Consider the following 60,948-nt stretch of genomic DNA (forward strand, 5'->3'; position numbering starts at 1 on the left):
AGGCAGCAGCTCAAATGGAGAAAATGCATCCTGCTTATCGTTACAGCTTTGCGTAACATCCAGGCAGCCTGGCTGAAGTTCAGTTCTTTACTCCAGCTTTCATCTGTGCTGTTGTGCTTGTTCTCATCTTATCTGTAAAGATGTCGAACATATTTTCCATCTCACTTTGTGGTTTTGATGCTTGTAAAACAGGTTTTTTCTGTGCTCAGGTTTTCCCTGGAGCTGTGATCTCCAAACACAGCTCAGGAAGCTAATGATGCTTAGTTTGGAGATCTGGGTCTCCCTGCCTCAGCCATGCTGACGGGTGTCATTTAGTCCTATTGTAGTTGAGGAAACCATGTACGCAGCAAGCTAGTCCTTACCTGTGAAAGAATCTGTCCTCCTCTAGGCTTAGGTTGGGATTTTCAACAGCCATTTAACTCTGCTCTTGAGGAATCAGAGATCTCTCATTTTGGTGGAAAAAAACTCTACTATTCTTTCATAATCCCACTCTAATTTACCTATTCACATCCATTTTTAAGATAATATAGACTGACAAATCTAAATTACTACGGGACAGTAATTACTACTTGATACAAAAAAAAAAAAAAAAAAAAAAAAAAGAGAATAAATACAGAAAAAGGATTTTTTTCTGTCTTCTTGCTTTTAGTGATGTCTCTTTCCTCAATATACTTGTGACTCTTATTGCACTGTCTGCTTACCAGCTCAGTAGATAGAGTCCAGAAGCCTGCTGAATTAGGTAAGTGTACAGTTATTTTTAACTGAGTTGAACATTACATGTTCGTATGGCATGTTGTGCAACAGATATACACTGGTGTCATATGACATTCTGTCCAGACACTTGTCCTAAATTTAGCTCTAAATTTAACCTGAGAGATGTAGGGCAAATAATTAAATGTCAGCTCTGCAAAACAAACCTGTTGCGTTATGATTTGAACTTGAAGGAGGCATAAACCTCTGGTCCTCTCTCATGCATGCTCAAAGCAGTCAGTGCAGGACAACAAAGCTTTCTCAGTGGCCGCCTAGAGGACAGTTCATTTGATCAGGGCTTCAGATACTGTATTTATTACATATGAATTTGACCCCACAGCAAAAACAGCACTGAGTAAATAGAGGTGATGGTACAAGGGCCTTTATAGCAGAGTCTACTCTGGTTCTTCAGTTGCTGTTGTCTGCACAGCACCCCATGATGTCTCAGGCCTGGCCACATCATCAGGGGAGCAGGCCAGTGTAGCATGGCAGGAGCCAATGTGGATGACAGCTTGTCCCCTTGCTTTGAGTTTCTGAGCCCCATGGCAGCGAACCCCCTTCTAGCTGGGGTGGCCAGAAGCCACCTTCAGCATTCATCCCAAGCCAGACTGGAGTCCATCTCTCAGGAATCAAAACCACCCACTTCTCCCTGGGGCTGTGCACAGGAGGGTCCTGCTCTGCCTGGCCACTCCAGTAGCACCTGCTAGCCTTAGTTTAACTCCAAGCATATAGAAAGTTGTAATTCCTTGAACTTCATTGTGCTCAAATATACGAACATTTCTGTGAGCTGCTGAATTTAGGTAAGGGCACATTTATTTTTTAGGGCTATTTATCTGTGGCAATAGTAAAGCAAAGACAGATCTGTATCTAGAAAGCCCGTTGTTCTCATGTCATTGAGGGAAGGGAAGGGAAGGAGAGCAATGCAACAGGTCTTGTTGCATACAGCAGGCACAATAGTTAGAAACACATCAGTCTTAAAGGAGTTAGAGGGTACCAGTGAAATGCATCAAAAGAGACTTTGTTCATACAGTAGCCTGAGGGATTGAATAGAGAGGTAAGCACTCATTGTATATTTCCAAAGACTGCTTTAAAAAAAACTGTGGAAAGGTTGTTTCCCCATCAAAATCAATTTCACTTTTCCATCATCGCTGTCTTGAACTTGCTGTTTTTCCCAAGCCCTTCGCTATTCGTAGCAGCGTGTGTCTCTTGTTGCCATTCTCATCCTTCTGCTCCCCTGAAAAAGCCTCACAGCAATGAGGTTGCAGCAAAATCTCTGAATTTTGTGGATTTTGTAAAGGTCAGGAAAAAGACAAGTATTTCTTTAGCGTTCTTACTAACATACATTATAACATAAGATAAATGATATTTGCACAGCAAAGTGTAACTAAAGGATAATGTTTATGCTTTCCCTCTTCCTCCAAGGAACATGTATTTGTTTATAAAGTCTTTGGGTTGTGTTCACTTCATATTAGCATTTCATGTTCCCTCTGAGTGATTCCTCTTTCAGTTTGAGTCAGTGGATATGACCTTATGATGACATTTGCAGAGAGGTAGTGACTGCAGTAGCTGTATGCTCTTCCAAAGCTCACTGGCAGGGCAGGTCTGGGCTGAACCATCAGATACCTGAAAAGGGGTTTAGGACCCTGGATACTGGGTGTTCCCCTTTGAGCTCATGTCATTTTTCCAGAGGAGTGATGAGTCCATTTTGATTGCATCTGAAAGGTAAAAATTTTCCGTGAGGAGCCACTGTGCAGAAGTGGAAGTCACGCACTGAGCCGAAGTCCACCTTGACTTGGGTGTGTGAGTCAGCAGCCATTAGAGAGGGAGAAATTCCTCCTGAAAGGGGAATTATGTGCTTAGTAGAGTCATTCCAAAACACCTACATCTTTCCAACACTAAAGTATCTAGGCAGCAGAGTCAGCAAAAAATAATGCATACTGTATTCCTTACGCCTGGGCATGTGTGACATCTTGCACCTTTTCCCATACAAGTGCCTCTGGCTCCTTGCCTCTCTCAGGGTACTGTGGCCAAAGCAATCATTCGTTCTTGCAAAGGAAATTGAAACCATCTTCCTCTGTGGGTGTTTCTATCTTGTTGTTACTTGAATGTGGGTTGAGTTCAGGAGGCACAGGGGAGTTGCTTTTGGTTCTGGGTTTTACATTTAATCTTTGGGAGTGTCTGATGGACGAACAGCATGGCAACACTGAATGCAAAGCTCTGCTCACTGGAATATGATGGTGAAAGGTACAGGGATGTGTGCCCTATGTCTGTACTTTCAGTGAAATATGCTACTCAAAACATCTTGCCACCTTTCTACAGTAAAAAAGTTCAGACAAGATGTAAGTAACAAGGGAATAGTTCCAGGTAACTGGTGCACAAAGCAGTATGCTGTTCTGTGGCAAAGTATTATGAGGATTTTCTGTCCAGGGACTGCTGCTGTCACAACTAATCGGTATTTTCTTCCTTTCAGAACAGACACCCCCCTGAGCCAAGTGTTTGGATGCAGTAGAGTTAGTCATCATTGGTAGTTATAGGCTATGGACAAGAATACAATTTGTGTCAATGTCCATTCTCACCTGCATTTCATCATGTGACAACACATCTACGGCAGCTCTGCGTGCAGAACGAGTCTGTAACAAGCTCATCGGTCTCCCGGGATGCACAAATGATTCTTTGTTTTTTTCACCAGCCTTAGCTGCCTGATTCAGTTGTGTGGCTTAGCAGAGCTGAAGGGCTACTTAATTCAACTAATAGAAGCAGAGACTCTGAACAAATCCAAAAATGAAAGAAATGTTGAATGTGTTTTCCTAACCTGACTTCTGATGACTAATTTGAGGAAACATGAAGAATAAAGTGAATCTTACTGTTCATTTGGCCGTTTGTTTTTTTCATTTGGTCATCCTTCTTTGTCTTCTCTCAGATTCAAATCTCTTTTATTGTGCACTGTTTGTGAGACCCTAACTGACTGCCCCATCAGCATGAGTTGGCTATTTCCATAATTTTCTATTTAAAGAGAAAGTAAACAGGTCTAATATGCAGTGTCTGAGTTTGAAATCTGTCCCAGAAAATAGCGTAAATTGATGTATTTATTTTTGCAGGTGACATTTTGTAATCTCTTGGAACGTCTTGGGGTTAAGCTGAAAATGCAGATCTGTAACTGTGTGTGCCCCAGGGGAAATATTAGCAAATCTGATGCAATGGTAATAAATCATAACAATTATTATTATGCTTTGGATGTTGTAATAAAGCCACAACATTGTTTTATTGGGAAAAAAAAATCAACCCCCAAATGTATGATTTCATTCCTGTATAGTAATATTTCTGTAATTAATATTTCAAACTTCTATGAGGTCTTCCTCTGAGAATACCAAAGTATTTCACAGATAATAATTAAATAAGGTCTTATTTGGCAATTTCTGTCCATATAAGTAGTCTTGCTGGCTCCCCATCTGCAAGGAATTTTTGGACCCTTCTAGGAAGTTAATGCATTTGATTAATTCCACTTCACTAATGTAGAAAATGAGACACAGAGGAGTTAAATGATTTACTCAAGACAAAAGGGAGAGTTAGTGGCATCTGAAAATAGATTTTCTGAAGATGAGACCTGCGCTTTTGTTGGAAAATGGTGCAGCAGCATTCATAGGAGCTCCAAGTACGTTGAAGTGGTGCACAGGGCTTTGCAAGGAAACCCAGGAACGTGGGAGGGAAGGGAATTGAAGTGTGCTTGGTGTGAATGGCATGGGGAACCACCTGCAATGCTCATAGCTGATGGGACCTTGAGCCCCAGTATCGTTTTCCTAATCAAACACCCTTGCCTTTGCCAAGCATGAATCTGCTCACAGTATCGGCATTCTTCCTTGCGTTCAGTGGGACATCAAGCAGGCCCAGGGTGTGGATCCAATGAGAGACTGCCAAAAGGCAAGCAGAAGGGTTAAATGTGGGAGATACTCTCAGTTTTAAGCCAAGGCTGGTTACAATCTTAAAGTAATATCAGGGAAAAAAAGTGCTGGGTGTTGCAGGGAGGGTTGGCTGACATGTTGTCAAGGGTGTAAGAGTTTCACACCCTCTTGGTGATGACATCCAGGGCTCTTTTGCCTGCCACAGTAACTACTGAATGTCCTTGACTTTGGACAAAATGACAGCCCTAGCACTAGTTATGAGGGGCAGATGGTTTTGCGGGCAGCAGGGAAGGGGGATGTGTCATGTACTGGATACCTTGTCATGCAGAGCAAGTCAGATCAAGGAGCAAGCCTGGAGAGGGAATGATGCTGGTCCTGAAAGACCCTACAAGCGAAGCAGGTGAGTTGAAAGGGATGGTAAGTCTTGCTAAATTGGTTCCCTTCAAGATTGCTCCTGCTAAGCCTTAGACAGGGGTGTTTATGCACTGACAGGGTGCACAGCTAGCCTGAGGCTCAACAAGGTACTCAGAAAGGAAACCAGACCCATTGCAACCTCTTTACGTGCAATGTTTTGCCCCGGGAAACAGTGAAGCAGGAGCTGACGGAAAAAGCATAGGCATAATTTTGATACTATATTACAGTTTCCCTTCATTCGTTGTTTTAGCTGGACAAACACATAGAAATCTTCCCAAACTGAGTATTATCCCCATGTTTCAGCTAATTCAAGTGACAGTTCTCCTGTATGTGTCTGACTCTTTGCTTCTAGCTCATCCCTGTATCAGTCCTATCTCTTCCTTGGCCAGCTTGCCCTCTGTCAGATGTGGGGAAGATGGCTACCTCTACATTTATGGCCTTGAGGAGTCTGAAAGAGGATGTGTCGTTCATATTTACGTGGCACAAGAGCAGTTCTTTTCCACTAGTAAGCTCTTACAAATACTGCTTGGAATAGGTTCACAGCTGCTTTTGTCGTCTTTTGGAATCCTGAAGTCTCAAACTTGCAGCCTTAAAAATAGACGAACCACTCTGAAACGTCAATAAATACCAATGTAATGTTTAGCTGTTTCATTTAACAGGCAGCAGCTAAAAGAAACGTAAATGGAGCTCTCTTCTCTCCAAGTAAATAAAACTCTCCGGGACAACATATTTTACTTCAAAACTATACGACAACTTTTTTTTTTCTTCTTTAGGTTCCAGAAACATGTCCATATATGGTCTACTTGTCAGGGACAATAAATAATGATGTAATAGAAAGGTCAACTTTATGTCATTTAGCTACAGGATGCTTGATGAAGTGAAGTTCTTCAGATAGTGCAACAAAGAAGAACTTTAGGATGGGTAAAAGTTTCTGCCGTGCATCTTCAAACAGGAAATCTGAGATTCAGAACAACTTATATTTTGGCTTGTATTCACTGATCATGGGGTGATCCAGAAATAAACTCCAGGCTTCAAAGCAAGAGTGTTTCAAAGCTGTCCTGCAGTTGATTGAAACATCCAGGCAAAGCAGGGAGATGAATACCAGCGAGGATTTCCTGAATTAAGACTTAATCAAGGAGATAACACATTTCAACAGTATTATTACTCTTTTATTTTAGAACAAAAAGGTAACGCAAATATGCATGTTTTGAACTTATTTAGCATTTTCAATCTGTCAGTTTGCTCTGTCTATGCAAATATTTATTCGTAAAGCAGTTTGTAACCTAACACCCTAACACAGTCTTGGGAGTTATTGTGGTTTGCTTTTGGGTTGTTTTTTTTTTGTCTGTTTGTTTGTTTTTCCAAATAAGCCGTAAAACACTCAAAGTTGTTAAGCAGAACTGTAGCTCTGTCATTTCCTTATTTTTCTTTTACTTGCAGGTGATATTTTGTCCCTAGAATAGCTTGCTCAGAAATAAGTGTTTTAGTTACAACATGCTAAGGCACAATGTAGTGTGCAAGGCACAGTGTGAAGAAGAAGAATTACATCAGCAAATTATTTCTTTCATGTGTAAATTTCCCGTTGGTATGACAGGAAGCTAATATTGCACTGATTGCTGTGTGAATTAATCCTTTCTGAGAAGAAATAAAAGCTTGCAGGTGTATGCATTTTCAGTAAAGGGTTCACGCAGAATCATAACTTGATGGCATCATAACATATGCCAGACTGATAGGTGACCTGTTTTGACAGCTGGGGCTGGACAAGGGGATTTGTTTGCTCGGAGGATTCCCTCGGGAAGCCTGGCTTTGCTCCTTCAGCACTGGGCTAGAACTTGAGCAGTTTGCAGAAGCTGTCATTGCAAACTATATTCGCCTGTTGCTGCAGCCGGACAGCATGAAGTGTCATTCTTCTGACATCTCAGTTTTGGCAGATCCGATGGGCACTGAAATCCTTCTGGTTTTAAACAATCATTCGATTCCCAGTCGTAGTTATGCAATTTAATATCCTTGGAGAACTGCAAAGATTTGTCTGGAAACTGACCTAAAATACAGCAAGAATGTGAGTACGTTAAGTGCTGCAAATTGGTCTAGTTTCCATTGCCAGCAGAGGATCTGGCCTGAAAGGTGCTGCAGTAAGAGCTGAAGTGGAGGTTTGGTTTACTGTGAAGACTTCCAGCCATGTTTACCTTCCCCATGTGCATGCTCCTACTGCTTTCAGAAGTAAAGGCAAACATGTATCTGGGAAAGCAACACGTATCTGCAGAAGCTGGGGCTCAGAAGCTTCCTTGCAAAAGGCAAAACGAGCAAGGCTCCTCTTCTCTCTCTTTTGCAGACTTGTTTTTTTTTTTTAAGAAATGTGGTTTATTGCACTCTGAGCCATAAATACTGAGGTCCTGTATTGAGTTACAAGCTGACTGGGGTAAACTCGGTGCAAAGGCAGGCAAAGTCCCTGGCTCTGCTCCCTTAATGATCTTGTCACTCACCTGCCACCCTTCTCTGACAGCAATAAGTAATTCAGCTAATTCTGCTTCCTGGGATCTATTGAAGGAGGACAGGCAGACTCGCTAAGCTTTTCTTTAAGGAAGTGCTATCAATGGGGACCAGTTGTTTCAGATGCTAATGGTATTGAATAGTGAGGTTCTGCATGTTCAAAGCCAGCTGTAATCCTTGTTGTTTATTTATGTTGCATCAGGGATCAGAGGCCCATTCTCCCAAACACTGTAAGTTGACAGAGCTTGTAGTTCAAATATAATAGCAACCTAATTGTGTTTGTCTGAGGCTTTTGCCATAATGTGAGCGGTTACTAGGAGTCACCCTGGTGAGTACTTGGTTTCAGAGATCTGTCAGGTACAGATGCTCATTAACACAGGCCAGAGCATCACAGCCTGGCCCTGGCACAAGCATTTAATTTCTAACCTTACCTTCTGCTCACTGTATGCAGCTAAGTTACCTCTGTATGCCACAGGCATGATTTCTACATCTAAATAAACAAACTCTCACTGAAATTGGAATGGCAAAATTAAGAATCAGGATCAGGCCCTATGTGGAAATTATGATAAACTTAGATCCAGAACATCTTGCCAGACTGAGCTATTAAATAGCAGCACAGGCAGCAGTATCCTAAGATGTGTCTCTGCCAAGAGAGATCACTAACGAAGTCATTCAGATCTAAGTCAAAGCAACCTCTAAGAAATAATAAGGACGCTATACCCACAGCTTTAAAAATCGTGTTCTGCTCTTACAGTAGACGCAGTGCTGTGTGCTACCTGCATGTGAGGATGGGCTCTTGGATTGCCAGAGGAATGCAGGGAACAGCCAAACATTAAAACCTCCCCCAAAACCCTAAAGTTAGGGTGAACAGTAAACCCAGCATTTAACTTGTAAATCTGATTCCAATACTTTAAACCTACAGTAGTCAGTCTTAGAGTAAGCAAATAGATTCAAGATGCATGTATAAAGACCACTTTGGCCAGATCTTAGTTATCCAAACTGGTTCAACCCTTCCTAGCAACAAAGATTTATTTTTTTCACACCTTTGTTACAGAAGGTGGAAAATATTTACCTTTTAGCACATTAGTCTGGTGGGCTTTCGTAAGACTGTGGTTGGTAGTTCACCACTGACCTCAGATGGGGTAACCTTAGCCCCGCGGTGTCAGGTGAGCCAGGGTAGGTCCGGGTGGCTGCAGCAGCGCCAGGCGATGCCACCGAGCTCAGCTGCAGTGAAAAAAGGTTAAACTGAATCAGGCGGCGTTGCATTGGCCTCCAGCTGAGGGCATGCGCTCAGCCTGTTACCGCAGCTCAGCTGGCTCCCCACGGCTTGTTAGAGAAATAACTGGAACCAGTGCCTGAGCCCTGTGGCTCTGCAGCTTCGAACAAAAGCATCTCCAGGTGGAAGGAGAGTGTGGTGGCTCTGCTGTGCTCTGCTCTGCTTGGCGCTGTTGCACAGAGAGCTATAGGGAAGAGGCAAGCGTTGCACCTCCTGCCAAACTCAGTCACACCACACAGGTCAGTCTGAGCAAGGGAAGACAGGTGATGGGATGCAAGAATAGCTTCAAGCCCAACTAGAACAGTCTCTGAAGGGTTCAGGACAGCCAAGGCTGTCCCTGGCTGTCAGGACAGGCCCAAAAGCTCCTGCAGCCCCAGAATGTGACCCTCACACCATTGTCAGGGTTGTGCCAGTTAGATGAGCAGAACTGAAATCTTTCTCTATTTTGGGACCTTCGAAGTTTCTTCCTGCAGGATGAGTCAGTGGTGGGAGCTGCAGCCAACACTGTTGTTTCTGCACTCTGTGGGACTCCTGTCAAAATATTTAGATTAGTGAGGATCACCAACATGCAGGGGAGGTTCTCCGTTTTCTCTGTGAGTGGGTGGGACCCAGTTAACCCGTACAGAGAATAAGAGGGTGAAATAGGAGTTATCCCCAAACTCAGAGTTTTCCTTTTCCCTCCCTGTGCCTTAACGAGGTGTGAAACAAAAGAAGGAGGGAGGGAAGAGGTCCAGAAATGGCCTTTATACCTAGATCCATTGGGGATTTAGGAAGACACCTAAATCAGTTAGCTCCTCTGTGCCAGCTTGTGGAGTCACATTGGCAGTGGCCTCCTATAGGCTCCTCAAAGCTGTGATTGCCCATGAAGGGACTCTGACACCCAGCTCATAAGCATGGTGGGGCTGGACCCACTGCATGCTCTGCCTCCTGTGCTGTCAGAATGCTGGCAGTGGGGCTGGGGAGGATAAAGAGAAGGGATCTGTGTCCCAGGCTCCACTGGTGCAGGTTGCTGTCAGGGAGGAGCAGTTTCATCTCCACCCTTGCCTCCTCCAAAGAGTCATTGTGCATCACCTCCACTAAGAACTTATGATCAGATCCTGCCCTCTCCACTGACTGCTTAGTTTAAGTCTCTGAGTCACCACTGGGGACAGGTCCCTACATTCAGGCAAAGCAGCGCTGGGTGCTGCAGACAAGCCCTCTGACACCAGCCCATGGATTTCACACATCCACAGTGCACCAGTTACTAAGTGAGTACCTAAGCTGACGGACTATGAAAGTGCTGCCCAGCACTCAGGAGCTTAGCAAGCCAAGCAGCAGCAGAAGCTGCTGGGAAAACAAAGCTGTATCATGGTTCTTGGCCAGCCGCTGGCTGGAGTGCAGCCAAGGACAGGTACTGGAGTGGCTGGGGATTGGGTGGGCAGCAGCTCCATATGGAAGCTACCAGCGGTTTGATGCCTGGGCTTGGTTCCTTGGGACAGCAAGGATCATAGCAGAGCTGAGGCACACTAGCTCTCAGTGGAGAAGGTAAACAGCTGTGAGAGACCTGGCTGAAAAAAGAAAAAAAAGAAAAAAAATCACAAAACTGGGTTGCATTTACAGCAACAGAAGATTTTTTTTTTTTTTGGCCATTTTCACAGCTGTAAAATATATCCTTTGTTGTTAAAAGTCTTAATGTCAATCTGAAATCTGCTGGGCTTCCCTTTACCCTGAACTCTTTCCACTTCTTCTGGGGTGTGCTTGGAACCTGAGGTGGCTGTTGATGTGGGGGATACCACCATTTCTGAAGTGAAAATCCTAAATCCAAGATTTTAAGTTACTTATAGCTTGATTCAAGCTCTTGCAATTTCTTCAAACTGTATTAGGTTTTTGTTTTTTTTTTTTTAATTACAGTTAAAGAAACAAACATGAATGTCTTGACATGCATAGATACAACTTTGTTGCCATCTGGGGAGCTACCATTTCCTCCAGGTCAGGACTGTCTCTTGGCCATGCACGCAGCAGCAAGGACTGCTAGAGCAGGGCAATTTCCTGGCGTGAGTCTTATGCCACGCTGGACCCCACTGCCATCAATGTAGTTAGGAGTCCCCGGGAAGCCAGACTGCCCCGGGCGCTCGGTGAGTGGAGGGCAAAGCCCCAGCCTGCTGGAGAGGGCAGCTGCACAGGGAAGGGGAGCTGAAGGCTTTGATCTGTCAGAGGTGCTGGTGTCATGGGAGGCAGGTCCTGAGCAGGGGGAGGCAGGGTGGCTCTACCAGGTGGCCCAGCTCAGGAGGACCCATGACTGGGCAAGGCAGGGCTGTGCGGAGCTGGAGACCAGCCCTGCTGTGGTGTCACTGGGACAGGGACTGCCAGCCCCAGGGTGGGGGCAGGCAGCTTTGTTGGCAACCCCACTGTTGCACTCAGCCAGCTCCTCACCTCTCTTCACTCGGAGGACATGCCTCCCCAGCCCCCTTCTGCTGGCTCTCTGTCCTCTCCTGTCCTGTCCATGTCCTCCTGGGCAGCTTGTACCCGTTACTGCTCATCCCAGTGTTCCCCATTATTTTACATAGTTCTCCCTCAGTGCTTATAAAATGCAAACCTATTCCCCCTTGGCTGTCATGTTCTTAGAGGCAAGCTTTTCCATCTCCTCCTATGAAATAAGCCCTTGGCTCTTGAACACTGGTGGCCAGAGTGCTCTCTGGCATCTGAATGAGATCCTGCTAGAGCATTGTACCATTCATGGCATTAGTACTTCCCTACCACTGCTGGAAATACTGCAGTATTTTTGTCTTTGCCGTTTTTGAGCCTATGCTGTGGTGATGGTTCACAGTCATTCTGTGATTGCTGAGTGTGCCCTGATGTTTCCCTCTTCTCTCATTTCCAGCTCTCAACCACCAGTTTTCAGAAGAGAGTCTGATCATGAGTCTTAAAGTCCATGACTTGAACTTTGTTTTGCAGAAAGTAAAAAATCAGAAGTGAAACTGAGCAGTGTCATGTGTCTCTCCTAGCTGAGTGAAACAAAGAAAGTCACTTCAAAGAGCAGCTTTGCATGTTGCTTGAGAGATCTCCAGATAAGGTGGAAAGAATTACTCCACAAAGTCTCTTTACACTTCCTGGTGGAGAACCTGCCCTTGCAGAAAACCAGCAAACAGACAGACAAACCTCTTATCTTCATTTTCTGCAATTAGAGCAAGAAATTAAACCAAAAAAAAATCAACAGAAAGAGATGTCCATTGGTGTTGTCCTAAATAAATTTATTACAAAGCTGTATCTCTTTAATCTCATGGGGATTTCCTTTACCTATTTTTCTCTTGAGCCGTGGTAACCAGAGTAAGTAGATAAAAACCTGTCTTGCTTGCAGCAGCTCCCTTCCCATTTTTTAAACACCAGCTAAATCAGTTACTTCTATGTGATACAAAGAAGTTGGTGCATTAAGTTTACATGTAGATTTTAGCTGACAATGTTCTCTCCCTGGTGAAGAATTTCTGAAGGGTTTTCTGGTCAGCCTAATCAAGAGGCAGAGCTGAACAAAAGCACAAGACAGTTGAGTTTCTTTCATTTTCCAGATTTTGATGATCAAATTTTCCTTTTACAGGACAGCAAAACAAAATAAAATGGCTACAACAGCAGCAAATACTCAAAGACAAACGATAGGCTGCGAGGAGTACAGTCTGTACAGTAGTTTGAGTGAAGATGAGCTGATAAAGATGGCCATCCAGCAGAGCTTAGAAGAGGACCCCGCGGGTCAGCCAGCTGCCCAGAGCCACCAGAAGTCGATGGTGGCGAGTCCCAGCGAGCCGGCTGCCCCCACCCGTGCCAGCAGCCACAACCCGCCCTACCACATCTACCCTTGGCAAAGGTGAGTGAGTGCCTGCCTGAGCTGCGCCACCCCAACAAACACCCTGCCTGGGAAGAGAAAAACAGCTTCCCCTGTCAAAACACGTGCTTTCTAATTAGCTTTACCGAGTGGCTGCTCTGCGAGTCTGTCATTAGTTTGAAAGCCAGAGTCTGCTATAAATCTGATGAGGTCAACAATTCATACCCCCACAGAGCAATGAGAATTTGCTTGATGTTTTCTGTTTTAAGCAACAAATAAAATAAGAAAAGGGGCACTGCTACAAGCTTTCCTGAAAGATAGAAGCCCTGACAAAGCCAGTGGCTCCTTTCCCCCACGGGGCATGCCATACGCCAAGCTTAGATTTCGCCAGAGAGGGAGCACGGCATTTGTTATGGGAAAACATAGGACAGAGGCCAAAATAAGGTACATAAAACAGTGTGAGTTGGCTACCTTTTAGATACTGCAATCTTTAAAGGATATAGTTATTTCAGATCCTGTGCTGACCTCAAGAACACCACTCTCTGACAAGAGCAGCTCCAGACACCAAAGCTTGGCAGCATCCCCCTCCCCTGCGATGCTGGGATGTGGGTTATAGAGACCTGTTGACAGTTTCAAACCCAGACATTGTTCTCCTTTCATTTTTTAAAAGGCATATTTCTCAAGGGGAGAGGGAAAAGGTTACAAAGTCGCCCCAAAACAAAGGAAAAATGTCCTTTTAAAATATTTTTTTTTAATAAACTGGGAGTAACTGAAGTTTTGCTCCTCCTTCTTTCTCATAACTCCACCGTCCTCTGATGCCTCACTCGTTATCACCTGTGATTGTTTGGTTTCCCAGGCTGGGAAACTGGGGACAATCTGATGAGCAGCAAGTGTGTTTCATAGCTGCAGAATCAGGATGCGGTACAGCAGGCAGTCCTCCCATCAAAGGTCGTGGCTTCTCGGTGTCGTTATCATGCACTTGTAATGTCAGCTCTGCTGCAGGGACCCGATGTGGGGAACAATAAGGGCTTCCCTGGCTGTTTGGTCCTGTCCTCCTTGGAGATCCTTTGGCACCTGCTATTTGGACAAAAGGCAGCATCTGAGGTTCTGTGCATTAACCTGTCCTGCCTTTGCCTCAGCCCAGCAGCTTTTGACTTCCCACTGGAGGGAAAAACTTCGCAGCTTGTAGCTCCAGATCTGTAGCATAGCTGAGAGAGCTGGGCTGGCACCGAGGGGCCCCTGGGTCCTCCTTTGCCTCTGTCTCTGCCTCCAACCTGTTTGTGTGGCACTTCAGATGTGATGAACGTCACCTCACCTCGCCTCGTGCCTGCTTCCTGTGCGGTGGTGGTAGGGTTAACCTCACTGTTGTCTTATATGGTCATTTGAATCCCCTGACGCTTCCTCAGAGGGCCAAAAATAATCTCGAGCGGAGCGAGCAGCTGAATCCAGTGCAGAGCAAGCCGTGGCCATCTGCTTTTATTCAAAGCCCTGACCGGCAGGCTTTCTCTCTCCGTCTCTGTGGATGTGTGTCTTCGCTTCTGCCTCAACATGACCTGTTTCTCCTATTCGGAGTATTTCTCCTTATTTCGTTCATGTCATCGCCACTCCAGATTGGCGGCCCAGCCAAGAGGCCGTGCTCAGCCGTCCAGCTCGGGGGCAGCCTGGGGGGTCAGGCGAAGGTACGACGGCAGCCTGCTCAGCGCATCCCAGCCTGTGTAAGTGCCTCCCTCTCCCTCTCCTGCTTTCCCCCAAGGTCAAAACAAACCTTGCTACCCACTCTCTCCCTGAGACAGTTCTTCTGGGTGGCCATGGTGTCTGGTGGGGGGAAATGGTGGTGTTCATCTGGAGGAGGTCTTGCTGATACCTGCATTGCACTCTCTCTGCCTTCCCGCTCTTCCTTCCAACCTCACAGCTGCCCTGGACCATGCCCACGCTCTTGCGGGTGACCCACCTCAAACCTCCCGTGTTCTCTTCTCCCCCTTCATCCCTTTTTCATCCCTCCAGTGCACGTGTCCTGGGGACTCTGGGTCATTCAGTAGGTCTGAGGTGACAAAGACAGCAAGGAAGGGATGCCTGCACTGTGGTTTATTTATATAGGCTGCATCCTGTATCAACACAGTAGATGAGGCAGGCAGGTGCTGATAGTAACTGCATTGGTATTAAGTCCATGGTTCAATGGTGGGGAAGGGTGGGGAAAACAAACATTTTATCATAGTATATAAACAGGTTGAGAAAGTCTAGTCCTTCGAAGTAAGTATTTTATAAATGCCCCAAAGATGCTTTGCCTGTTCCCAGCAATACCTGCACTGTCCTGCAGTACTGGGGAGGGCTGCTGGTGAGCCATACCACATCTTACCTGCCCAAGGAGGAAACCGGCTTGACTGACTTTGATCCTCCTAGAGATATTTTGCTGTTGGTAGAGACTGTAAGTAAGCTTAAGTGAACACAGTCATGGATGAGGAAAGCAGACAGGCAAGGAGGCAGCGCAGGCTCTGCCCAAGTGCTTGTGTATAGTGGAAATGTCTGGACCATGATAGGTTTACTACAGCTCTCTGCGGGCAGAGTAGATGCATGCACCTGCCTTTAGCTATCAGATGAAGAGAGGAAAGTGTAGACAGCACTTCTCTGTGTCCTGCAGGAAACTCTTCCTTGCCCTGTTTATCTACCTAGTTCAAATCCACTTTTTTTTTGTATGTCTTACAAGTCCCTCTTTGGATGCATGGTTTCAGTGACTACCCCTCTACCACTCTTCTTCCTTTCATCCTCCACCCAGGTCTACAATCTCCCACACGTCACCCTGCACCCTGGCTGATCCAGGCTCTGTGCCTAGCTCTCCACTGACATTGTCCTCCCTCACATTATGAAAACCTCTTTTGGCTGAAACATGAAGCCTCCCCCGTCCCTGTCACCTGCCAGCTCCCCTTAGTCACAGTAAAGTACCATCCTCTCATTAAGTACTCTGCACTTGCACACCTCTCTGCTGCTCTAGGTGCAATGACTGGAGGGCAGGCTTTTCTTCTGTGTCTCACAGCTCAACAGAGCTCAGTCCACAAGAAGGCTGGAATAAGGCTAATAAGGTAGCCCTCCTCTGCTGCCAGGTGAGAGCAAAAATGTGGCTGGGAAGCCACACAAACCATGATAGCATGACTGTCTTAGAGCCAGGCAGAAATGATAGTTGGCTTTACCTGGGGAGATGTTGTTCCTTCATGCTGCCTGCATCTCACCAGGCTTCCAGGAAAAGGATCTTCATGAACCTTTTCTGAATCTCTTCTGCAGCACTCAGAATTGATCCCACTGTACATCTCATCTGGAATGAGTATTTATTATCTTGGCTACTGGCCTCTGAAATACAGTAATCCTTTGAGTTGCCTGTCAGGTTAAGATTTCATCAGATCTTCAGACTTCCTCCATAGTTTTAGTACTTGTATTTTCTACATCTAATGAAATCCAAGTAGCAGAATATGTTGGTTTTTTACAACAGCCAACTATGAGCCAGGCAGAAAACAAGGATTTCACATGGAGATTCATTAAACTTTCTGTACTTATCTGGAATTTTCTTGGCTAAAGCGTCTACAGCCTGGTCCAGCAAACCCCCTCATCTTACTCAGGAATCATTTAAGGTCAAGAAGCCCGACAGAAGTTTGCTTCACTCAACATCTGAGGGCTTAAGCAGAATAGTCATTGATTCTTCACACATTTTTAACCCTACCACAGATCCGAGGTACCCTCTACTTTCACTGAGGTCTCAGCTAACATGATTCACCTTGCGTATGCTGTGTGCCAGCCCCAAGCACAAACTCCTGCCGTGGCCCACCTGGCGTGCAGTAACTCATTAAGTGCTGGTAACTCTATCATGTGCCCAAATCCTGAGGTGAAAGTGAGCAGCCCTGCATGTGTAACATGAACCTTTGCACATAGCAACAGATGGTTTCAGCAGCATTGTGCCAGAGGCTTTTAAAGACAAACATCCCCTACCTCTGCCTCCCAGTCAAACATGCCAATTGTTGCTGTTAACTGACTTCAACAAAATGCTCAAATGCCTGTATAAAAATCTATTATCTATACAAAACTCTCAATTTTAGGTTTAATCCTCAGGGGACTCTAAATAGTATGGAGATACAGCAGTGTCCTTGGGACCTCAGCCCAGCAGTTATCAGAAGGTCAGTTGGTTCCTCCTGGGTGGGCTGTGGCCAGGAAGGCAGCTGCCTGCTCTAGCTGTTATCTCCTCAGGCAAAGCGCTTGGCTTTGTGTCCCTTATCTCCCCCCATTCCAGTGTTCCTATTTTTGCAACTCTGCTGTCTTGAGATCACTGCTTCCAGCTATAGAGAAGGAGCAAGTGGCACTAAGAGCTTTTTTCACCTGGGAAATGGTGCTTTTGCCCATTCCCTGGCACATGAGTTGTGTTCACCTGTTCCACTCCAGGTCCTGAGTTTATCCTCAGAGAAGCAGCTTGGTGACTTCTTTCAGTGGTATTATCAGTGTTAGGGGCACGGACTGATTACTTCTGTGCAAGCTGAAATTAATGATGCCAGTGTGAGTTTCAGGCTGTTGGTCTGTCCAGCCACTGCACGGCAATGAAATCCAGTGCTGCTCCTGCAACTTGCACTAAATACAGAGGTGGTACCAATGATCTGCTTTTTGAGGACTCCTGTGCTGAGCTGCCCATATTTTTCTGTCTCTGATCTCACTCTGTTTTGGCATTTTAGACCTTCTGTCATAAGATGGTAGTTCCTACCATCACTGCCCTGCGTGACCTTTGTCATGTGCTGTATTCCTACCTTGACGATGCTATTAGTCTGAGACACACACCTCCCTCCCCAGTCTCTCCACCTTTAAGGCTGCAAGATTTTCTCTTTAGCACTAGTTCAAACCACAAACTCTCCTATGTTTTCAACATCCTTATGTTCTCTGTCTCTGAAAATACAACCCACATTCATTTTTTGCAAGTCCCCATTAGAACTGGAAGAATGCTTCTTCCTTTGTGGTGTTTGCTGTCCTGGAGCTTAGCCATTTGGTGCCTCAGAATAAGGAAGCAGTGGCTGCCTTCTCCCAGCACAGCTCAGCAGGAGCACGAGCAGATGCTAGCTCTGGAAGGCACAACGCACCACCACGTACAGACCTGCTGTGCATCACAGGCAAGGATCCTGCCTGCATCGGCTGCAGGGTACCAGCTCCCTGCCTCTGCTGTGCTGTCAGGCAGGGTGGAAGGAGGAAGGCAGGCCCTGTTGCAGGCACCGCTGATCAGTGGTACGGTGACTGTCAGGCAGCGTTGTGACTCTGGCTGTGTGGGGAGACCCACAGCAGCTCTCATTGCTGCTCTGCAGAAGGACTGGAGTGCCCAGGTCAGCCCTGCTCTGCAATTGCTTTTACAGAGCTTGGAGAAATGGGTTACTGTCCAGACTACGCAGAATGAATACTTGGCAAAGGGAAGGCTTGTCAGAGCGAAGGTCACTTGTAGGCTGCTCATTGTGCCTCACTTCTGGGTGACATGGAGCACACTTCATGCTTTTTGTAGATTTTCCTAGTGAGGCTCTTCTTGAAAGCTTCAGAATTAGGTAGCACACACACACACAAAAAAGAGACTTTCATGTTATTTTTGTTTTCTCTGGTAAACACTGATATACTACTTTAACACTTTCCAATGATTCTACACATTTCAATGACTTTCTAGTTTTAAGAGGCTTTAAAATATTCCTTTCCTCCCTCCCTAATAATTTTTCATTCCTTTTACTCCTTGCACCTAGAAGTTACTTGGCCCTGCAGAGCCTGACAGTGGTTTGTTGGGTTCAAATTGACCGGAATATGAACCACTTCACAGCTTGGCACCAGATCCCAGTCTTGGTTCCAGAGGCCCCCGACTGTTGCAGTTAATTGAGGAACTGCTAACCTGGCTCATAGGTTTGCAAGAGTGGACTTGTCAACAGAGTTCCACTCCAGGTCCTGAGTTTATCCTCAGAGAAGCAGCTTGGTGACTTCTTTCAGTGGTATTATCAGTGTTAGGGGCACGGACAGGCTTCTAAGCCAAGCAGGCTTCTAAAGACAAGATTTTCAGAAGTGTCCAGCACCTTGTATGTCTTGCTGGGACACCAAAGACACATTTTTGAAGGTCTGTAATGTTGAGAGTGGTTATAATTTCTGAAAACTTGAGTACTCAATGCTGAAATAACAGCTGGGGATCTCTGGGGCATGGTCACGAAGGGCAGCTCAGAAGTTTATTTGGGTGGTTTGGATTTTTTTTTTAATTCTCTTTGGCTGAAGAAAGGAGAGCCCAGACCAACACCCTAATGTTCACACAATTTAAGTAGAGCTCTCCTTTCTTCATAACTGGACCAGCTAACTTCTGAAAACAGGCTTGTGTAAGAGAAATATGAAGTATCTTTAAAATACAAGAACAAGATTTATTAAGAATTTCTGCTTTAGGGCTAAGCCACCTGCAAATCAAATTCAAAGTTTTCTTCAGGGATAAACAGGGGCAATTCTCTTCAAAGCTGATCTCATTTAAGAGATCTCATACGGAAACACCTTGCCACATGAGACAACAAATTATCACAATCATGGACACACTCATGTCAGTGTACAGAGCAAAGATAGAGCTAGTCTCCCCCAGCTCCAGATATCTACAATAAAAGTGTTTATGTCAGAGGTTAGTCACACCTACACTTCCCTTACACTTCGAGGAAAGCAATCAGCACCTCCAGGCAGTGATTCTTCTGATCTGTTGAGACCGATGAAATTAAAGAAGACAAATTTTACCTCTACAGGCCCTGTAGCAAGATACCTTAGGGCCATATATATATGCTGTAGGGGTTCACTGTTTTGGCCAAATGATACAGTGATCTCACTGCAAAAAGCTTCTCAGTAATGAAGGAGGCAGTAATCACGAATTAATCTTGTTTTAAAGAGAACTCGACCCTGTAGTGGCAGCAATCAAGGATGGAGATGAAAAAGCAGTATGCAACATGATGAAGTCAGGAAAAGACCTTTCTGAACCTAATAAGGATGGCTGGATACCCCTCCATGAAGCTGCATACTATGGCCAAGTGGGTTGCTTGAGCCTGTTGCAAAAAGGTCAGTGAAGTTAAAACTAATTAATTAGAAAAGGGAGAAGATGAATATGAATAAACTAAAAAGCAGAACCAGCAGCAGCCCAGTTCTGGTCTGGGACTGTGTGTGAAGCTTTTTTCCAACGTCTCTGAGTGTATACTGATTTCACCGTCTTTTTGAGAACAGGTTTCCACACTGAAGCTTCTGAAAGTTAGGATCTTCAGAGAAAGTGGTATCTGGATAAATCTTGCCAAGTGCTGGATTTCTCACAGTAAAGCCTTGTAGCTGAGCTCTTGGCCGTTGTAAAAGCTGCTCAGCTGCCACAGCTGACAGCAGTTACCCCACTTCCCAGTAGCTGGAGATCCAGCCTAGCACCCCTTTGCTGGTGCTGGAAAACTACTGTAGTTTGTTTTCAAACTGCTACTGAAAAGCAGTTACTCAACAGATTTCTGCATCACTGCTGGCCATAGCTGAACATTTTAATTTAAGCCAGTGATCGATTTAGATACTTAATCTGAGTTACAGTAACTTTAAAGTATATTCTTAATTGACTTTGCTCATGGAAAAGGAAAAGAAATAAACAATAAAAACTCACCTAAAACTCCAAGGATGTTGAAAGGTGATGATGCTGCAGATACTTGTGCACTACATGCCACAGAAACTTTGGGCTTGCCATTTCTTCACAGCGTATCCCGGCACAATTGACCAGCGCACCCTGAATGAGGAGACAGCTCTCTACCTGGCCACCAGTCGGGGCAACCTGGACTGCCTGCTCACTCTGCTGCAGGCTGGGGCTGAGCCTGACATCTCCAACAAGGCCAGAGAAACACCGCTCTACAAAGGTGAGTGGCTGCTTTTCCAGGGATGCTGAGGTCTTCTGGCAGAACCAAGGCAGAGCTGCAGGATCGCTTGTGATGCAGGGCTGAAACTCAGTGATTAGCTCCCATTTTCTACTTCCCTCCAGTATTCTGTCTCCTATGTCTGACCTGCCATGCCATGGCCTCTCTTCTCATCCACATCAGAGGCAAGATTAGTGGCTGCCCTGTGGGGTGCAGGCTGAGATGTGGTGCTGAGGGTGGGGGCTGTGATGCTTAGTGGGGCCCTATGCACAGGGTGTCTACACAATGTTGTGGAAAGCTGGATAGTACAGGAATATGTATGCTTTTCTAAACAGTAGGACCGAAGTAGCTGTTAGATGTGGGAGTACAGTAACTCTATGCAGTGATTCATATACTGTGTGGGCCAGGCCAGGCTGTGTGCTATGGGAGATGCATAAAGTCATAAACAATTCAGTGAGGTAGATAAAGTGTTTCACATGGACTTATTACTTTGCTGCTGGTCAGAGAATACTTTCTTTAGCAGAACGGCATTACATCCAAGACATCACAAAGATTCAGTGAAGGACATGATCTCTCACACCTTCATGTCCATCCCCCCTTGACTGACTGCTCCTGCCATGACTATTTTTAGCACTTAAAACATTAAAAAGCACTTTGGACGTCTGGCACTATTGCTGCTCAGTTTAAAATGCTTTCATTTCAAAATTATGGCTTACAGTCTGCTAAAGGGAAGCTGTTCAACTGTGCATTAAACACACAGTAGTGGTGGTAGTAGTAGTGGTTATAGTAATAAAAATAATAACAAAAATATGATGAAAACACCCTTTAGCCAGAGAAAAACTGTTATTAAGAATGTGCTAGAATGATGCAAAATCTTCTGTCTATCCTCCAACAAAAAAAGTGAAAAAATTATCATAACAAATTAGTTGTCCCTAGTATGTAAGCAAATGAAACTCTGCAGAGCTATGCACAGGTAATTACAGAAGTCTCTGATCACATAGTTGCTTTCAGTACATGTGAGTGACACCTGTGTATGGGAGAGGAAACCATGGAGATTATCCCAAGGGAAGAATCAAAGGCGGGACCTCTGTGAGAAAAAGACACTATTATTGCAAAGAAAAAAAACCCAGTTGCTATGGAATGTGCTGGCCTGTCTGTACATTGTACAACAAATGCTAATCAGGATTTGTAAATGTGGCTGCTTATTCTAGGTACCTTTGGTCTGGGGACCTTTGGCAAAGGTGTGTAGAAAGCCTCATGATTAGGGATTCAAAAAGCAATGACATAAATTAGTAGAATAAAAATCAACAAAATACTGTTAATTATCAAGAAATTTCTTTAGCTCAGGATAGTTCTGAACTATAAATTGTTGCAGGCTGAGAAAATGCTACTGGCTCACACCATTATTGTTTTCTAAGGGTTCTTTTCTGGCCAAGCTTTTTAAATTTTCTTGTCTATATAGAGCTTTATCTGAAGTTCAAGGCAGTAAGACACAGAGTCAGTCTGCACAGAATTTGGAAAGAAAGTGTTCAGGTCATGTGATTTCTGTAACATGTTTGTTCTTCATAAATTATCTCCTGCACCTTGTCACCTCTCTTGTCACTGTGGTATCCAGTTGGTACAAATGTGCTGAGCTGGATTCCCCTCAGTACCAGGCTTGGCACAAGCCCCGCACAGGACACTTAGTCTCCTCCAGGTCCTGGTTGAAGACTGGCTTCTACTGCCACATCCTTTATGAGCCCCAGACAGTGTCATTTGGCAGCAGCCTTGGCCCTCATGTTGACCTAAATGGATCTTTGGTCTTACTCACTATGGCTCAGTTGTATTACGTTGCCTTATGCTACATGAAATGGATACCACAACACCCAGAATCATTTCAAAGTCCTGTCCTAATCACTTCTTTTTCTTTTTTCCAAAACAGCTTGTGAACGCAAGAATGCAGAGGCTGCAAGACTCCTGGTACAGTACAATGCTGATACCAACCATCGTTGCAATAGAGGATGGACAGCTCTCCATGAGGCTGTCTCCCGAAATGACCTGGAGATTATTGATATTCTTGTGAAAGGGGGTGCCAAGATTGAGTCTGCAAATGCCTATGGGATCACTTCTTTATTTGTGGCAGCTGAGAGTGGGCAGCTGGAAGCTTTGAGATACCTTGCAAAATGTGGTGAGTACAGTTGTGCCGTTACATGCCTTTACTCACTGAATTCTTAGTATTTCAAAGTTCCCACTAATTCTTCCTGGCTCAGTTTCTCCGTTGCTGGAGACAAGGTGTAGCTTGCAGAGGTGCCTAAACCCTCTTGCTCCAGATGGCTGACTTGCATGTGGTCTTTCCGAGAGCATGGTCTAGACACATGCACTTCTTCAGCATTCATTCATGGTCACCTACTTTGGGAAGTAATATGGTGCTCTCTAATTGCATTGCCTGACAGCTTTCAAAACCCATATTGCTGCATACATGTAGCCTAAAATCCAGTCAGTCATAAAAGACAACTGTAGGTGGTAATAGATGGCAGAAGTTGAATATTAGCCAACCCCATCTGCCCATGAACCTGTGCAGTGATGGGCAAGGTTAGCTCTCTTCCACTAATGAATCCTGCTGAAAATAGATAAGTATTATTGCAGAGTTAATGAATTTACACCAAGGAGAAGCAGACTCACTCTCCCCATGTGTATATGTTCAAACATATAAACAGAGTGAATTTGATTCTAGTTTACACTAAACCTACCTTTTACTGTTCCACTCATGTAGAACAGCTTTACAATAAGCACAACATACATTACTACTATTCTGAGGCATATTTTATTTTTACTATGGGCTAATATCTTCAGTGTAGGTAAGAGCTGGGTCCTGCACTTATGAAACAAGAGCTAAACATCGATGAAGGTAAGAAAAACTTCTGAAGCAATTAGTATGGCTAAGAAAAATATGAGAGCTGGGTAACAAAAAATGTGTTCTGCTGTCCAGCCAGCATTGTCAAGTCAGTTTTATATGACCAGTTAGTCCATCATACTGCCTAGGATTTTAGAAACTAAGCCAGAACATGATTTGTGTTTCAACTTAGACAGATATTAGGATTTCCTTAAAGTTCAATTTTGTGAAAAATACACAGGAGAAAATCCAATAAAACTGTCAATTTTTTTCAAGCCCGGAAAAGCTCTTCTGAGAATCGCAGGAATTATATCACTCCATTGTTTATGATGAGCAGCATTCATCATAAAAAGAGTTTCTTTTTAATTTCTTTTTCATTAGGAACTTAGTCCTGTGTTATGTTTTGTCATTGCAATTCTCCTCATGTTTCCAGCTACATCTTCAAAGGGCCAAACACAACACAGATGTTTCAGTTTGGAGTGAGAGCACAGGAAAAAGTCCTCTTTGGCAGGGAGTTTTCATGATCAAATGGGAGACTGATTGGCTTCTTTATTGGAGTTTAGAAGCAAAACTCCAGTGAACTGTCATTCCCAGTTAGGATATGCATAGAGCATCCTTCCTGAGGACACTATGGTACAGTAAATTACAGTCAAAACTCAAGCTTTCAGGCCTTAAATATCTAGCACAGAAAAGGCTAGATTCCAAATTGTTTGTGGCCAAAAACGTATTAGGTCTTGGTTTATCCTTGCATGTTTTTTATTAAGCCAAGCACACACTAGAGCTTGAGAAAAAAATGCCCCAAATAATCTGGTAGCTCATTAATAATATTTATCTTTTTTTGGTTAAACTTAGCAGTTGCAGCCTAACTTGAACCCTCGTGAAGTGAAGAGATACAGCCTCAGGTGCTGAGTTTTGAAATGAAATATTCATTGACTAAGGAATGGCCAAATAAAAGCTGATTAAACCTGCTATTTGGTACCATGCAGATGTCATGTTATAGAGTCCTATTTCAGCCTGGATATGTACTAAAATTTAAATATAGTATAAATGTACTTGTTGTGTGAATGTATAGAGTATAAATAATATGTATAAATATAAATAAATATTTATCATAAATACATAACCATAGAATTTTGGAGAGCACCTATTGAGATCATCTAGTCCAAACTGCTGCTCAGGAGCAGTGTATCTACACAGTGTAAACACATAAATACTAATGGAATTACTGTGTCTAAAGAAAAGGACACACTATACAAAGAACAGCACATTTTAAAGTTTTTTGCCTTTGAGCTACACCTGAATGGAGCCTGGATTCACGATCGGGAGCTAATGGTCGCCGCCCATTCTCCCTCATAAAATTCACATCGTATTAAAGGCCAGTGGAAATCTATGAGATAACCGTATATAACTGATATGACTGTATCACCTCTGATATGACCTCATTCACATCCCTGTCTAGCACATTTTGTAGCTCCAGTGCCATGGAGATGTACCTGTTCATTCAAAGCATGTTCCTCTCATCCGATTTTAACCTTCTGGTCCTACAAAGATTTTCTTCCTTCCTAGGTGCTGATATAAATACTCAAGCGAGTGACAAAGCCTCTGCTCTTTATGAAGCCTGTAAAAATGGACATGTACCTGTTGTGGAGTTTCTTTTGTCCCAAGGAGCAGATGCTAACAAAGCCAATAAGGATGGCCTGTTACCTCTTCACATAGCAGCCAAAAAAGGGATTTGCGAGTAAGTTTTAGTTCATTTTCTAGTTTCACCTTTTAGACAAGAATACAAAGTCCTTATGAAAAGGACAATATAATGTCCCAGACCTAATTCTGAACATTGTGACCAAGAGAGCTGTCAGTTGAGAACTGGGCTTTCCACTTGCAGAGCTCAGGTTGGAAATTATAAGCAGAAGAGTGTGTCTGCAGGTTGGGATGGGATGGAGTGAACAGGAATGTGGGGTGCAGGATTGCTTTAGCTTTGACAAGATATCACCTATTACAGCTAAACAACCTCAAGTATCTTGGAAGTGGATTAAACTGAGCTCTGCAAAATATGCTTGAGATAGATAGAATAAAGAAGTACCTGGCAGGAGGGGCAGGGGTTAGTCCTCAGTAGCTATTGAAGCATAGTTTGCAACCATTTACCTATGTGAGCCCATTGTGATTCTTCTGCACAAACAGAACATGCTTCATTCATCTCTGGTGTGTTCAGGGTTTATTAACAATAATTCAGATGCTAACAGCAGGAAGTGGTTAAGTGAATCTCTAGGGTATTAGTGAGAGTGTTGCTAGAATATGGTGTCCAGTTCTGGTATCCTCCCTTTCAGAAACCTTTCAGGAAATTGGAGAGGCTTCAGAAAAGAAGTACAAGAATTACTCACAGTCTGGAAAATACACTTTATTAGTGAGTGATTAAATTACTCTTAAATGTAACAGACAAATGCATGAAAAGATCCAGCAGGTTTTTTCTGAAATGAAATGTGTTTGGGATAAAAGTGAGCACATTCTTTAAACAGTGAGAAAAGTAATTAATGGAAAAAACAACCAGGAATTGGGTAGATTTACCAGTCCTCTGAAGTAGAGGTGTTTATAGGAGGGGGAGAAACTCTACAGCCTGTGATAAAGTATATCGATTTAGAAGATGCTGTCTAGGGATGTGATTGTTGCACCGTCATGTAAATACTGTTTACCTAGCTCTTTCAAGACCTGGGACACTGTAGCATGCTTCTGAGCCTGAACTTCTTAGCATTTACTTCAGATCCTAGTGCAAGTTTTAGCTCCTGCCTTTTACCCCTCGCTGCTGGAAGGGTGTGTGCCCCACATCTACTTTTGCAAAACACAGTCACAGAGTCATAGAATCATAGAATCATAAGGTTGGAATAGATCTCTGAGATCATCAAGTCCAAGCACTGACCTAATACCACCATGCCCACTAAACCATGTCCCGAAGTGCCACATCTACATGGTTTTTTTAACACCTCCAGGGATAGTGACCACTCTTTCAGAGAAGAAATTTTTCCTACATCTTGCAGTGACAGACCCTTTGGCAACCGTAGTGAACTCTTCTGACTGTTACAGTTTCTATCAAAATGCTTTCAGCAATAGCCAAAGGAGAGACCATATCCAACTGTTTCTGGATAGTAAAGCTGTCTTTGCAGACAACTGCTAGAGAAGATTCTTATATATTTCACAATGTCTGGGGAACGAAAACTTTTGACAGCACTACACCTTCTCATAGCATCTTTTATCCCAGTGTTTAGGTCTGCTTGGGAATACCAATTAAGGCTTCTCAAATCACTTTTTTAGACCTGAGGATATTAATTTTCTATGGTCGGAGTAGGCCTGCTTCTTTGTGCAAGCTGTGTATCCTAGAGGGCAGCCCAGTGTGAATTTATGTAATGGGTTTATACACTTACAGCATGTACATGACTACCATGCATAGACTAACGCAGGCATGATTCAAAATTTTCTCCGGGGTTTGAGTTACAAAGACATTTTCTTGAAAACAAACACATTTTAGACAAGAGCTGTGCCAGAGACAGAACCCAGTGCCAGTTGCTCACTTTCAAAAAAGTTCGTCTGAAAGTACAGTAAGTTGATCTGAATCCAATTTGTATATAGAGTCTGGACCAGCTCTCTGAATCTTTTCCTCCCCTCAATAGTTCCACACCCCGACCTGAAAAGAAATTTACATGGAAACTCTGCAGCCTCAGTCCATCCCCATGTTAGGAAAGAAAGGGCCTGATTCAGATCTCACATTTATCATTCCCAACACCCAGCAGCATTAATGAGACGAGAATTCAGCCCAAACTCTGAGTTCCTTCACTTGTAAAAGACTGAGCACAAGTTTTTGTGCACAACTGCAGCAGACTAATTGCAAAAGAAAGAAAAAAGAAAAAGATCCTCTCTTACAAATATTTATCTAAATGACAAAGCTTTAGCCCAATTGGCTGATCATTCTTAATTCCTTTGGTATTCAGTAAAATAACACCCTTCACAGTGACCTCTTTTTGTATTCCTGCGGATTTAATACGCAATTCTGCAGGAATTCCACACTTCAACTTTTTGCCAGAGCACGAAAGGCTCCCTACCATCAAAAAGCCAAGAATGTGGTCCCAGGGATCAACTGTCAACTCTTGTTGCTTGGTGTTTGTTTATTTTAAATGACACCTTGTCAATACTGACCTGAAATTCATAAGAGTTGTCTCATCAGCTGTAGGACAATCACAAGCAGTCATTTAACTCCTTCCCCCTCGGAACTGAGATACTGAGAAGGGAAGACTTTGTGAAGTGTGGGTAGATTTATTAAGTAAATGCATGTCATTAAACTCTTGGCACACTCATACTAGAAATGCTCTGCCTCCTCCTCTGTATAATTTCTAACAAATAGAAATCACAGAAGCAGGTGTCAGGGATAAGGGGAAACTCAGCACTATTTTGAAACAGTACATGAAGCTCAGCCCTGTGACAGATGTGGGATATGGTCTGGCTTGTCTGGCCTTGGCTGCATTCACCTGAGCTGCCTTCTCCCTCTAGACAGACAGGAAAGACTGCAGAGGTGGAGGCACCATATTACTAAACCAACCCACTTTGGAAGATAAGGAAGAGAGACAGGTTCAAGCTGCAAAATTTAACTCTGATACAAATCTGATGCTTCCTGCTTTTCCTCCCAAAATAAACCTGGGGTACAGGGAATGTACTGAGGTCTGGGACAATGCAGCATTTGGATGCAGAGCCTCAGTTTGGCACCCCTGTGGTGAGGTTCAAGTCCCCCTTGCAGACAGAAATGACACAATACCTCTTTAACTTGAATGTGAAGAGCTGGCTGAAGCTGGAGGGAAAGAACAAAACAGATCCTTAAATCTTCAAAACAGTTGACCATGGGATGACTAATGCTGGTACTTGGCATGGTGTCCTCACAGTGCTCTGTGCCCTTTTTGTTATTATGGCTCTTACAGAACATTTGCTAATGGTGGGAAGTTGCCAACTCACAAGCACCCAAACCTCCTGCTCCCTGATGATCATCACAACACTGTAAGATTAGTGAGGCTGCTTGGAGAAAAAAAAAAAAACCCTTTGCTTAATTTCCCAATATATTTACATAAGTAAAAGAGCTTTTTTGTTTAAAAATGAGATGTAGAAGTAACTTGGAGACGTCAACAGTCCATCATGTAAATTGGAACACAATCCTGTAAAGTGTTATGCACCTTCAACTCTTATTTCAGCTCCTGGGAGTGTTGGAGTCTGTCTTTCACAGGATCATTCAGTGCATCACAGACAAAGGTTTTCCTGAGACTAGCACTTATATTTGGCTTATTTAATTATGTAAATATATGTTTGAGAGCCCAGTGTCAGGACTAGACATTGCAATCAAGTTGAAGATATGCAGTATTTTAAAGGATACATGCTACATGGTAGGAACTGAGCTTTGCATGTTTGTGTGTTAGAAGAGCTGTTGACTGCTAGACAGAGGAGTCTGCATGGAAGGAAAAAGAGGAGAAAGTGTGCCTAGCTTGCTGCCTCCCACAGCTTCCTTTTTAGATATCAGTCTCTCCATAGGCATTATGTATGGAGCATGGGCATGTCCTGAGACAGGAGGCAGACTCAGGTTGCATGGTCCCCAGTCTCTCTCTGGAAGTAGTTTAAGGTGATATATCTGTATTTATAGAATCAGCCTAGTGACTTAGCTAAACCACCCAACTTTATGAGCAGCAAATGAGGGTTTAACCCATGGGGCTGGTCACGCAATGTCACCTATGGAGACATAAAAATGATCGTTGATTTGCAACTGCAGGGCTCCTGTACATAATATATTTGAACTTCACATTACATAATGAAAGCAACTTGATTTATGTTGCTGTGTTTAAGGCCACATCACACTTTCCAATAGAAACCCCCAATTACTGGGATTTATGGCTTGGCTGTACATTTTTTCTCCCTGGACTAAAGCATGGAAACCAGTCTGGAAAACATTTTTATCTCTTCTTCTCCCCTTTCCTAATTGTCTTTTTGGCTCCTTATGATCTGGGATGGACATCGATAGCCCCATGGATTTGCCACAGTCAAAAGCCACACAGTGAGGGCCTCCAGGATGGAGATCAATCCAGGGTAATAACTCAATTGTAAAATCAGTCAGGGAGGCCTGGGAACTAAATATGTAGTTTATCCTAGTTCAGTCCTGCAGAGGAAAGTTTGGTTTCACCCCCTTTCTGGTCTCGGTGACCCATGAGGCCTACCAATGCCTTGTGTTGGCGCCTTTCTCTGCTGAGCAATAAAGCAATCCCTATAGAGGTGGGGAGATACAGCCTGTCTGCTGGCACTTCAGGCCGGAGGTCATGTGCCATCTTCCACTCCTACCCACGGTGTGATGATGAAGGTGCAGAACAGCTGTCTGCCATTTGGTCTGTGGCATCTAAGAGAAGTTACAACAGGGTAGTAACTTCAGTGTCAGCCCATCGTCTCTTCCGTTGTAACCACCCCTGTAGCTGCCATTATCTCATAGAAACTGGGTGATAATTTCAAAAAACCTTATTCCTCCATGAAACAGGTGGTCACATAGTTTTTTGGCAAGGTAGGAGCTCAGTGTTGATAGGTTTCAAGTTCACACCCTGGTTTCTCTCAGCCTGAGTTAGCGGGCTCTCCCTTATGGTTACAAAGCTACGATTTGCTATATGATTGTAGATCCCCTAGAACTCACTGCTGTTCACTGACTTTCTGCCTGGCAGGATTGTCTCCATGCTGATTCCTGTGACCAGCCGCACCCGCGTCAAGCGTAGTGGCATCAGCCCCCTGCACTTAGCGGCCGAACGCAACAATGACGACATTTTGGAAGAGCTGATTGATGCTGGCTATGATGTCAACACCGCCCTCTCCAACGAACGGTCCTGCCTTTACGAGGACAGACGCACCACCCCCCTCTACTTTGCTGTTTTTAATAACAACATCTATGCCACGGAGCTCCTGCTGCAAGCTGGAGCAAACCCCAACGTTGACCTCATTAACCCATTACTCATCTCCATCCGCCATGGCTGCCTGAAGACCATGAAGATGCTCCTTGACCATGGAGCAAACATTGATGCCTATATATCAAGCCATCCCACCACATTTCCAGCTACCATCATGTTTTCAATGAAGTACCTTTCTGTGCTGAAGTATCTCCTGGACCTGGGCTGTGACGCAGGTTCCTGTTTTGAGTGTCAGTATGGAAACGGCCCGCACCCTGCATTAAATTACAGACGGGACACACTTAATGATCCTCAGCTGTCCAAGGAGCCAACCATAGTACAGGTAAGCACTGCCTAGTCTACCTACAGTACTTATGAGGACATCTCATTTGTATGTATCTTGACAATTTTAATGTACTTTTCCTCCCAACTTTCCTGTGAGAGAAGATGCCTTTATTCCTACTTTATTCACAGAAAAAAAGCCTCAATAAGAGTTTGTGAAAGTCCATGTTCAATGACAGCAGGATGGTAGGCAACAGCCGCTGTGGCCCTAGCTTGTATTTCAGTGAATTAGCCATCCTGACAGCCTCGTTGTCAGATTTACAGTATTTTCCTCTGGATCTGAGGTGCCAGGATTGAAGCATGTTTTCTTGACAGGTAGTGTCATAGGGGTGGTAGCATTTGGGCAGCAGAAACCTGCTTGTGTTATTTGCCCTGTAAGATTTTTTTCTGATACAGAATTTAAGCTCCTGATTAAAATAAAATTGTCTAATGCTTTGCTTTATGAGGGTAAACTAGTGAATGTAAATAGTTGCAATTTCTGAGTCTACTGGATAAGCAGCCCTGGAGAGAGAGCATAAATCTTTACGTTAGCTGTATGACTGCATCATATTTGAAGTTTTCAGAAGAGATTAGGAGATTTAGATCCCTGATTTCAAAGCCACTTACAGATTTTAGATATCCACATTTTACACGTGTATCTTTGCAGTCCTTTCCAAAGCACAGCTGGGCTCAGCTTCCATTGGGCTGGAATTGGACTCAGCTTCTATCTAGTTTAAGTGTAGCTTTGAGGGTTTCAGAAGAAAGTGTCATTTAGCCCAAAGAGATGGTCAGCCATAAATGCTCCTTGGTGGTGGAAAGAATAAAGGAAAACATTAAAAGATCCTAGGAAATCTTGACCTTTTTATCAGTCCTGTCTTCCAAAAGACTTACTCTCCTGTAACATGTCTGAGAAACAGACAAAAAGAAATTTTGGACAGAGGATTGTAAGAGTCCATCAAAATAATCTCTTATCCCAAATAGAGCTGAATTCTCCTTGAGAGTGTTTGTCACAGCAAAATTGCTCCAGGATACTACATTTTTGTCAAAGAAAAATTAATAAAATATAACATTTCTTGTTCTTGTACTGTGATATGGTAGCATGTAGAGCAAACAGAGGGCTGGAATTCCAAGGCAAGGAGAGAGGGTTTGTCTGTAGCCCTCTGTGGTACACTAGCCACGCAAAAACAGTTCTCTTTTTACTTATTTAAGCACACTATTGCTCTCTGGATCTCACCTAAAACTACTTTTAGTGCCTAGCAAAATATTAGGTCACTCACAAACAGTCATCACCTCAAAGGTCAGACCACGTGAGGCAGATGTAGCAAAAGCTGCATAAAATTGTACCTGTGCCTAGAGAGAAACTGGTGAGGCACAAATGCATACAGAGAAAAAGCAACCGCTTCCCTCCAATATAATTTTAAATTTGCTTCTTTCTGCTAGGAATTTGGCTAATAAAAGTAAGGCTTGTCTGGTGTAGCTTCATGATATAGTTGTGATATGGTTCATATTCTGAAATTTAGAGGAGCTTATGAAACTATACCCTTCCCCACACAAAAGTTGTGCATTTTTGATTTTCTGTTATAAGATTACGTAAGGCTAATACATCTGAACGATTAGCCTTAGTCACTAAAGACTATGAGCTACTGGAAGTGGATTTAAAAAATGCATAACTATCAATCTTTACTGTGGCTACTAAATTAACGTGTCCCAGAGAAAGTGATTGCAGAAGAATGGTTGCTGTTTCACTCCACATTTCCAGAACTGCAGTGTCAAAACTGTGAACGTGGGGAGTGAAATATCCGACTGCCACGAGAGGGCATTCAGGGGCCTACCGAGACGGCAGGCTCAGAGTCACTTTGTCCCTGAGTCAATCCCACTGCCGTAGTTTCAGGTTTGCATTATTATGCTTCTTTTCACTGTGCTTCTTTTTCTGCAACACGTTTTGGATCACTTTTATTCCAGAAAATGTTTTTGTAGACTGAGCTTGTGAATAGGGAAGAGAGAAAAAGGCAGGCAAGGTGTCTGGTGGTGACAAGAAAAGGTGAGCAGTAAGATCCAGTGTTTTGTTGCCCCGCACACGTCCTCATTCAAACTCTGACAAAGTGGAGTTATTGCTTGGAGGTGGTAGTGCAGATCCACAGTTTGCACGTCCTATGGGTAACTGCATGGCAATGGCATATGCACTGGAGAATGACCGACTGATATACTAAACCGAAATTCCTATAAGTGGTCCAGGCAGGAAACTGTGGGTTGTCCACTTGTATCCTCCCAACATTATTTTATCTCATTTTCCTGGGAAATGCTACATGGTGATGCTCAGTGGAAAAAAAAAAAAAAGTCAGAAGAGTAGTAAACACCTCTGTGAATGCTCTCACCTTGAAAAAAATAGGTTTATAATTTTATGCAGCTTTATTCTTTCCTAGGTGGACTAATACAATTTTATTTCTGAATAAGAGTATCCACACAAGAGTTTAATGCATTTTGAGTTAGGGGTCATGCATGTATAATCAAATTTGATCTAGTTACAGGAGCTTAAACTGAAAGAGGTTTAAGCTGGTGTGTTTTCTTTCCTGTTCAGGGTGGGCTTGGAGGGTGCTTGCAGTCTCAGTGACTAAGCTGACAGATGGTGCTTAAGCCACCATCATTCAGTTGGGTTCAGCGACGTGCCTGAGTTCTTATCCACACAGCATGATTTAAATCACATTAAACTTTCTGATTGCTCACATGCAGATAAGTCCACAGATATCTTCATCATATGCAGCACCCTAACAGAGATGGATGAAGCTGTCTGATATAATATACATATTTAGATTCAAGTGGGAAGAGAAGTCACTACTTTTTTGAAATGAGACTGCTTAAAGTCAGGTCCTTAAGTCTGTTCATCAGTATCTCCATAAGCAGCCCTCCATGCAACAGCTCTGAGTACTCTGCAGCTCGCGCTGGGGGCAACAGAAATTTTGCCTGATCCAGGACTAAGGAAGATGCTTCTGTATTAGGCCCAGGTTAGTTCTCCCATAAGTGAGTCAAATTGCCTGGGATTCATCTGTGCAGAGATTTCCCCAGACTTGTTTCTAGTAAGGTGTTTGGTCCCCAAAACATACACTAGAGAGTTCACAAGAAGCAGGAGGTGCTGTCCTCTGACAAATCTCCCTCTTTCCCTAAGATCCCTTTGCATGCTCAGTCACAGTGCCCTGGGGTGCATGGACCTTTCAGTAGCTCCCTCACAGGTGTGGGGCAACGTTCCTCTGCCCTCCCATTTCTGCACAAGTAGGACCTTGGACCCTGTAAACAATTCAGCACCCTTTCCATACTCCAGAGCTCGAACTCCACCAAGAGTTTTGCAAAAAAAAAAGAGGCTTTAGTTGAAGTTTTATGAAGGGCAACTGGTAACTGCCCTCACAGTTAGTAGAAGGGTGGGACCACCAAACCTGTGGGAGCTGTTTCTATCATTGCAGTTTCCACAGGTGTATTCATGTCGCACTGACTGTGGTAAATCTGTTTTTTCTTGAAGTTTTGTGAAATGGTGTCTACTCCAGAAATGAGCCGCTGGGCTGGGCCGATCATCGATGTTCTCCTGGATTATGTGGGTAACGTGCAGCTCTGTTCACGGCTCAGGGAGCATATTGACAGCTATGAGGACTGGGCCGTCATTAAAGAAAAAGCAGGTACGGTCACCCAGGAGACAATCTGGCACAAATAGTCCCACTGTTGGGTTCAAAATCTCAGTCACCATCTCCACTTAGTATTCTTCCCTTAAACTTGATAGGATTTCCCTACTGAGACTGAATTAATTTTGGACAAGGTATGAGGCACTAGAAATTGCTGGGGTGTCACTAACTCTGAGATGTTAAATATACACCAGCTGTGGATCTGACCCACTGGGAATGAACATTGCCAGTGCAGGAAGGCCCATTTGGGAAGTGTGACCATCTCCACAGCAGCCCATTAGGCACCAGTGGCCCGAAAGCCTTTACTAATATTCTGCTTTACTAAATATCCTTTCCCTCAAGATCCAAAGTCTTTCATAGATATTATCAGAATTAGTCTTCTGGCACCAAGCTAAATTTGCTACGTATTACATTTATTTTCTGTGAGAAGGCCAAGTACCGTGAAGCAGCTTGTTTAAATCCTCCTAGAAAGCCCATTGCTAAGGCTGAGATGGCATACAGCACCCCATCCTCCAGCCCCACTTCCTTCCCTATGTCACGCTGCAGAATAGATGAGCTGCCACCAACGCCAGATGCATCATTCCACCATTACAGAAAAGCCTCCTTTTTTCATTCCTTCTTCTCCCATTTTCCTCTCGACACTGACCTGGCCAGGCTGAGCTATTCCTCTCAAGTTTAAACCTGTTCTGCTCATGTTTCTGACCGGACTGTCTTTCAGAGCCCCCACGGCCTCTTTCTCATCTTTGTCGCATCAAGGTACGAAGCCTGGTTGGAAGAAACCGCATTAAACTTCTTGACACCTTGCCTCTCCCGGACAGACTGATTCGATACTTACAGCATGATTACACACAGTGACACCAGACACATCAGACACACAGCAGCTTCCCGACATGGCGCCCAGTGTCATCAGTGTGGTGAGGGCACACATTGTGCATGTTGGGGAGGAATTGCTGCTGGCTTGGTCAAGCGCCCTCCAATGATTAATCTAAGAGAAATATGCTTCTGAAGCGTGAACGAGAAGAAAATTGAGGAGACAGAGAGCTAAACATAGGACTGTTAGGTTTTCCAAGAGAAAACATATGATTCACCTCAAAGTTTGATCTGCAAAGAACAAGACATGAAAGCCAACACTGAAAAATGAGTAGTGCTGAAGCAAGTATCAGTAAGGAATTCAAAAGTATCCTGGGGTTGTGGTGGAGCTTAGCATCCTTGCTGTGATCACAATTCAGAAATTATCAAGAGACAACATATTTGGGAAAACAATCACATTTCCTTTACTGACTGAGATTTTTATTTTAGTTTCTGTTCTACTGTTTGGATTTCTGCTAAGTGTGCTGGTTGCTAATTCTCTGATACTTTGACACCATCTTGCTATCAATTTTACTTTCATTTTTTGGACCTTTCTTATTACTTGATTTCTGAACATTCAAATCTCAGAACTTTTAAATCCAGAAATGCTGATTCGTTTAAAAGTCAAGGAAAGGTTTATTTTAAGAAGGATGTAAGATACTTATTTGCACATAGTGAATACGGTTCATTTTGTATTACACTTGCAATAAGAAGTAGGTGAAATTATGCTTGAAAGAATTTCCTAGACTGTGGATTTGAAAGCAACTCTGAGCTCTTTTTTTTTTTTTTTCCTTTGGTGTAAATTAGAAGTAGCTGCACTGTAAACAGTAGCTTTACTCTGTTACGAAGCTGGTGTCAGAACAGAACAAAGCCCTAGAGAGGCAGGAACAGAAAGTGGTGTGAAGGAGAGAGGCAAGGTACGCAGGGAGAGGCAACACTGCTAAACCACCTTTATCTGTTCCTCCCCTAGAAGACCTTGTCCCTACAAAACCCGGCCTCTCTTACCTCCTTGAACCTCTGTGGCTATAACAATACCATCATTGGAAGGAGGAGAGATTATTTAAAAATGGTGAAAGTCAGGCTTTGAGGTTTATGAAAACAAATACTTAGAATAAAGCTTCCAAATTCTTATTCAGATGCCTAAACAATGACAAGTTGCTCGCACCAGGTGTAGCTCCACTGAAGCCAATGGGATCACGTTTGGTGTCAGATATTACTGAGGCAGAATTGTCTTAGGATTTAGCCCTGAATTTCCTGACTTTGGAAGTTTGAAGTATCTATTACTTCCCTTTGACACTGATGAAAGTTATTATCTCAGCCTCTTTGAAAATTAGGTCACCTATTTACAGCTCAGATCCACAACTGATTTATGGCAGCTTAACAAGTTACCATCTATCAGCTGAACCGCTATAATTGTGCGTGAAATTCTTTTATTGAAGTTTTTAACAAGTCACATTCCCTCACAGCTGGGGAGGCTGAGGAGCCCATGAACGGCTATTGGCAGTGACTACAGCTCAGTTGACAGGTGTGACTTGCTGAACTGATTTGACGAGTGCCTCATTCCTAACTAGGCACCTAAGGACAGAAGAGCCTAAATCTGGAACTACGTCTTTGCAGATCTTACGACAGAAGCACATTCATTCTTACTTTAGGTGACAAAGGAGCTGTGCACCATAGTTTGTTTGAATTCCCCACCAGAGACCTGACAGATCTGGTTTTGTTTGTTGGCCTGCATACCATTCATGGAATCAGATAGAAATGTAAGTAGGGTAAATGCATTGCACCAAGTGTTATTTGTGCACAGTTTTATACCTTAACACAGGACTAAAAGTGTGTTGCACACCTACAAGTCTGTCTGGGCACACAAGTTCATATTCTGTGATGGTTTTGCATGAAATGTGTTCAGCACTTGTGGGACAGGATGCAAGCAGAAGAATTGGTTACAGCTACGGACACTCTGTCCAGAGCTGTCCCCTTCCCAAATGCAAAAGAAGTTGAAAAACCAATGGAGTTTCAGTTCTCACTGAACAGTGATATTGAAAAGCTTTGGAAAGTCAGGTGAGATTCCTCCACTGCTGAAATTTCATCCAGTGACTTCAATTACTACCAGTTTAGGATCTACCCCCTTGTTTCCTGCAGCATGAACAGGGAATTGCTTCAGGTTGGAAAAATACTGGGTGGAGGCAAAGGGATGGGGAATGGGAAATCTTTAGACCAGTTTTGCCAATGAAGGCCCTGTATTGGTGAGGGATAGCTTATCACTTGCGGAGTTTGTGCATCTCTCACTTTGTGGGGCTGAGCAGTGAAGGTCTGGGTCTTACTCATATTGATATAAATCAGAAGAAAATTCCTTGAAATTAAATGAGTGTAACAGAGCAGAGTCATAGAGGGTGATGGGTACAGACGAGGCTTGTGGAGACCATTTACTCAAGTGCTTGTTTGCTGTGCAATGACAGCCCTGGAGACCACCAGCTAATGGAAGAATTCACAAACACCAACTGCATGTATAACCACAGGGGTGGGATTTCATAAGCTATCCCAAACTGGGAATTTCCCCTGAGACAACATTGTTACATATGCAAAAGTTTCATGAGGTGCAATTTCTTTTTATGTCCTTGGGGAAGTTGAAACTGGGTTTGAGTGGAGCAAATATGGAAAGTCCATTTCTTCTTTCAACAAAGAGACCTTCATGGCCATTGGGAGACCCATGTCCTCATTGCTCTCAACCATCTGTCCTGAGCAGGAGAGCACTGGTCTGATGGGAACGTATTGCAACTGCGGGAAGCATAAGGGCAAACTATGCAGAGGAACGGAGGAGAGAAGAGTCTATTAGAGGGGGAATCTGGTAATCACAATGTTATTAAGTCCTTTCTGCTTGATCCTTACAGCAAATCTTCACACACTCGGTTTACATTTATTTGCACTGAAATGGAGCCTGCTACCTCTCCACTCCAGTCATTGACACAATATTTTGTGCGCAATACTGAATCTGCACAAATTAAATGTGCATTTAATGCATCTATCTAGAAGTTACTGTGAAAAGACAAATACGCCAAAACCCAAACAAACCAGGCTTTGTAAGCAGATCAATAGTTCTAGTGCAAGGTAAAATTGCTTGTGTTTACTGAGTGGGATAGATAGACTCCTTCAGAGATGATGACTTTATGTGAAATGTTCTAGAAATATTTCATGACCAGGTTACTGTACTTTTTTTTTTTTACTGCAACATGTGCAGTTCACTTGACGTTCTTGTGCACTTTTTTGATTTTTTATTTCATTTTGTATGAAAGCTTTTTCACTTACCTCTTCCTTCCCATTATTTATAAAAGCTATTGTGGTTTTAACAGTTTAAATTTGCATTGTTGTAGTAAATAGCAGCTCTCAAACGTTATGTTTCCATCCTTCAAAGTATGAATAAAAAAGTCGATTCTGAAGGGCTATCAGCTGTCCTGAATAGCAACATTGAACAACCAAACAAAAAAATAGCCAGGAAACGTCTGAATCAACCCAAGCTTGAACAATTAATAATTTTGATGTTAATCTCGGGGGTGAGAGAACAGTACATATTGCTAGAGAGGAGACAGAGTTGCTATTCTTTGCAAACCTTTTCGAAACTCTCACACATCCCCATTCAGTGATTTTGAATATACTTAACAATTGTCTTCTGTTCATTTGTGTTTTATTTCACTGCTGCTCCAGTTCAGAGCTACAGCAAAGGCCACTGCCTTCCCTGGGCTCGGAAGGGATGTTCCATGTCACAAAAGTTTTTAAAGATTTTAAAAACATCAGTTTAAATCTGAGGGTAAGTGCATAAACATCTGTGTGTTGAAGGTCATTTGGAATGGTCTGGTTCAACCCTTCATAATAACTTCAAAACATGCTATTCTACTACATGGGAAGTGGACAGCAACATGCATTCAAATAGGAAAGAGTTTAAAAGAAGAAAAAGAAAACAAAAAATTTAATAACCAAAAGGTAGAAACTCAGTTTTAACTCTCTTCTTTCTCTGGCTATCTTCAGAAATAAAATTTCTAGAGAGACTATCCACTTTGACAAGTATTTTAATCTTGACAGAAATCCATATTCTGGTGCAACATGCAGCACTTTCAAATTTCAATTCTGAACTCAAGCAGGAACACTTGTCCACAGCAATCACTGCAATACCCATGGTTTGTTCCATGACCTGCTCTGGTCACTCAGATGGAAATCCAGACCAATGAAAGGAGGTTGCTCTGCACTGACAGCGCTGAGACAGAGTTCAGCATCTGTCTTCATCTGGATTACAACAGTGATGCAGAGCTATTGGTGTGTGAAAGCACCTCTATTTCCATGCAAAAAAATTCTTCACCTACAGCTCTGCAAATTAAGAGCCAAAGTTCTCCTCCCATTAACTTAAATGGGGGATTGCCTCTGGTTTCTGGTAGTCTTCTTGTGGAGGAGGCCAGTCTCCTCACGGATTTTTTTCCAAAATGACAAAAAGGGAAAGATATCTAAGCTTATTCATACCTTCACTTCTAGATCAAGAGCTAACCTGGTGTCTTTAATCCTTAGATCAGCTCTTTACCATCTCACACCTTGCATGTAGTTGCAGGTGTGTGCTACCAAAGAATTTCTTGCTCTCTCTCCTATAGAAGTAGTATATACAGGCTTGATACATATGTTAAGCACTGGTAGCAGGGAGAAAGCAATGAAAGCCATCTCCATTTCCACTTTTAGTCTGCTGGCCTAACAGATAACAGCTGTCGTTTCCATAAAAGTAAACATTGGTGTGATATACTGTGAGGTTTGGGGAAAGAATGAGCTACTTTTAGCCTGAGAGTAGTTCATATCCTAGTGAAAGTTGCAAGCTGATCATATAACACCAAGACCCATCAGAAGACTCAAAATGATACTGTACAATTGCTTAAGATGATAATTTTTTTCATGACTGCAATGTGCTAAAGAAGTGTTGCCTGTTTTTCCCCTTATGGGGATACCAAAAGTTGTAGGGAGCTACAGTACCCAGAGACCAAGTCGATCGAGACCACTTTTTATTGAATTCTGGAAGAAACTCCCATTAGTTTCAGTGAGAGCAGGTTCAGGCTCTGGGAGACCACAGGTGTTCATTCCCTGGCCCCTTTCCCCCATAACACACTTCTCTTGACCTCAGTGATTTACTCCAGTATAACTGAATATATACATAGGCCTGCAATATTAAGCCTTTCAGATCTTATGTTCTGTGCCTTAGAACCACTTTCTCCATGGGTTTAAAATAAATCAAGCTTTAAAAAAAGTCACCTATTAACTTTTCCAACGACAGTTTTTTAAAATAATTGGGAAAATACTGGGCAAACCATTTGCAGCCAGGTCTTGTGATAACATCTTAAAATCAGGCAAAATAAAAGATGTCTGTGAGCCAGAAATGAAGGAAGGCTATTCTATATACTTTTTTCTTCTATCATATTTTATGGTTTTGTATTCAACTAATACAATTTCTCATATGTTCTGTTGATGCAGAACAATTCCTGATATGGAAATTCATCCTGCTTCCGTTTGCAGCTTAACAGTAGCTAATTTCCCAGCCCCAGAAGAATTACTTTTGATTTACATCACTCTGAATAGGCAGAGATTTCAGCTCTCATATCCTCTCACCAGTTGCAAATCAAACCTGTGGCTACCCAGTGGGGCAAAAATAAACAGACTGAACTTGCAGAAACACCAAAACAAAATTACCTCCTTTCTTCCCTTAATTTTTTCTTTTAATTCTCTCAGTATTTACATACAAGAAGAGCTTAAATCAATTCACAAGTGTTGTTTCTACATTAAATGCTGTCCTTCCAAGTCTCTTGCACGCAAAAGGAAATGACCTGAATATCTTGACTTCTCTGGAATTACTTTAAAGTACAAAAACTCTTTGAATGGGTTTAATTCATTTCATTTCACTGCTGCCGCCGCAGGGCAACCCCAGAAAGATGTTCCCACATGGAGGAGGTCTCCTAGGTGTTACGAGTGCGGCTATGAATGGCCTGCAGCCCCGCTTGCCGCAGCTCAGACAATGCCCGTCGATGAAAGAGCCCTGGTTTGCCTCACGCTCCGTGCCATTGGCTTTGTAAGGCATATTCCCAATTTACACCCATATGCTGAGAGAAGAGTGGAGCCCGAGTAGCTTCCCAACAGTTACTAATTCGCTCCAGCCCGCCCACAAGGAAGAGGGTGCAATCGCCGGCCTCCTTCCCCCTGCCGCTCCACGCTGCCAGCAGCTCACGCCTGGTGCCCAACTGGGCGTTTCAATTCACTCTTAGGAGCTGTCGTGTTCAGCGTGACTCTGACACCCCCCCGGCTAAAGATAGCTGAAAACATTGAAGATGGGTGGGGGGACAGCAGGCTTGGTGGGGATGGGTTTCAAAACCATGGGCCTGTAGAGTTTCTGCCCTGTGCCATCGGCCTCCTTGCAGAAGTGCGGCACCTCCGCCGGCAGCGCGGCCGCACTCTTCCTCCACAGCCCCAGCCCTGGGAAGGGCGATGGGGGCAGAGTGCCCGGGGGCTGGTACACCCCCGGCCCAGGGCAGGGGAAGGGACAGCAGGTCCAGGCACCCACCCGGCCCGAGAGGACCCCTGCAGGGTCTTTCTCCCCAGCATGTGGGGCAGGTTCATGGGGGCTCTCTGGGCCGGCAGCGTCCGGGCTCCATTTGCTTTTCTTCCCCTCATAGGGAGGAGGGTCTCTGGGGTTCGGGAGCCCCTCGGGCCTGGCAGGAAAGGCCCTGGATAGCAAGCTCTGGGCTGGCCGTGGCTCTTCCCAGAAGGAGGCTGGGAGCTGTCGCTTCCTCATGGGCACCTGGTCTGGCCTGGCAGCCTCAGGGTTTTGCTCCTGCAAAACCCGTTCCTCGGTGAGGCTCTCCTCTGCCTCGGCTGTCTGCAGCATCTTCTCAGCAGCAGCCCCACCATGGGAGCTGGGGTCAGGTGCCTCGGGCTGGGGGCCGCGGCCCCGGTCCTCGGCCCCCCTGCGCCAGCCGCACTCGGGCGGTTTGCTGGGGTGGCACCGTGGGATCCGTGAGTACTTCTGAGAAAACCGCTTGAGCTGCTTCTGCAAGTATTTTCTGTGGTCAACCGACCGGCGACAAGGAGCCGATTTATCCAGAGCTGCTTTGATGTCACTGGAGGCCAGGTTGACAAAGTTCAGCAGAGTTTTTACCTCACTGTCCGATGCCATCTCACTGGATGTGCCGTGCAGAGTTTCCCATGAAAAGTTTATAATCCACCTTCAGACAAACCTTGCAAACCTGCAGAACACAACAGGCAGACTTAAGAGCAGGAAGCCTCGGTTCAAATAGCACGAAGCAAACGCAGAAAGGGTAGGGTGACATGTCAAACTTCTCAGCCACTCAAACAAGTTGTCCATCAGCTTGCCCCTGTGCTGGCAAACTCCCGGTAGTGCCGCCGCGTGCCCGCAGCCCACCACCCCACACCACTGCCCCAGCACACACCGGCACGGGGACTGGCTCACGAATGTCAGCCAGCCCAGCGCCTAATCTTGTTAGGTAGCGCTTAAGTGGAAAGAAGTTGGGGCGGCTGCTCCCGCCTCCCTGTAAGCAAGCACGGACACTCACCCGGCGTGCGGCAGCTTTTCTCGCCGGTGCTGGCGGCTGCGGTGTTGCTGCGGAGAAGAGCCCCTTCCCCACTAATCTCGTTAGGCAGGTTACACACCGCCAACCTCGGCAGAGGCAGCCAGGGCCCGCCAGTGTTTGGACGCAGTTTAGCAAGCACTTGAGCAAGCTGAATGAATATCGACTCCGGCGAGTTCGGGGCTCTCCCAGGCCAATCAGAAGCCACTTTGCCAAATACAAAGCATCCCAATCAGGCATCAGCCTCCCCTCCTCGCATTCTTTGCCATCACAAATTGTCGCCATGGGGACAGCTACAGAAAGACAGCTAATAAATACAATCATTTCCCTGCTATTTCTACCATTCTCCCTATCCTCTTCGCCCCTACCAAGGCCTTCCTTTTTAAAAATTAAACAATTGAAGTGAAAATGCTGAGGATGAGTTAGGAAAGTTTAGACATCCTTTTCTCTGCACTCCCTGAAGCTGTCTGGGGGCTGATACTAACCATGCTTCGTTGGCACCGGACAATATAATACAGGGGACTGGGCTAGCCTACTTTTAAGCGTTCCCCATCACAGCCCCCTTTTTTTTTTTTTTTTTTAAAGGGGAGGATGATGTCAGAAAAAGGTAGGAAAGGAACAAATCTCTAAAGAGATGTGCAGATATCCATGGAAAGGGAGCCTGAGCGCTCAAGAATCTTGTCTTTATGTTTGCCCCCTCAATTGAGTTACACAAAAGCTGAATTACCCATTCAAACTGCCCGGACAAAAGGATGGAGTTGGATAGTACTCTTGCATCTGTAGTCAAACAGTTAGAGACTTAAATCGAGTCGTCATGATGGAGAAAGAGTTAGACAAAGCCCATAGAATTGCCATCAGCAAACATTTTCCTGTGTCATATTAGTGGGTCTCCATGACTCCCCCTGGCCTGGGGACAATAGCACAAGTTTGCACACTCGACTACTGTCACCCTGCCAACGCTGGCAAGGAGCAGAAACAGGACAATCCTTTAAGGGGAAAGCATGCCCGCTGCAGGGAAGGTAAGAAGAGAGGGAAGAAAAGGCGTGTGAAATGCTAATTGAGCTGCTTCCTTTACTGATCCAGAGTTATGCGAGCCCTCCGCCTTCTCGTAGGCTTGTCCCTAAGCGGTGGCAATAACTTAATAGCATGGTAAAACCACAAGCTGGAGGAAGAGGAGAGCAGAAGGGCTGCCCTTGGTGTGCATTGGACACACTGATAACACAGAGCTGGCGGCAGCCTGTGTGACAGCCCAGAACCTGCTGCCTCCCATGGCCGGAGCTGTGCTGCTCCTGCTCTCCAGCCCACAGCACCCTGGGGATGGAAAGAGTGGAAAGGGGTGCAGGATGCGTGCACCCACCATCAGGGACATGCTATCAGCTCTGGACCAAACACATGCGTGCCCTGGGGAAAGCAGGGACTGAAGTCCAAGCCATTTTGCAAGTAAAATTTACCTTACTGATATGAGGCATCAAAGGCGTGAGTACCGAGGGCTGAAAACAGCTGTATTTTACAGTTATTTTACTGTATTTCTATTACGCCGATTTTCCTCAGAGGAGGACAAGATCCACACTGTGCCATTATACCAAACTCTGGGCAGAGGCCTCAGGGATGACTTCACCCAGTGCTGCCATCCCTGTTCACATCATTTCTCCCAGTCTGGCCTAAGCCACATGTGCTGGTGCACAGGCTCAGGTGTTTCAGGTCTAGGGAGACCCCCGGGGCCAGGACATCATGTAGCAGAATGTGCTCAGAGCCTTTGGCACCACAGCGGGCTGTAACACGGTGACAGATGTGCTTCTCTCCTCCCAGTTTCTATTTCAGAAGCAGTTCATTCCCTAGGAGAATGCCAATCTCCGTGCAATCTTCTCCTTTTGGATCATTTTGGGGGAGCAATTTCCAGGCACCTGCTTGAGCATCTATTTTGGTGATGCGCTAGCCAGGGTCTAGCCTCTCTGTGACCCAACACAAATCCTTCTGTGCAGCTCAGGCTACAGGGAGATGTTTTGTCTAGCTCATTAAAAAAATATGCACATCAAAGGATCACATCTATGTTTGCAGGAACAAACTGCTTCCTGTGCTTGAGCTTGTAACCCAACCTGGACACCACATCGCACAGTGCAATCTCCCAACAGAGCTAGTTTGTTGCCCAAGGGGGTGAGAGGGAGAGATAGAGAGACATGGGGGACAGGTGCCTGGGAGCAAAGGATTGTCTCAAGATGTTAATGAATTGTGTCCTCAGAGGCCTGGGGAACTCATGCCATGTATTGTGAGACCATGTATCCAAGGGCTCAGCCACTGGGCTGTGCTCTGAGACGGAGGGCTAGTGGGTCAGTTAGATTGAGGAGGGTGGATAAGGCTTGCTGCTTACCAGAGGATAAGGGAACAGTGGCATCCCTCCAACACACCCATTGCAGAAGCCCTCTCCAAGCCCCCAGACACCAGCTGTGCCCATCCCCTCCTGGAGGGATGCTTTCCCAGAATGTGACTACTTAGGCACCACATGGCAGGGGTGGAGGATCTCCCCATGCCTCGCTGCGCTCACTGCTCCAACATCCCCTTCCCCTGCAGCTGCGTAACGGTGGGGAGCCAGAGGGGAATAAACAGGCGAGCAGGATTTAAAAACCAGAGCAACCCACCCTTTCAAGGTCAGACTCAGGTTGAGCTGCACAGGGTTTTCTCTAAGAGGCCACCGGAGCCCTTTTGTTCCTCACTGCTCTCGCCATGTTCATCCCAATGTACATGTGAAAGGAACAATTAACAATAGGGCACTCCTCTCCGAGGATCCAATGCACTTTGAAGTGTCCACCAACCAAAGGCTGAAGAATGATACATCATTTTCCACTGTGAACGTGTCAAAGTAGTACAGCAAATGAAAAAATGTCTCCACATGCCTTCCCAGCATGCAGACAGGGACCAGCTGGAGAGCCACTTCATATCCAACATGTCACTCCCTGACAGCTGTCTTCTTGGGAATTTTTGGTACGTGAAGTTTTCTAAATGCTTTAAGGAAAGCACAAGAATAAATCCATTCACTTCAAAGATGCAGCCTAAACACCTAAACATGCTGTATTTCCTTCAAGACTGAATAAAGGCAAGAGAAAATATTTTCTTACACAGAAACACCTGGGAAGTTTTTTTAAAGTGTCACTCATTGTAAGTGATGTCAATCTTTAGCCACTTCTACACCAAAACCTCCCACAGCTTATTTCCAGGCTGAGGGGTTCATTCAGCAAAGGTATTCCAGCATCAGGCTTGCCTGGACCATGTGAGCAGACCCACTAACTGCAACACACACCATTAACTGGAGTAGGCATCCCTCCACCCTAAGTGCCCTGAGCAGTTCAAATAGCAGGAACACCCAAATCACTACTGTTAATTTCAATGGTCTGTAAAGCAAAGAGCAGCTCAGTGAACAGCTGAGCGGTACACAGATGATACAGAAGTCACTGTTTTGACACCAGTTTATTCAACATTCTTTTTCCTCCCCTAAAATGGAGCTGTTTCTCCATCCTAGCCTGCACAACAGGTATTGCCACAGGGTTCACACTGCTGTCAGGATAACAGCTCTGCGTATCATATGGTACACTTTCTGGGCAGGGCTGGACTGAAATCAGGTCTCATGGCCTCTTGCCCTCCCTGTTTGTCTGAGGTACACGTTGGTATGGTAAGCACTGTTATCCTCATCTCTTACCCATGGGTGTTAAAACTAGGCAATCTCCATCAACTAAAAAAAACCCACAACAAAACCTTTCAGATTTTTACTTGAAAAATAAGGCTTCTTAACTTCTTAATTCCAAAGATTTTCTTTAGAAATTCCCTAAAGGTTTTGCTTGTTTGTGTGGAGAGGAGAGGAGAGGAGAGGAGAGGAGAGGAGAGGAGAGGAGAGGAGAGGAGAGGAGAGGAGAGGAGAGGAGAGGAGAGGAGAGGAGAGGAGAGGAGAGGAAAATTTCCATTGTTTTGTGGAATATTTCAACTATTTTTCCACATTTGGATCACAATCCTGTGGCTTCTTGTTGAATCTAATGAATGTGCACTTTGAAGCAAAGGGAAAATGGGGCTCCAACTGTTTTGAAACATGATAAGAAAAAAGGCTGGAAAATTCCCAGATGGGCCACCTGTGAATAATCCCTTTCCTGTGTCCATTAAGGGCAGATAAAAGCAAGGATATTTCAGTTGCATGATATTTTTTCTCTCACCTGCTGTTTCCTAAGCCTCTGCTCTTTACATTTGGAAAAAAAAGAGAGCAAGGGTTTTGAGGAGAGCCAGGAGCCTGAGGGGAGGTGATGGTGGCTCATGGTGAAACCAGAAGTATTGGCCTGCAGAGAAGTATTGGGATGGAGGAAGACCACTAAAGCTCTTCCTCAGGGGTCCTGTTTCTAGATTTCTTGTTGACAGTGACTGAAGTGGAAGGATGTTAAAGATGCACTGATGATACAATACCAGAAGATGTTATTTGACATCATACTGCAAGAATTGTGTGACCTTATGAGTGAATGCAATGGAAGAGGAAAGGATTGTGGTAACTCTGAGCCACGCACCTCAGGCACTGATAGCAGGAATTTCTGCCACAAGGAAAGATGTCAGTGTCTGGAAATGAGAAGGAAAAACAGGCCATAGGATGAAAATAAATCCCCCTCCATCCAGTCTGACCTTCAAAGTGGGATTACTGATGGTGTTCAGACCTCCTAACAGGTGGTCCTCTGGACTCAGAGCCTGGCCCCACCCTGGAACAAGAGACTGCCCATCCCAGAACCCGCAGGCTCATTTGAAAGGGAAAAAAACCCTCTATGTTACCTTCACAAATATTTCTAAGAACAAAACTCATTTGTGAGAAAACTGGTATGGGCAAAGCCAGCAGCCTGGCTCTCAGTCCAAGAACCTGGAGGGCATCTGGAACAGACAAATGGTGAGCATGGTTGAAGGATTGTGGTCCCTGCCAGCAGCCCCCAAGGGATGTCTGACATTGTGCACACACGGGTGCAGCCAAAGCCCTCTGCATCCCTTCCTGCACACCAGCACACAGGTGCTGCAGTCAGCAGCAAGGATGTCTCGCCCTGGCACTGACCCTCATGCAGCCTGGTGCTGCCCCAGAGCTGAGTCCTCTAAGCTCAGGGAGGGAAGAAAGAGGGAGAATACAGGATTTCTCCCCAGACTTGTGCTGTCCAGTCATCCCCTTTGCTCTCCCTCATCTCCTTGTTGAAGCCAACACCTCTGCTTCCAGAAGAGCAACCTGGCACTCCCACCAGATGAAGCTTTGACTCTTCCCCCCCCCCCCCCCCTTTTTTTTTTCTTCTTGACAATCTGCTTTGACCTGAGTGACATCCTCTCTTTGCTTTCAATTTTATGCACTTGGGGACAGACTTTGAGCAGGCACTAAGTGTTGAGGCCGTGCAGAGGCAGCAAGGGGGGGTCGCTGCTACCCAGCAGCCTGCCATTCAGGCAGATGGTGGAGGGGGCCAATATGAATAGCTCCTGTCAGTCTCATAGAGCGAACTTTACAATTGTGCTACGTGTTGGACTGCATGTGACTAATGCCATTCTTCTGCAGGCTGCAGGCAGGACACAGCTGTTTCTTTAAGGAAAATTTTGTTTTTCTGGGCAGAAAAAAAATCCCACCCATGGCAATATTGTATCCATGTATCCAATATTACACTCCATAATTAGGCGTGATCAAAGCCCCTCCTGCCTTTCACTGCCTCTCTTTCTAGTAAATTAGATAATGTTTAAAAATGAGCCTGGACTTGGTTTGGTCCTTCTGGAGGTTTAAGTCCTGTCTCCCCACACAGCAGGTATGCACTGAGAAGCAGCAGCAGGGCCAAATATAGGTTTCTTTACATAATTCTGGAGTATTTCAAGATCAGTGATGAATTCAGTGCCAAATGCTACACGGAGCTTCTGCTGATGAGAAACAGTGCTGCCAAAAGGATTTAAAAAAATACAGACATGAAGATGAGCATGCGAAAAGGTGAAGACCTCTTAAAAGCTGTGAAAAAAGAAACGCACAGTGAGCTCTGGATAGAGGATGATCCTGGATCTTGAGTCTACAGTACAGAAGAACCATGCCAGACCAAAAGGGTAGTGGTCCTCCTGCCCACGTTTTGGCCAGGCTTACAGCCCTGTCCCCTGCTCCACCTTCTTGGACAGGGCTTCTCCACATGGGTGTTTCTGCAGTGAAAACAGTGCCAGGCTCTGCAGCTCGGGCGCAGACAGAAACACACCTCTGTCACTCCTGCACCTGCATTTCCTTACCAGGGGGCACGGTCCTGCCCCACAGCCTGGCCGGGGCCACACCTGCAGCCGGGCAGCCCTTGGCAGCAGGACAAGGTGCAGGCAGCCCCAGGCAGTCCTGCCACGGAGCTGGCTCCCTGTGGAAGTCTGGCTGTGAGGCTGCAGGCAGGCAGCCACTCAGCGGGGTACAAGTGTGTGGTTATACCCCTAACATCTCCTTCTGCCTGCCTCTCTCCTGGCATTTCCAGACATGGCATCTGCCCACCAGTGCTGCTGAAACGCCCCATAGAGCGCAGAGCAGCGCAAGATCTTTGGTTTGACTGCTGGGTAAGCATCACCCACAGACCTGTGGGTGCATTGGCTCAGCACAGGGGGAGTTCAGAGAGTCTGAGCTTTGCTTAAAGAGCCTTTGCCACCCCCTTCGAGGGTGAGCAAGGCAGTGTCTGAGCAAGAAGTGTGTCTTTGATCTCCTTCCCCTCCTCACATTAATGGGCCACAGAGGCTGTAACATGCTGTTTCTGTGGCATTGCAGTCCTGGCTCAGACTCTGTGCAGCACAAATTGCCCTCGAACACACACTTATTTGAGGCACTTCATACATGACATTGATATAGAGAATAAAAACTAACCCTAACTACTATTATAGTTTCTCTCTGTTGAGAAACAAAGTTAGAAATAACACAGGTCATTACTGTCAAACAACAAAAAAAATCCCTTCTAACCTATAATGACAGCTAGTAATAGCTGACAAACCACATGCCTTTTCTTGGACCAGATCTTCAAATTCTCCTGGTGATCTGCAATATGGGAGCTACCAGGGAGCTCTTCCAGCCCCTTCTGGAGTGATGATAGGCTTAAGGCTCGGTGTCCAGCCTAGCCGGGCTGCATTATCCAAGCAGAAGGCCTAGTAAAAACTCTAGAGAGACGTCTAAATCTTCTCTACGCTGTCTGTTGTCTTGACTCATAACTTTAGCACTATTAATAGTCTGGGGAACTCAGCCACCTTTGCTGTAGGCAGCAGTTGCTCGAGGAAGTAGCAGCAGTTGCTCGAGGAAGTAGCACCAGCCTGGACTGAGTTCAGTGTCCTCCCTCTATCCCAGTTTTGGAAATGTCTGTCTCTTAAGTTGTCCTTATGCTTCAAAGGAGTGTAGAAAGGTGACGAGGGCTGCAGCTGCTGCCGAGGGTCACCCTGGGAACCCCTACAGGTCCCTGGGAGGTGAGTGATGGGAAATGTGAACAGCACACTGCTTGCAACCTGGGGACAAGGAGCCTTACAGGGCCCGCTCTTCTGCAAGGTGGGTAGGTGGGGAAACTTCCCCAGGAGAGGCAATGGTTATCATACAGACTGGAGAAACAGGCGCTCCTCTGCAGTGCTGGCTGCTGCCATCCTCACAGCCCCGCTGGCGCCCAGACGTGTGCCCTCGTGCTGAGCACCTCGGGGCTGAGCCGGCACGCCAGCGCCTGCCTCTCAGCGCGATGCGCTCGATTCGCAGCCTGTGCTAACACCCGTACATGGCCACGCCTGAGGAAAACGCCCGTCCACCGCGTCCCTCGGCTCCAAGGAGCAACCAACTCTGTCGACGTGCCGTTCTCAGCGGCGCGCTGGTGGTACCGGAACCGTGAAGCCGCAGAGACGGAGGGAGAAGCACTCGTGTTCCCACACCCCGGCTGAGGGCAGGATGATGGCGCTTCGGGAAGGAAGGCAGGCCCTGACTCCCAGCCTGGTTTCCCAGCAAGATCCACACGCCAGCAGCGCGGCCATGGCTCCTGCGCTCTGGAGGGCCGCAGCCCGCCGGAGCCCGGGGGCAGGCGGGAGGCGGCCGCCGGGGCTGGGCGCGGCAGCGCCGCTAGAGCGCACTGTGGGAGCCCGGCGGGGCCGCCGCTGCCCCCGCCGCTGCCCCCGCCGCTGCCCCCGCCGCTGCCCCCGCCGCTGCCCCCGCCGCTGCCCCCGCCGCTGCCCCCGCCGCTGCCCCCGCCGCTGCCCCCGCCGCTGCCCCCGCCCCCCCCGGAGCCTGCGCTGTTTTTGCTACGATCCTCCCGGTACTGCTCCCTGCCTGGGCAGCAGCAGCCAAAGAAGCACTTGTTGCTCCGGGCAGAAAAACCAACATCAGGTTTTTTTTGTTATTTATAACAAATCTAGTGGGGAAAATTCCCCTACTTTCTTCTCGCCTTCTACAGCGAGATGCCGGAGTGCGTTTAGGAGGTGCTGTCCTGACACAGTGCTGCTTCTTAAACGATGGGCAGTGGGAGAAGCCACTGCAGGCAAAGAAACAAGCCTCTGTGTAGAGGGGTCCCTTGCGCAAGCAAAAGGTTCAAAGATGCCTGAGCAAAACCCTGAGCAGCCTTAAAGCTCCCTCACTTCGATGGTGCCTGAGCGTGCACAGCACCTTCCAGGTGCTCAAGTCCGGCCCTTCAGGACTAATTCTGCACTCATGAAGCGTCAGGAAGTGTTTCAGAGGTAAATGGGATCTGCAGTACATATTGCAGTGAAGAAATTGAACAAATCACAAAGCCAACATTAAGTGAAGCATCAGTGCTCAGAATCAGTCTCTGCTGGAGCTCAGGTCTTTGCTACAGCAGTTCTGGGATCGTTACTCTCACTAAAGCCAAATTTGAGCTGGGCATGGATTTCTAAAGGTGCCAAATTAGGTTCCTCCACGAGTTTTCCATTAAAAACACAAATGCTGGGTACTTGGAACAGATTAGCACTTGGCTTGTCTGGGATATCGCACTGTTTATGTCCACTGAGATCCTATACGTGGGTGTTGACAGGAGACAGCAGGGTTTGGTATGTGCTCCTGCAGAATGTAAAGGATTTAAAACAGTAGACCAATGTGCTGAAGTAGAGAAAAAAAAAAAATAAAAAAGAGAATGTTTATTGGCCCTGACAGTCTCTTTAACCATCTTTTGCAGAGAGAATGCTAATAAAGATAGAGAGTATTTTATTTGTTTATGACAAATAGCAATAAGAATATATTGTCCAGGTTGGGTGGCCAAACCAATTTTTGCAAGTCTGATGCCAAGTCTATCATATGTCTTCTTTTCTTTCTGCTTATAGTGGATCTGGCACATAGGAAAGTCTGTCGCTGTTGCACAAGCTAGATCTGTGCATCAAGCTGCCAGGCATGTGCAGAGCTCCACTTGAGAGACTGTGGTGTTGGGGAGCCTGGCCTGATCCATCATGGGGACCGTGGAAATTAGTCCAGATGGATGATGCTTTAGAGTAGCACTTCACTCATAGAATTCTATAACCAGTGGCTCATGGTGAATGAGAAGTATTTGTAGTTATTTCTAATAGTAATGTAAATGTCTACTACTTGCAGTGTGATCTGCACCTTAGCAGCAAAATCTAACAGGCTTTTATGTCTGACGAGGCTTTTATATCTGAGGAAGCTTTTATACCTAAATTTGTGTTATTTTCTTCATAAAGTGTGTTGTGGAGCCGGGCTGCAAGGACAACAGAGAATGGTGCAAGCAAGACTTTGGCTCAGTTTTCGCAATCCTGAGCTTAGCCATTGCTGTTTCTTCTAGCACAGAGGGATGACATGAAGTAAACTAGGAGACCACTGGCTTACCAGTTTGCCAGCCTGGCTGAAGAAAAGCTCTGCATTTTCTTAGCAGAGAAAGATCTGTAAGCTATAGAGCTGCCTGCACTGAAAGTAAACGTGAAAAGGAAGGGTCAAAATGCAGCTTGCTGTCCTGCTAGGGGTCTCCTTCCCACCTACAAGAAGAGGTACAACCATATATGTGTTTTGCTATAGATCCCAGTTCAGGGGAACACATGAGCACAAGCTTATGTGCAGCTCTACAGATGTCTACATGGACTTACTCAGATGGACTCTACTGAAGCAACATTTGATTAGCAGCAGTCAGTTCCCTCTACCCCCCTTTTTTGAACAATAATTCTCAGAAAGACCTTACTCCACTGTGTTACATGCCAAACAGAATGCTAATTCCAGCACTCCTGGTTTACAATGCGATCTATTTAAAACAGTTCTCCAATTGTAACTGACATTAAATTTTGAATACTGAAGGAGTCCCCAGGCCAGAGCTGATGCAGAAATCACCCTCAGTCTAAGAGCTTAACCTAGGTGTACAGGGCCCTTCTTTTAAGGATTAGTTTTGCTGGAAGATGCCGAAGATTGACATTTTCTGTGAGTCATTACACTTGCATTATTCCCAGAGCTGGAGCTTTGATGGCAAGGTGGAACATCTTTGGTCAAAGAGAAGCACAGACAGCCTCTGGAAACCAGACACTCTGGGATAAATTGACCAGGATCAAACCACGAGGATGAGACGGCATTCAACAAAGTGTGCTAAAAGAGCTCAAATATGAAATTGCTGAGCTACCAATGCAGAGCTTACACCAGCCTCCACCCCAAGAAACAAAAGTGAGTAGTTGTATGAATTACAGAATAAATACAGAATATTTCCTCTGGACTGGAGGCAGGTTTACCAGAGGAGTCCCCCAAGGGCTTATGCTGGGGTCAGTGCTGTTCGCCATCTCTGTATGTGGCATGCTCCAGTGGGTGAATACTGGCAAAGTTTGCAGATGATACAAAATTATTCATAATAATCAAAGCTAAAGCTGACTGTTGCAGAAGAAGCTTATAATACCAACTGACAGTGAAGTGCCAGATGAAATTCAGTATTGACAAGTGCAAAGTAAGGCACTTAGGGAAAAAATAACTCTACTTATACATCTGCAGTGACGGGCTCTAGATAGCAACACTCAGAAAGATCTTGGGTAACTGAAAGTAAGGTATGAGGTTTCTGAAAACATCACTTACTGCCCTGCAATAGTCAAAAGGAAAATTGGGTAGTAGGAATCACCGAATGAGAGAACATAATAAAATAGAACAGAATGCAGTATTATAGCATTGAGATAATACCTTTAGAAAAGATATAGAACAGCTAGCAAGGATGGTCAGAGTTTTGAAACAGTTTCTTTTTGAGGACAGACTAAATGAGACCTTTTCAGCTTGGAAAGAATCCTATCCAAGAGGACTTGACATAAGTGTACAAAATCACCAATGGCATCGAGAAGGTAAACAGGACAAGGTTAATTTGTGTTTCTCCAATGCAAGAATTAGTGGTAACAAACTGAATTTTCATACAGTAGGTTTAATCCCTAGGGAAGGAATTTTCCATGATGCATTAAACTGTGGGACTTGTTGCCAAAGTATAAATTAGCTTAAAAAAGACTTAAACAAAGTCATGTCATATAGATTCATTATTAAGCTGAAAAATCCACCTTCAACCTGTAGCTCAGGGACTCCTGAAACTGTTTACTGTCAAAAGCCAGAAAAGGATATCAGGTACTGATCACTGTGTACTTCCCCTGTCCTTGTATCCTTCCTTAAATATCCACAGGCTGTCATCGGAGGTGGGATACTGGGTAAGAGAGACCTTTCATCTCATTCAGTAGAGTATTTGTTGTCAGAAGGAATGGGAAAATACATCCTGGGTGTGATTATGCAGGGCGAGGCAAGGAAAGGGTATACTGGAAACATGTCACAAACAAGGTCCCATTTCCTTTCACCTACTATTTACAAGCTTGTTTGGGGCTATCTGCTTTCACAGCAATTTTGGTTTGATGCTCATAAAAGAAAGTCTCAACTCAGATTTACTTATGAGACTTTTTTAGAAGAGAGATGAGATTACTCTAAGGGGAACTAACATAACTCAAAGTATCATCCATCATGAAAAAACATTTTCAAGAAAAATTTTCAGGAAAAAAAAATCTTCAAGAAATTTTGTTTTGGTTGCTGTTGTATCATGGTCTCAGTCACAGCATCTTTTCTTACACAAGAATATACTGTACTGAGCCCGTCAAAACAAAAGCCCCAGTCCAGTTCTGAAAACAGCCACATGCCTGCTCTTACTCTGAAGCCTCTCTCCAAGTGTGGCTGGAAGTCAGGGTGGCCATTTGTTTTGGTATATGTGAGTGTGTATGTGCTTGCAGATTTAGGGCCCAGGAGAAAATCCAAGACAGAGGGAGAGACATAAAATTACATTCTTTCCTGTTTACTGGTTTGCAGACCCCATCAAGGGTTTGGATGCTAGTTCAGTGGCACAGTATCTGAATCCAGGGCTGACTATGGGGTCTAAGGCATAAAGTAAGTAGGAAGTTGTTGAGGGCAGAGACAGCTGGCAGCAGCCAAATATGGGCCTGGCGGCAGGAGGAGCCAAGCTCCATGTTCACGGGGCAGCACAAATTCAATTTTGCTCAACTTGCTGCTGAGTCTCGAGCTGCTCTATCTGGCTTGCAAAAACAAGGGAGGCATGTTCTTGCTGGAGCTAAAAAGCACCGAGATGGGGCTGTTCCTGCTGTCCCATTTTATTCACACAGATTTCATGACCACGTTTGAGGACACGTTTGGTACATAGACAAAAGGCAAAGATTTTGAGATTTCCCAGGAGCAAGACAAATACCCATCCTCAGCCCCGTGAGCCTTCAGCTACAGCAATGAAGTGTTTGGTAGGAAAACTTTGGTTGCTTTCTGCTCCAAACAGCTCAGCTTTGATAAATACAGCGGGATTGATCTGTGCTGTGCGTCCCTTAACTGAGTTACGATGTATAATCCTCCCTGGAACAGAACATTTACATTCCACTGACCTAGTTGAAAAAATGCATTAATTTTAATTTATGTAAAATTCCCCCAATAGACGAGTGAGAGGAGAGAGGCGATGTCTTACTTGCAGTCCGTGCCTGCTTGGAGCTAGAAGTGAAGTCCAGCTTTTTAATCAGGATTTTTGAAAATGCTGAAGCGTTTCAATGGGTGGCTTGTTCATGTAAATCCAGATACAGCTTTATTACCTCCCATTTTAGCTCACGGAATCACAAATAAAAAATGTGCCATCAGGGCACCAGGGGCAGATTAACACAAGAGAGAAAGCAAAGGCTTCACTCAGACACCTCATTTCAATTGTCCCTGTTGCACATCTCCGTGGAGGCTGATCCCATAGCACAGAGACCAGGGAACTTTGTTGTTGAGGAAGGAGGTCAATGGTGCATCTTCCTACATTGTCTAACCTGAAGAGCCCAGAGAGCACATTAGCCCACAGCCCAGCCCCAGTGCTGCAGTGCTGACAAAGGAAAAATGGCCAGTAAGGTTCATGAGTTGGTTGTGTAGCCCAAAGATTGGCTGTAGGCTCACTTCATCTGTCTCAGTGAGTCAAACATCACAGGTACATCTACAAAAGGGACTGAGTGGAAGGTGGGTTTCTATTGCTTCAGCATGGAAAAACAGATGGAAAGATGTGTCAGAATTCCCTTTAGTAAGAATTACTTCTGAGGTCTCAACTCAGCAGTTGTTCCTACTCCAGCCAGCCCTGTTTCCACATGAGAGGTTGTCAGAGCAAGGAAGTGGTAGGAGCCATCACTAGTTGCTCAGCAGGCTCTTTGGCTGCTATCAATTACTGTAGCCAGTGGGAAATAAAGTCAATTCAGGAGCTTTTCGTACCAAAATGGCCTAGGATCAGGTGAGCACAATGCTAGCCAAGACATCTTTTTCTTCCTTTCTTAACTCCTGCATAAAGAGTAAATTTGGGGCAGGTGAGCACGGGGTCCTTTCTCTGTCCCTGGAGGCTCAAACCCAGCCTGCGTTACTCATGCTGGCAGCCCAGCTGTGGCCGGCGGGACTCCTCTTTCCCTACCCAAGGCAGGAGCTCTGCGAGCCTGAGCAATGCCACAGCTGTCCACAGGAGCCTGTATGCAACCGGAGGGAGCAGCTCAGAAACCCACCGATTCAGGGAGATGTTTGGATCCAGACTCTGCCATGAGCCCTTGTCCTATAGCAGAAACATTAAACACAGCCTATGCTCATGCAGTGTTGCTGCACAGCATGTTGTCTCATGCAGTCCTTGACAAAAGTTTCCGTGTAAACACAGGAATCAGACCTTGAGCCAGCAAGAGAAAAAAAATAAACAGAGGTATCTGCATACAGCAACTGTGTAATTCTTACCTCTCCATATAATGTAGTACTCCTTACAGTCTTACACCTTCCTCTGGTTCAAAATCATCTCTGTTGTAAATCCAAGAATGAGAAAAACTTCTCTTGTAGGTGCAAGTAAGCATCTGTGCCTAATGGAGATACCCCAGGGATGAATTTTATTGCTAATATGTAAGGGCAAGAGCCACCATGCTTTCATGAAGTCACCAGGAGGACACTGCCCACCTGACATGCTATTTTTTATTGGTTGCTGGTATCTTTTGCTTACAGTAAAGCTTATTTCAGATGGAAAGTACTCTAGGTGTTTTGCTCATTACCAATGGAAATGCGATGGTGTGTTCTCAGTAAGGCTCTGAATGTGCTTATCTCCAGCTCTTTAACGACATGTTCGTATTGCTGAGGAAGGGCAATCCCTACACGGGACTGCAGCTGCTCAGAGAGATATAGTATCGTAGAATGCAGACGGTGATTTGTGACAAAAGAGAAATTTCTCTTTTTTCCCAGACAAAAAGCAGTCATTTTGCACTCCACTTTATACAACTTGAAAAAGCTATTATGGAAAGTAACCTTTCCCTGTTTTCTAATAAATGGATACTAGGAACATCAAGGGTACAATATCAGGCAGGTATAAATAATGAAAGGCAAGGAAAGCAGGAGGAATATTGTCCACAAAAAGAAGTACCCCATCAGCTTCCTGAACATTTCCAAAGATTTACTTGGTAATGAAACCAGCAATATTAATTTCAAACATTAGAACTCAATTACCAGCTTTTCAGGCCTAGATAACTCAGAAGCTGTCAGATCTCCTTCCAAACATACATACACTCGCAAAAACTTGTCTTTTTCTGCAGCTGGACTTTGGCAGAGTCTTAAAACAAATGTTTTGAGAGAGAGAAATGGCTACGGGATGATACAGCTGTCACTAAAAGGATAGAAAAGAGAAATAAGTGATATCATCAGAATAGTATACATCTCTCTGTACAGTTTGATTTGTGGGACTCTGGCAGGGCAAATGGAATTTTTTCAACCATTTTTCCAGGTATGGAAGTGTAGAGAAAAGACCAGATTTGATCAGTAGCATGCATAGCCAAGGCTTGGTAAAAGCAATCTGCAGGTGGAAATATTCTTTCAGCATAATCTTTCTTTTCCATGGAATTTCTCATAATCATAAGGAATTTGATTTACGCATAGTTTGTAGGGATTTGTTATTATCAACGTAGTTTGTTTTCAGAATCAACAACAAAAACTGTCATTCTGCAATGTTACTCTAAGGGCAAAGCCATCAAAAGGATTTCTGACAGAGAAGATTGTTCCAAGACTTTGAACACACCTGGTATTTTGTGCTATATAGTGGCCATTGCATCCAGATAATTGCTAAAAAAAGCATCACAGATACATGAATGTCCCACCGTTGTTACCAGGTAGGATTGCTTCAAATAGGGGTGGCCCACTGTGACATACCCTGGACCACACTCTGTTCTCCACAGGGTCTCTACCAGTGCAAGCAACTCTGTGGACCAAACAGGAAATGCTGCTAAATGTGTTTTGAGGGAAGAAGTGATAGATCTATCAAGAGTCAGGCAAGGCTTATTATATCAGCTGAATTGGCTTGGTGGGATTACAGAACATCTGGGAACAAAACTGACTCTGAACAATTTTTGTTATTTAACTTCTGTGTGCCACCTTTAGGACGCACCTGGTTGAATACTACAAAGGTTTTCTGGCATGGCAGCCTCACTGTCTTGATACAGATGCATTAGTCGCTTCCTTCTCTTCTTACTATTACTGTAATTTGTATTTATGCAAGCACACTGGTCAGAAACTCCTTGAGACTAAAATAAAGCTCCTTTTATTTCTAAGAATTAGTCATTAATTGTCCAGATATGATTTCCTGGACCATTTAGGTAACCCAAGTTCCAGCTAATGGGTTAATTCGTTTTATCTCAGTTCAGCTGTGTCGCATTGTGTAATTTTTGTTTCTTGATTGGGTGAATGAAACCTTTAAAATGGGATGTAACAAGTAATGAATACCCTGTTCATACAGTAGAGTAATTCTTGGTTTTGTGTGTGACTGACTATGCAAACAAGATTACATCCAGGCCAGTGCAGCCAGCCACCACGGGGTGAATGCAGCAAGCCAGCTGCACATGGATGGAATAAGTGGAGTTTGAAAATGTCATTGCAGACCTAGTCCAAATGGTCTGAATGAAACATCCCCCTTTTAAAGATTTTGTAGGAAAAAAATTAACTGGCTCTACAGAATGATCAGTGCTATTATCTATTTGGGTTTTTTTATTTAACAATGATGTTTTAAAACCTTTTAAACACTTATTGTCACCACTGGACTGAGTCTAATTTTGTTATCTGAATACATTTCCCAGGAACAGCTGTAACCAAAAAATGAGTAAAAATCAAGAAAAACACAGTAAAACAATTTTGAATTGAACAAATTGAACAGTTGAAAATTGAACAAATTCAGAAAGGGTTTTTTTCTAAAATTTCTTTTGTATTTTAGTGCACAAGCATGCCCATCAGCCACTCAGCATTATTTTTGCAACTGTAGTACACAGAAGACTTAACATACCAGGACCTCATTGTCCTTTGCTTTTGGTCTTCTGTACGGGCTGAGCTTCAGTCATGAAAATCTATTTCTCCAACAATTATAAAGGAGAAGAGGGGGATTTTCTAGAAATATCTGAAAAAGTAACTAGTGTGTGGATCAGGAACATGGATGAATCCAGCAGCGTTTGGGGGTTTTCACAAATATTTACGAATGCTGTTTGCAGTGTGCAGGCAGCCCTAATCACCAGTACAAAAGCCGTATCAGCCTGGTGTTTAGCAACTGTGGTGAGCATTAAGAGTCTGAATGCTTGTTGGCTCTGGAGAGATTGCTTGGTAGTGGGAATATTGATTTGCAGGCAGAAGATTTAGATAATCCGTTTCCAGGAAGGCTTGTAGAAAAAATAAGTTCTGATTGCTGTGTATTTGACAAGAAAGAAGACTGCACTTTGTTTAGTTGTATCTGCATTTTACATATCAGAAGCTGAATAGCTTTCCCTTAAAAACTGCCATTTTCCAGACTTCACACTGTTCTGCTTCACACAGACACAAGCAAAGCAAAAGGGTGTAGAAATTAATTTTATTGGTGCAACAGATACAGTTGGAAAAAGCAGGTAAGCTTTTGAACACACAGATAATTCTTTAGATCTGGAACAGGCATCAAGCTTCAAGCTGAGTTTAATTTAGTTATGAGAATTGATTAAACAGTGGCACTGACTGATTACATGTAAAGGCTGGTTGATTCCTATGGAGCAGGTGAATGAAGCAAGAGGAGACATGATGAAGTCCTGCAGCCCAAAAAGAAACAGCTAACCCCAGAGCAGCTTTGTGAGGGGAAGAGAGGAGATTATTATATAGCAGAAAACTGATGGCTTTGCTGAGTTGGTAATACCTAGTGTCCAGCAGAGCTGTGATTTTTTAGGTAGGTGAGCTAACCTGTTGAGTACACACTATCTGTCAGTGACAAAGAGAATGGAACAGATCTTTCACAGTATTATACCAAGCAGATTATATTAAGTGCATCTGGTCGATGAAATACATCCAAACTGTCTGACTTGTCTTTCAAATGCTGAGAGGTTTATTCAAAACAAGATTGTGGGGCAGAATGAAAGACCAGTGGGAATATACGTGCCTAATATCTATTCGGTTAGGAGCTTGCTATAAAGCTAAATACAATAAGCTTGCAGGGAGTTGAGCTGTTGCTCTCTGTGTCCCAGGCCCTTCAGTGTGAGTTTCTTTTGGCTTGGGGTGAGTTGCTAGAAAGGCTTGAACTGCTCTGGGTCAGGGCTCCAGCTCCCTACTCCTGATCCTCCTCTACTCTGCTGCACCAGGACTGCTTTCTCTATAGCTTCTTCTTCTCTTTGTATTTTCCTCTGTCATAGACTGATATTTTTACTATTATCATCTTGCTAACAGCTCTTATTTAGAAGTAGAGGAAAGTAGGATCTCT

The 60,948-nt window shown here is 44.6% G+C and overlaps 2 protein-coding genes across 2 annotated transcripts; one reads left to right on the forward strand and one right to left on the reverse strand.

Moving 5' to 3' along the window:
* The first annotated feature begins 12,419 nt into the window (after nucleotides 1-12,419).
* Nucleotides 12,420-35,162, forward strand: ASB2 (ankyrin repeat and SOCS box containing 2). The gene is made up of 9 exons (XM_009954022.2): nucleotides 12,420-12,664; nucleotides 14,233-14,337; nucleotides 19,524-19,690; nucleotides 20,353-20,508; nucleotides 22,427-22,672; nucleotides 24,944-25,115; nucleotides 30,100-30,661; nucleotides 34,151-34,304; nucleotides 35,026-35,162. The coding sequence occupies exons 1-9, from the start codon at nucleotides 12,420-12,422 to the stop codon at nucleotides 35,160-35,162; spliced, it is 1,944 nt and encodes a 647-aa protein (XP_009952324.2).
* Nucleotides 35,163-41,475: 6,313 nt separating this feature from the next.
* FAM181A (family with sequence similarity 181 member A) lies at nucleotides 41,476-42,348 on the reverse strand. Its single transcript, XM_009954011.2, has one exon. It carries the CDS (start codon nucleotides 42,343-42,345, stop codon nucleotides 41,476-41,478), a length of 870 nt encoding a protein of 289 aa, XP_009952313.1. The 5' UTR covers nucleotides 42,346-42,348.
* Nucleotides 42,349-60,948: the final 18,600 nt, after the last annotated feature.

Source organism: Leptosomus discolor, chromosome 3 (assembly GCF_034619465.1).
Source record: "Leptosomus discolor isolate bLepDis1 chromosome 3, bLepDis1.hap2, whole genome shotgun sequence".
NCBI lineage: Eukaryota > Metazoa > Chordata > Aves > Leptosomiformes > Leptosomidae > Leptosomus > Leptosomus discolor.

Bases quoted from the DNA above. Each gene is read 5' to 3' on its own strand.
- FAM181A (XM_009954011.2), bottom strand. From the start codon at position 42,345: ATGGCATCGGACAGTGAGGTAAAAACTCTGCTGAACTTTGTCAACCTG.
- ASB2 (XM_009954022.2), top strand. From the start codon at position 12,420: ATGGCTACAACAGCAGCAAATACTCAAAGACAAACGATAGGCTGCGAG. The intron at 14,338-19,523 runs GTAAGTGCCTCC...CTTGTTTTAAAG, and splicing joins CTCAGCGCATCCCAGCCTGT to AGAACTCGACCCTGTAGTGG. The intron at 22,673-24,943 runs GTGAGTACAGTT...CTTCCTTCCTAG, and splicing joins GAGATACCTTGCAAAATGTG to GTGCTGATATAAATACTCAA.